The 71,517-nt window shown below is 32.3% G+C and overlaps 1 protein-coding gene across 1 annotated transcript; it reads left to right on the top strand.

Moving 5' to 3' along the window:
- Positions 1-38,949: 38,949 nt before the first annotated feature.
- On the top strand, positions 38,950-71,156 carry LOC106720455. Its single transcript, XM_014515167.2, has 10 exons — positions 38,950-39,306; positions 60,312-60,519; positions 64,866-67,785; positions 68,017-68,255; positions 68,508-68,584; positions 68,727-69,093; positions 69,181-69,311; positions 69,395-69,547; positions 69,617-69,774; positions 69,994-71,156. Exons 2-10 carry the CDS (start codon positions 60,444-60,446, stop codon positions 70,112-70,114), a joined length of 4,242 nt encoding a protein of 1,413 aa, XP_014370653.2. The 5' UTR covers positions 38,950-39,306; positions 60,312-60,443; the 3' UTR covers positions 70,115-71,156.
- The last annotated feature ends 361 nt before the right edge of the window (positions 71,157-71,517 follow it).

Raw genomic sequence — 71,517 nt, 5'->3', positions numbered from 1 at the left:
CAAGTTCTTGGATACAGGTATATCTGTGAAACTAACACCAAATACTTATCATAAACTAGCTGTTGCCCGCGACTCAGTCCGCGCGGAATTAAAAAAGAGATAAGTAGCATAAGTGTTCTTCCATACTATGTTCTATATATGTGTTAAATTTCATCGAGATTCGTTGAGCCATTCCGGAGATACCTTCGAACAAACATCCATCTAAACATTCGCATTTACAATATTAATAAGATGTGAAATACATGTTTTACAAATTGAAGGACTGTTTTTCTTAAATAAACACAAATAAACATGAAATCGTTCCGCGACTCAAATTCTTTTATGCTTGTTATGAAAAGCTATTGTATAAAATGTATGCAGAGAGTGAAATGTTGTAAAACGTCGCTTGTAATGGATTTTTTAATTTGGTTGCTGTAATTTTGCTGCGTAATTTCATATAAGTATTCATCCATTTCAGATGGAAATCGGGTTTTTGAGCTCGAGTTAATTTTTTTCTCTTTTTTCTTATATTATGTATTTATGAAATAAAAAATAAGAAATAAGTTACACTTCTAATTGTGATGCCATCTTTGCCGACAAAAACGTTAATTTTATCTCGGAAAAACTATCAAACGTCAACTATGAAGCAAGTATTAAAAGAAAGGAAAAAAACGTAGAAAAATTTAAAACTTAAAAACATACAACCTACAAAACTAAAGTTAAACATTTTAGGCCCTTTTAAATTTCACATCGCTCTTAAAAGCCCTAAAAATAAAGTTTTTACAGTAATAAACACCCGTACAATTGTGGGTGTACATTAAGCACATAATTTTGCACACTACTAACTATTTGTAAGCGAGTTCTTTGTTAATTACTTTGGACATTGTTATAGTAATTGTTGCGGTCATCCGGCGCGCTGTCGCAGTTAACAGAGGGCGCTGTCGCAGTTAACAGAGGATATGCCGACGGTTAAAGCTATTACAGTTTCCCACATAAAATTAAACCCACGAGTAAGTACAATTTTCGTAAAAATAACATTAAAGTTATTTCTACGAAAATTGTTGAAAGTTGGGAAACTAGAAGTTTTTGTAATTTAATAGACAGGTAAATTATATACTATTTTCAAATATTTGTAGTCTTAAAATAGTGTTTGTTGTTCATGAATTAACGTCAGAATTTTTATATGTAAAAGCTTGAACGATTTATTATCTATTTTTTTTCTTAAAATGAATTTTTAAAAATAATTTTGAAAATGTAAACATTACTTTGGTATGGTAGGAAGTCGTGTGTAATAAAAAAATCAAATATAAATATCCAAATACTTTAATCTTGTAATGACAAAGTTTAATATTTAACGAGAAGAAACACTGTCATAAATTTATGAATGATTAACAAAGTTAGGAATTGAATAATTTGTTAAATAATGTAAAACAAAGGAGCCGCCGGAAGTTGTACTCAAAGTTGTCAAATTAAAAAGTTTGACAATACTTTTGTTATATTACAAAACCTGGAAAAGATTTAGCTTATATTAAAATATCTTAATGCAAAGTTTTGATAACACAAAGAGGAAGTTGGGTATTTGATTAAAAAAGCCAATTGTAATAACTTTATGTTAAGTCCTAAAACAAAAAAGGTTATTAAAATGTATTACATTAAAAAACAGTTCAAAAAGAATGAATGCTCTGATATTTGTACTGTATTTGTAGTCAAATTTATTCATGGAATTGTAATAACTAGATGGAACAAGATAGTTTTAATTACTTATTAACATTTCCACGAACTAAGCTTAAATACCTGAAAGTGGCCAAAGTATGGTAACGAGATGCAAATAGACTATAAACTCTAAAGATTACGATGTGATTACAACTTGGGACCTCAATTCACCTTTATTAACCGCACAAAATTGCTGTCCTAAGTCAGAGTGACAAAGATTTGACATCTTTAATCGACTTTATGAATGTAGTTCAATTCATCTATTCAAAGTTTTATAAAAATGTCAACACAATCTAGAGTCTAGATCAATACTAAAAATTAATTAATGCCACGTTGTAAGGAATCATTAATTAAACGCTAACAAACACTAAATTTGATCCAATTATGAAAGTGTCAGCGGATTATTATTCGCCAGAGGTTTTTGAATCGACCTTCTTATTTTTTTATTAAAAAAAACATAAACATATTCCAATAGATTAAATAAAACATTTTTTTTAAATTAAAAGTAATATTCCAAATTTGTGTAAAAGCGGCATATATTCAATGTTACCTAATTATAATAAAACAGGGCGTTGAACATTGTCATCTTGAGGTAACAAGTAATTACGGGACTAATTGGTCTCCCTTGCGCCGGAGGCTTGCAAAACGGGGAAATTAAATTATTATCACGTGTAAATCACAAATGTGGTTGTTTGATAATACTTTAAATAACATTAAGGCAAAGAATAGAAAACGTGATTAGATTAATTTTGATACCGTATAAATTATATGCGTAATTTCTGCACTTCAAATTAAGAATTTAAATATTTTTTAATCGATTTTCCGTTTAATTTTGACTGCCATTTAATATGATTGTTTTTTTATTTTGCTACAGTTTAACGTCACGAGGTTGAATTATATAAATCAACATAATATCAACCCTCACAAGGGAAGTAATTACTTAGAGATCAAATTAATTTGCTTATCTGACGCCTGGAGTATTTGCTTTGTCATAGGAAATTGCGTATTAGTGGTGAAATAGACAAGAGTAAATTTAATCTAATGAGTATAATATGCAAATTGAAGCAACGAGTTAGCTAAATACTAATAGATATTGAATGAACCACTTAATTGTAATGCCAAATAAAGCTCTGATATGTGTGATTGGTAAAACTAAAAAATGTCTCCGCCTATTATTCTAAAGAGATTTCATCATCATCATCATCATCAGCTCACTCTACGTCCCCAGTGAGGGCCTTGGAGCCTACCCCAAGTTAGGGGTGACTAGGCCATAGTCAACCACGCTGGCCAAGTGCGGGTTGGTTGACTTCACTCATATCATTGAATCTCTTCTCAGATATGTGCAGGTTGCATCACGATGTTTTCTTTCATCGTAAGAACGTCGGATAAATGTACATATGTAAATCGAAAATCGAAAAACACATTGGTAAATGGCGGGATTCGAACCCAGGACCTGCAGATTGCAAATCAAGTGCTTAACCCCTGAGCCACCGACGCTCTAAGAGATTTAAAACGCAACAATGCTGTTTAAAAACTGACTTAGTTTAGTATGTCGATGAAAATTGAATTGTAAAGTAGAAAAGTATTGATTTAATTTTTTCTATTATTATTTTTTAAGTATTCTTTCTAATTTTCTACTTTTAATACTATTTTGACGGTAAAACGTGATCTCTAGAAGATATTCATTGACGTATATTCTTGTGAATTAAGATTGAATGATTCTTTGACATGTAACGAGTGCTAACGGAAAACAGCTATACTTAAATATTTCATGTCCGTATTCTGAGATAGAGGAGTCCCTAAGGAAAGCGAGCTGTTGATGCTGCAGCAAATTTACACTCGTAGCTTCATTTTATACTGTGAATGTTTGCTTAAAGAATTTTGAACTGTAAAGACAAAGGTTTCTTTAAAATTTAACTTTTATAAGATTACGTTTCTCTCTTTTCATATACGTCTATATTTCAGAATATCATAAACTAAGACTTTAGAAGTAAATCTTATCAAAAAAATAATCTATTCTAAATACATATTATTCAGGTATTTAATTATTAATTTACGTTTATGGGTTTTACAACATAATACATCTTACTAATATTATAAATGCGAATATTTGGATGGATGGATGGATCGATGTTTGAAGGTATCTCCAGAATGGCTGCATGGATCGCACTGAAATTTGGCATAGAACATAGTCTAGATGAACACATAGGTTACTGATTAAATTTTTTTTAATTCGCGCGGATGAAGTCTCGGGCGACAGCTAGTCAATAATAAAATCCAAACAAATTATGCGAATAAAGTTATGAGCCTATTTGTTGTGTACTTTAAAAGTTAAGGTATTTATAATGTTGTCAATTATTAAAGTAAAACCGCTATCTAACCAAGAGGTTGGTATTTACCATAGATTTAGATATAAACATTAATGGAGTAGAAAATGTTTTCTAAGTAATACGCCTTAACAAGTTCTGTATTTGTTGCGTAACTATTACAAGTACATCATAGTATAATATTGCTTTAGGCTTTATACTTGAAATATTTGAAATAACTAAGCAAATATTATTATTATTATGTGAAACAAATATTCTGTTCAAATATATAGGCTTAGACAGCTAGACAAGGTTAGGTTGAAAACAAAATGAATCAAAACTGTCTAATAACGAAAAAATTATATCCAAGTTCTATAGGAATGAGATAAAGTATTTAAGTTAAAGAAGTTTTTCTGATGCAGTATAGTTGAGCGCATTTTGCAAATACGGTAAACTTAATATCCGAGAAACAAAACTTTGCTTTACGTACGCAACCGCTGAACTAGGTTACCACTTTTCGTGTTAAAACTTTATTGCTAAGACGTTTATTATCATGTACAACTAGGTGTCTAGGATTAAAAATAAAACTTATGTGTTTTTCTAGACTATGTTCTACATCCGTGCCAAATATCATCTAGAGCCGTTGAGCCGTTTTGGAGATAGCTTCCAACAAACATTTACCATCCATCAATCTATCAAAATATTTGCATTTATTATTTTTAGTAAGATATCATCTGTACTTAGAGCATTCTCTAGGGTAAATGAATATCTTGTTTCGTGATGATGTCAACTTTTATGTCATCGTAAATAGGTCATATGTCATAATAGTAAGATAAGTAATGACGTTTTATATTTAGATTTAAGTTTGTGATTATTTATTGAATAAATTTGGAAGCTTCCTATATGTTGGCAATCGATGTTTATGTTAGTAATCCAATAAGAAAGTACTGAGATTTAAAGTGGATGACTAGGCTAAAGGAAGTCCGAAGAAAGTAAATTGAAATGAAATAATGGATTGTGAGACAAATGGTTATGAAAGGAGGGAATTTAGATATGACGGCTGATGTATGGAAAAGTGGTACATATTGTGCCTACTACTAGGGAGAAAGGTTCTCTGATGTCAATGATGATGATTATGTAGCCAATTTTGAACAATTCAAGAAAAGTTTATTCCAGAAACATGATAAAAAAGTACCTATTAAAAAAACAAAAGTATATTATTCACATCTTGTATATGTATGTGAACATTGGGAGGGTTTTTTTAAAGTCTAAATGCGGATAGTAGTAGCTGCAAACTAAAAATGTCTTTGAAATGTTGATGACACGCGACGCACATTACAATTGCAAATGTTGGCAATATCCCCCAAGAAAGAATTCTCCAATGAAAATAGAGTATTGACTCAATCGATATGTAGCTATGTTTCAAAATATACATTCAACATTGATAAATTGTGCTTGTAGCCAGTGAACAGTATACTAATACTGTGACTAGTAATCAGTGATATTTGTAGTGGCAAAATTGATTTAAATAAAGACAAGGAAACGAATAAAATAATTATATCATGACGAATCTTTTGTGCATGTACGTTTCTGTGTAATCTTTCATAATAATTTGGACATACATAAGAGGACACTATACATAAGAGGACCTACATTAGACATCTTATAAAATTTATTAAAAAATTCGTTATTGTTTTCATTCCTTATCTGTAAAGTACTTCATCTCATTACTTATCATATTTTCATCGTATATATTTTACTTACTTCTAGTGAAACCTCTTAAAGACTAAAGTTAAGCTTTTAGGTATATTCCTCGCTTCGGACTAAGCTTTATTGGCATGCAGGTTGGCTTAAATGGCCTAAAGTTGGGCAATTTTGTAAAATTTATCAAACTCATTATGAGTCGGGGCCTCGTTCGGGGCGCGGTATCGAAGTTATCTATACAATATCTCGTTAGCAACTTGTTTTTGGGATTCATCCTTTAATTATAACCAAGCTTAAAACTATTCAAATATGGAGTAAGTTTAAATCACAAATTGTATATCAAAATTTAAACAAAGTTATTCAAAATATTAGATAGAAAATTTCGTACGTAGACTTTCTAAATAATAGGTATGGAATAATAGTTTAGTTAACAGAAACAAACGATAAATTAAACTGAACATTACCACACTTTAAATCAGTTAGACGTCGCAATATATCCCACACAGCGCCTGCATAAAGTGCATCTCTGTGCTGCAATGCAGATGGCTTACGTTTAACTCTGCAAATAAATACCGAAGAGTAATTTATTTAAATATTAATATTAATATTAAATTTAATATACCAAAGAAAGTATGGATGGATTGTGTGAAAGAGGATATGCGTAAGAAGGGGGTAAATTCAGATATGACGGCTGATAGAGATGTATGGAGGAGTAGTACATACTGTGCCGACCCTACATAGGGATAAGGGCAGGTTGATGATGATGATGATGATGATGAATTTATTTAAATATTCTTAACCTTAATGCTAAAAACAGCAAATAAGGAAGCGACTGTCCTGATGTCAAGTGACGTCACAAACGATTATGCAATTATCACTTTATACAGGATAGTAAGAAATATTAAGAAGTTAAAACACAATCGACATTCATTACTGAACTGCATTTAATATCATCCCAACGAATAGTTGAGCAATAAACAAACAGAAATATTGCTTTGTAAAAGTGCCAAAATATACATTTCCATTACTATTATAAAGCGGAATCTGCATTTCGAGCACTAAATTGAGCTGCGAGTCTGTGTAAAAGCTATTTTACGGAATGAAGTGGTGCAGTTTGCTAGCGAGTGCTGCTACGATTATTCTTGCGGCCTTAGCTCTTACGGGAACCACTTACTCAAGATGTTATAAACATTTTTTGGAGTTCTTGACTTCTAGGACTTTAACGTTTACCAACCCACCAGATTTATTTTAATACCACACCCATTTTACTATTTATACATGCTGTAGCGCGACGGCCACAAAAAAAGAAAAGTATTAATAGAGAATCTTTCTATTAAAATCAAATTTAACTAAAAAGAAGGAAAGACGGATGTTTTTCTTTGGACCACTGGGCTCAATGAGATTTTTTTATCACTGGACCGATCGTATCCATAGAATCAATCGGATAAATGAACATTCTGCCAATCGAATTTCAAAGGTTCAATCGTCTTAATGGGAAAAAATTATATTGGGCAGATTGATCGGTATGTCTATCGGCACAATGGGAAACATCCACATAGACAAGAGTAATTTTTCCACAATACATCTGCACCCTAAAATAGCTCCTACAACCTAAAACTAGTAAGAATTAAAGCGGCGTAATATTCTGAAAGACCTCCTTGATGTATCCGTTTAAATGCAAGTTTCGTCCTGTCATAATTTATGATTATGTTACTTCTGCAAACTTTTTCGTAATAAAGTGCTGCAATTACGAACTTTGGTGCAGTTTTATGTTAATTTTACGACTTTGCGCCCGCTGCAAAGTTTCAGACGGTTCGTATAAATTACAATTACCTAAAGTATCAATGATTTAATGTTAAAGTAAATAAAGTACAATTAAACAGAAAGTTATAATTCTTTGACAAAAAAATCCTTCGAATAAATAATTCCACTTTTTAGGTTTGGAAATGAGTTCCATCAATTTGTTACTAAACTCAAAGAGACTAAAATACAACGCCACTCACATTTTCATTTATTTTTAAAATTCTCACGTTATGAAGCAATTGGTATTAGTGGGTGTTAAAGTATAATATAGTCTACGCATGTTGCGCCTTTATACTTAATCTATGCCAACTATCTATGTTCCTGACACGAAGTGTTGTCTGGTGCTTCTCTATAAATCCTTTATAATTCTGCATACAATAAAGTATGCTAGCCATATTATTGCAACAGTGGGTATATATTGTAAAATAATTTCAATCAGATTTATTAAGTTAGCGTCAGACTCAAAAGGTCGTTGAGTTTCGTGAATTCCATTTTTATTTACAGCAAATCATTGAAATGAAAATGAATCAAAACTTACTTTTAGCTCTAACTTCGAAGTACAAATTATTTAAAGTTCATATTTTTACAATTTTACAAGTTAAGTTATTTTTCAAGTTTACAGTGTTTTTGAAAACGATAAGCAAGTAATTTAAAATATACGATTACACATTACTAACTTTTATTATAAAATAGCGTAAATAATGGGCATGGATTATTTTAATAACAATCTAAGGTTATTTTAAAGCATTTGCTACTTGAAAACTTATTCCACTGCCGAGTCAATTTTAACTAGTCGTTTGAATAATGTCAGTTTTATTTATAAACTATTTCTACGAATTATGTAGAAAAAAAATCCACAATACTAACGAAGACTCCGAAGAGACCGTTATTTTAATTAGAAAAAAAACAGCAGAGTTATTTATTTTCATTTCTAAGTTTATTTTAATTGCAGTTCCCCGGCTCTTTATTTCAGTAATAAAGCCAATTAAAAGTTGTCGCCATCTTAATCAAAATAATGATGTATACAGATTGTGATTATTTATGGGAGCGCAAGGTTACAAAAAATACTATTACTAGGTCTATTTTTTAATGTTTTAAAATTGTAAATTTTATCTGTTCTTCGTTATAAATAGCGAGTACCAAACTCTGATACTAATATGCATTTAAAATGTACAAGAAAGCGGTAATAAAAAAGTTTTTTTATGTTTTACCTTTGAAAATATTACATTAAGTATGTAGATTGGTGTTCAGACTTCTCACGTCTATGTTAATTCTAAGATATTGACTCAAAATATACATACTTATTACTTTTATGTAAATGCAGCTCATTTTGCTAACTCTAAAATCTTCATACATATAAAAAATACATTGGTTATGAAGGTGAAAAGAGTCGAGAAAACTTTAATTAAAAAATACTTCATTTGGGCGACAATGCTTGTATAATATAGCTCTCATTGTTTTACCACTGAAACTAAGACACATTTTTACAATGACTTATTCGTATTTTTGAGAAAAAGAAACTTATATACTATTTTTAAAAAGTTTGGCACAAAAAATACAACGGTACCTAATGGCACTTCGTTTAACAACGAACATACGAGAACAACGAACTTTTTACTAAGATTACTTATTTATATCTCGAACAAAGTATGCGAATATTAGTAAAAAAATATAACCTAGAAAACATAAAAAGGACAGGTTTTTGAATAGTTTTATTTAATTTAACCCGATTCTTTATTTAATATGTATAATATTTTTTATTTGCAATGTGTTTCAAACTCTTAAGTAATAAACGAGAGTACGTTGGTAACTATTATATAATTAAGCTCAAAAAATGACAACATCATTTAATAATTTTTGCTCAAGCGCTAATTAGACAAGCTTACATAAAACTTAACTCAAGGTTGCGGGAGTGCACTGGATGCGGGCGGTACAGGACAATCAATGGGGGCTTTACGTTCAGCAGTGGACAAACCCAGTCTGAATATGATTATTTGAAAACTTTGACTCCACTAAATGGTTCTAAATAAATAATAAATCTGTTAACTTTTAGTTACTCGTTTCTCTTAAAGTATTTCTTTGCAATATCTAAAAATTTAAAAATAAAATTCGAAAAGGAATTGTATAAGCGACGACATGAAAAGAAAACCATTTTAACTTGCAACCTCCCGGAACAAACTGAAAGGAGAGGAAATTGTTTCACCCGACGTAATACTGTCTGCTTGGGTTTTCCGTTTTACACAGTTTACTATTTGTTCAAAATATTTTTGACCGTTTTTTTATCAAACTTTTGTCGTTACTATTTCGTTGTACACTTCGTAGTTTATAGGAAATCTTTTTGATTCAATCATAGCCAAAAATCTTATGAAAACTCTATTTCAAAATATAATAAAATAATGAATCGTTGTGCATAAATAAAAAAATGGTGGTCATAAAGCATTGATAAACATTTATGGTGAATATGTCTGTTATATCAGGTTTTATACGCTTTTTATTATTAATATTCAAAGTATTTTATAAAACCAGTGAGTCTATCTGTGGTTGGGCAATACATGTCTCTAAAAAAATTTCAAGCGTTACATTCCAAAGGAGGAGGACTGACTTGCAGGAGGCTTTTTTATTCGATAGTATGAACGTATCTATGTTTTTTTGTTCTAATCCTTATATTACGAACGTGTGTAACCTAAATAGTCTTACAGATTCAAAGGTGTTCATAACCTTGAATACTAGACTAAATATAATTTAAAAGACTTTCCAGAAGTGGCAGAGATTAGTCAGACTTCTTTTTTTTAATTTAAATTTCAAGCTGTGTTGCTAATTAATATTAACATACTTAGTAATATTTTCAGTTATTTAAGAAGGAAAATTACTCAAACCGCTAATTATAATTCTCAACAAACTTCCAGATTACATTGCACAAGGTTGAAAAACGCCATCTTGTGGGTAATAAGTAATTTCAGACTAATTACCCTTCCTGACGACGAAGTCATTTACCAGTCATGGGATATCATCAAGTTTGAACTTAATATTCCCAAGCAGAATTATGCTTTAAATAATTTGAAACTCTTCTTGAAAATCTCTGTTCTTATTTATGTTTCTGATATTGCCTAGAACTAAAATAAAAAATTAATACCAAAAAGTTAATTAGACTAAAAAAAAATATTATTATTGTCCGTAATAAGCATTATAAAAAATGCGTATGATAAATAAAATGTTTTTGCTTTCACTACAAAAATGGTATACAGTAAAAAAATAAATCTTTTTTTTCTGTCCCGTACAGCCTTCATTCATGTGTGGAAGACATATCATATTTCATCAAATTTTGACACCGTTTTTGCAACAAACACAAACATTGGGGATGAATGATGTTTAACAAATATTTTCTTTATAATATACGAACTTATCTCTTCGGCACAAAAATATAACCACAATAAGTTTTATTTGCTTATATAATAAACTAGCTTTTACCCGCGACTTCGTCTGCGCGGAATAAAAAAAAGGCACACAAGATAAAAAAGTTCCTATGTCCGTCTCCTAGTTCTAAGCTACCTCCCCATCAATTTTCAGCTAAATCAGTACGACCGATCTTGAGTTATAAATAACTAACACGATTTTCTTTTATATATATAGATAAAAAATGTATAAAAATGAAGAGGAAAGGTTTGATTGTTTGTTTATTTGTGTGGGGTTATTCAAAATGTCAATATTAGATAGCTAGAAACCCTTTTAAACAATGTGTAATTTGTACAACCCTAGCAAGTAAAGTCATCTAAAACCCATTTAAGTTCTGCTATAACTTGTATGCACTACTCCTTAGATATGACTTATATTGCGAAAGTATTGTACATTCGCACGTAATGTAAAAGCTCTAAGCTTTATATTCCTATTTTTTTCTCGTAGATGCCATTCAAAATTTTACTGATATCAGTGAACCTCTATCGCTACATTTTTCTTCAACTCCTGAATCCACAATTTCATTATCAGAGCAGAACTTTTAGACGACTTCGGAAATTTAACGCTAATGTGTAAAACATAAATTTTGTAACATTAAAAGCGAAATTGAAGCTTTTTAGATTTCGTTGCCAAACCGTGATTTTATATCTCTTAATGTATTCGGAATCATTTAATAATCAAAACTGTTAATTATCAGCTAGATAATGTTGCGGAAAGACACGTAATTAAGCTTATGAATCAAGTGGCCGTAGGCTCTCCAAGCGGTAATTGTTGTACGGCCCCAGGGGGCGCTGTATACGCTTTCCATTTAACCAAAGAAAATTAATTGCTATGTATGTTCTAGAAATTGAATTAAAATTTTAATGTAATTTGTGTATACACAAAACATCTCAAATTCATATTATTATTAATCAAATTAAATTAATATACTGGTATTGCTTGAGAGAATATAGATTTTTATTACTTAAACAACAGCTGTGTTATTAAAAATATATACAATTTAATTTACTTATGTGCTCTTAAGCCTTCTAGACCCTATAGTTCTTAAATGGTCACTATTGAGGCATTCAAGTGAAGATATCTCATAATAATGCGGGTGACATGCAAAAAAAATGAAAACTTAATTAGTAGTTCTCACTAGTTAGTGCCTAACAAGTTTTATACAGCTAACTTACTCGTACTATGTCGACGTGGAGGCATACGGCCACTCTGTCCTCTAACCGCAGCACTTACTTCTGCATATAAAGTGTTTGATTAAGCTTATGAACTTCATTACTGGCACAAGAGCAATCGCTACAGCGCCCTCTAGGAAAATACCCTATTAACAATTACCATTCGCTTTATAGTTTAACAAAAAAACTATAAACAGAGATTATGAAAAAATATCGTCAAGTTGTCTATTATTAAAATACATAAATTACGTAAAATTTAACCCTGGTTTGATTTATAACAAGACATATAAGTCTTTACCTATGACAGCAATTTACTATAAACTCCATTAAGGAAAGCCATTAATAGTGTCCGGAACAAAAGCCTATTATAAAGCTCATTCTGTACTTAATAGGCTGCTTGTTTAACTCGATACAGCCTCGCTCGTGTTGAATTAATGACAGCCTGCGAAGTGTTTAAGCGCTTATCTTATATCTAAAGTACGCATAAAATTCATAATATGGTAATTTTTATGATAAAACTATGTCAATTGTCTGATATAAGCTAATTCAATTCCAAACTGAGCTATTATAAATTTTACCCGACTGTCTCAGCAGAGTAATTAAATAGATCTATTATAGTTTTTGGCGCGTATATCTTTTTTTTATTACGTCTCCATAGCAACCTCTTGTAGCGTAAACGCGAGACTGATTTTGAAGATTGAGGTTTCATTCGACTTTTAAACTTCCTTTGAGGATCATACAGTCAATCAGTCAGGTTTTTTATTTTGGTGTTGAAAAAGTCGTGTCAATAGAAAGTAAATAATAAAATTATACGTTATATTTTCCCGTATAAAATGCATTCGTATGATTCTAGGAACTTTATTTTCCTTTCTGTGAACACAAGCGAATAAATTTAAATTGAAAAACGCTATGCAAAGTCTTTGAGATTTCTAGTGCGGTAAAAGATGCAAAAAAAACACAAGTAAAGAAAACGTTTATTACCATCAAGAGTTCGACAAAACAAAACAAAGAATTTAAAAATCAAGCTGAACCTTTGCTATAGAAATACGATTTTGGAATACGCATTATTTCTAAGATAAAGTGTGCTCCGCCTCTCTCATTTCTTATTCTGTGATAATAATGTTTTTTATTACAAGGTGGCAAACGAGCAAGCGGCCATTTAAATTCGCCGAAATGGCGAAGCCACCACTGTCCATAGACATCTGCAATTGCAAATAAATTGCCTACCTTTAATTGACAGGGGAGAAAACGGACAGAAAGAGAATATTCCCTTCCTATGCGTCTCCTCCTCCATCAAATCTCATTCTCTGGGTCCCTTTCCTTAAAAGAAAATGGCGGGAAGGGAGAGAGGACTAATATTAGGCCTCCAGAACGCAAACTCATCTGATAAAACGCGAAATTACTTCCTCCTGACGCCTGTCTTCTGTGTGGTCTAAGATATTGTTGTATTGCACCGGGCGAGTCGTCACATTCATGCAACAGATGTTATTGATGACGTCTACCACTGTTAAATATGATTTTCTTTTTTAATTTTAATTTATCATCTATTTCATTTATATTATATTAAAAGGAACTTTATTATAGAACGCAAAATTAAAAAATTACAAACGAAAGACGTCAGTGTAATTATACCTTTATTTGAACTTGATATGAGCATATTTTGAAACGGCCGATAAATCTATGAACAAACAATATATTATGAATAATAAAAATAATTGTAAATTGACTTGTATAAGAAAACGTTACTACACCGCGAGTACATATGCCAATGACAGATTATTAATGAAAACGAATCGCGGTTATATTTATAATTACGGCACCGTTTGTACGTTAATATCGCACAATTGTAATTTTACAATTGAACAAAAAAAAAAAATGGAAAGTAAGTTCACTAAAAATTTAATTAAAAGAACTTTGAAAAACTTTAGACGAAAGAAGAGAACTTTGTTGTAGAATGTGCCGACACTATTGTAAGATAAGTGTATGAAGAAGTCATAATGATGTCAATGGAACTAAGTGATTAATACTTATTCATACTTTGATTAGGAATATTAAAATTATTTTTTTCTAATTTGTAGACTTAAATAAACTAAAAATTCTTTACAAAAAAAAGAATTGTAAGCCTTACGAAAATACGCAATACAAAAAAAACAGTTGGGGGCTTAGAGGTAATCCAGGGACTGCGTCATGGCACAGACCCACTTAGTGAGAGATTTACGAAAATTGGTAACACTTATCATTTAAATAAATTTCCTTCATTTATTTACATAAGTAAACAGTAAATTTAATTCAAAAGCATGTTTAACAACATATTTTAATTCTGTTATTCAGAGAGTGGAAACTCTTTATATGATAAGGGACATATGTTTCAACAAACTGTACATTTTCCGTCATCTACAAGAGATCCGTAATCTTTACTTCATCATGTATTTATATTGTGGAATATTTTTTTTCGTAATTAAAGAAATGCAATAAACTATACGATAAGGTGTTCGAAACTTTTACAATAAGAAGTTGGAGCGGATGCGGTATAGTTGAGCGCTGTGTGCATATTCCTAATACGCGAACTTTGTAATACGTTTCTACACTGGCAAGTTGAACTTCTTAAACTAGTTTTCATAGTAACTTCGAAAACGTTTTATTATGTAATTTATAAATTAGCGAACGAAGATAAACACTAGAAAGAAACGCATAAAAATTACATCATCAACAAACCCTGCCTCCTTAGCTGAAAGTAAAAATTTGACTTGTTTTCAAGTCTAGTCTCGTTTGACACATCCTCGTAATAAAGTGGCATTTGTTTACTTCTGAGGTTTGCGTTACTGAAGATTTTTATTAAAGCAGTTATTCTTAAGAAAATGTTTCAAATATCCGCTCTATATTTGTACTTTAATAGCTTTGAAAACAGAGTCTTATTTTATGTATCATTTATAAACCATCAAATGATCTGAATATATTCATCAGGGGAGAAATTGTATTGAATTTGTGAATTGCCTTCATGTAAAATTGTTATTTTGTGTAGTAACAACGGCTAGAGCTAGCGGCCTAGGGGCGAGCGAACGAGCCAAATATTGCCTCTGCAGTATAGTTTAGTAAGTCACGTAATACTTGTGTATTAACTGCATAGCGTTTAGACCACAAACAAAATTTTAAATTATAAATATTACAATTTATTTTAAATGTACAAAAAAACTACAGATAACAGAAGTCTTGTACATGTACAATGACACTTGTATATAACATTATTAAAAAAAAATTACGCTCTTGAATCATGTTCTATAGTAACACTTAACTTTACAAAGAAAACTAACGTAAATTATCTAATATTGAAGTCCTTGAAAGTTCACAAAGTCCAAGAACTTAATTGTGGCTTAGGGATTACTTTAGTATCCTACTCAGTTTAATCTAGGGACAAATGACAAATCTCTTTTTAAATACTAAAGACATTAGAAACCTTAAGCTTATCTTAGTCTATGGTAATGATTCTACCATTTCCTATGTAACGCGCTATTTACATACATATTTCCAGCGTAAATTGTTACAACAATTACCCTTAATACATTTGCAAATCTATATTACATTTTCACTATAAAATGTTCGTTAAAAGGTAAGCTATTATTAAGAAACAGCACAATAGTTTCTTATATTACAAAGTAAAAACAAAGCATGAGAAAATAATATGCTTTTAATTTAGTGTAGGTAAAGAAGGAACAAATGTGTTGGCCTACATCTCATAGCTTCGCAGCTGTAGCCGGCCTACATGCGCTGGCGGAGACAAATGGCCATTGTTATTTGTTACTTAGCCCCTGCATACTGCAACACAAATATAATTGTATCCAAAGTCAAATGTAATCTGAATCTAAATATACACATCAAAAAAGTCTAAGCAACACATATAAATTTCAATTTTACAATGTGTTTTCGCATTAAATCCTTAGTATTTTCGTACTTTTATTATTTATTAATGCTTTTTTAATATTAAACAACAATTGTTTTTTTTTATTTACTTTTTAATAATCTTAATAACCAATAATTACGAGTAAGGAATGTTTGTACGTAGTACAAAGTAAGGTGCCTAATCAACTAAACTTAAAGTAAAATTAAATGGTTGTACAAAAATTGCATAAATTGATACAAAGTGTGGTCTCCTCTGTTATGGAGAACTTGCTGGCACCGATTATTCATAGAATCGATGAGACTGTTAATGTGATCCTACGGTAATTCCTCCCAATGAAATTTTAGTAAGTCCAGCAGTTGTTGGGTTGATGTCACTCCATCCAAGTCATTTAAAACACGTCTCTGGAGCATGTCCCGTGCATGCTCGATGGGGTTGAGGTCTGGCGATTATGCAGGCCAAGGCAATACCAGGAAGTTTTCCCTTGCCAAGTACTCCCGTGTGTGCAAAGCTGTATGCGAACGCGCATTGTCATGCATCAAGGTGAAATCGAAGCCAAGCGCTTGTGCGAATGGATAGACATAAGGTCTTAGAACATCCTCAACGTAATTTACAGCGTTCATGTTACCATTTACAAAAACGAGCTCAGTTCGTCTGTTCTTCATAATACCCGCCCATACCATAACTGTTAAGTCGTTGTATGGATGCACTTCCTGAAGCCACCTCAGTCTTTCAGTATTTCCAGGACAATGGTACACTCTTACCCTTCTAGTATCAGGCTAGAACCCAAATCGAGACTCATCGCAAAATAAAATTTTATCCCATTGTTTCGGGGTCCATACAATGTGTTGCCTAAACCATTTATTTCGACTAGCGCGATTCCCGTGACGTATCGGTGGGCACCTAATTGGCCGTCGTGCTCGTAGGCCATACTCATGCAATCGATTTCACACAGTTTGGAAGCTAACAACAAGACTACTTGAATTTTGTAGCCTCAAATCTATCTCTCGGGCGGTTAACATCGGCTGGCGTCTTTCAGTCAGTTGTATGTATCAATCTTGCCGTGTTGTTGTACACCTTCCTCGACCTGGGTGCTGCTCAGCAGGATCTCCCGTGTTAGTTTAACGCTGATGAACACGGCAAATAACGCTTCTGTTGATACCAAAATACCGAGATACCTGAGATTGAGTTCTTCCTGCTTGCAACATCCCTACAGCTCTCTGCATTTCATCTGCGTTCAAATGACGTCGCTCCATAACGTAAAAAAATGTCTCAAAATTCAAATTTGTTCAAAACTTTTTTAATTATTGTTTGAATCTTAAAATTGATACCGAATACTAAATTTTTACAAGCAAAGAAAACGCTGTAAAATTCGAACAAATGCATTCGCTTTTGAATATGTGAAAAAAAAAAACAAATGATACTCGATTTTTTTTCACAACCAGCCAGTATGTCCTATAGATCAAAAAAGTTTACATAAGTATTACCTACTTGGTAAAAAATGATAAAATAATTGATTAATAACTTGAAATAGTATGTGTTGCTTAGACTTTTTTGATGTGTGTATTTGTAACCGTACGTTTCTACTGATGAAAGACTAGTAAACATAGGCATACCTTTTATTCTTCTGTGTACAGTAGACTCGAACACATTATTGGGGACGTATAAGACCTGACGACAAATCGTATCTCGGGAACGGCTGGACCAATTTGAAGGATCTCTGACGGCAAGGTAGCTGATGCTTAAGCTGATGCACGTAGGAGTTATAAGCTATTTTTCATATTCTGCACTCACATAGTTGCGATCACTAGTCAATAAAATAAAGCACTATTTACAAGATAGTATAAAGAGTTATGTGGAACGTTGTATTCTTAGCAAAGTATTACTGACGTTCAACAGTAAATCTTAAGTAAATTTTGAGTTTCCTGCGGGAATATTGTTAACATTTGCAATTGTAATGTGTGCCGCTTTTCATCAGCATTTCAAAGGCCTTGCTTGCGGCACTCCGGTTTTTGTGGTGTTTTTAGTGCGGAAAAGAACGATTTCGTTTTTCTCTATTTGTTTAAATATATCTCTTTATTTTAGGTTAGCTCAAATACAAACAAAACACTTTGATTACTGTTGAAATAAAAGCGCGAATAAACTTTTCGTGTTTAATGTTAAAATTTAATGGAAAATGTAAAAAATAACCGTAAAGTTAAAAGTTATTTTAAGTTACATTACTGAAAAGAAAATATCATCTCGAAAGCCTCTGCGCATCTTGTCAACTTATAATTTGTATTTTGAATATAAAATTAGCATAACAGTTAAAGATTTAACAAACGTTCAGTACAAAATAGCACGAGCGTTACTGCTGACAACGGCCATCACTGCCACCTGCGCCTATTCTCACAGATCTGCGCTGAATAATAATATTGAATAGAGTATTCAGTAAAAAGAATTCAATACTTCACTAACGACATCCAGAAAATACAAAAGTAAATTGGCCAATTACAAAATTATCCTGGTTTAAAAACTTTACACGGTTTTAAAATTGTATTACTATCTTATCATTTGCCAACTTAAAGCTTGATTTTTCTACTTACTTTCAATGTACAGCATGGAATGCTTGTTTACATATGCATGTTTAATATTTTCTGTAACAGTCAACCTATGTTCGTTATTGTCTGCACATCACTAGGCAATAATCTAGTTCGTTTTTCGCATTTATTTGTTGTTCCTTGAACACTTTAGACCGTTGATTTGATTGAATGATAGCCCTGAAAACTAAAAGAAAAAATTGAGCAAGGATGTGAAATCTTGCTTGAGGTAACAGTGAACACAATTTAACCAAACCCGGGTAAATGATGGCACTACAAGAAGAATTTATTAAATTAAACAGTTGAAGCGCGATTACCTTTACCTGTTACCGTTTCTGGCAACTGTTCTCATTACCCAACTAAAGCTGAATTCAAAATAAATCTCGATAAGTAGACACAGTAGATAGCTCTCCTCTTAATGCGGATTAACGGAAATCCAATGTAAGTTCGGAGTGGAGAATGGCTTTAAGATATCTGCTAATGGAACCATTCTCTACCTACCAGTAATTAAAATCAATCAAGATTAGTCATCTTATATTTTTGCTCTTAATTATTTCAAGTATTACATAATTTTAGTTTTACTTTGGACAAATATTAATCGATACGGGAGATAATCGTATAGGATATCCGACTTAACCGATACCCTCTCAAATGTTTCTATTTGATATAAAAAAAAAAATTCACCAAACCCGAGCCCTATAGCTCAACTCTAAGGGGTCGCTACTGTTTTTTTATGATATCATGTGTGCTGCAACCTACACTACGTACTAAAAACCATTTTCGAAATTTGTAATATATAAAAATTCAATGCTTATACCAACATAAATATATATATATATATATATATATTTATGTTGGTGTACGTCTTGTTTTATATGACTAAAAACGAGTTCAATGATAAATATTTACTGGTCCTATGAAGCGAAAATTTTCTCGTCAATTTTCAGTAGCACTCGTCAAAAGGGTCCTCGTGGTAGAGTGAACCGTTAGTCACTTCAAACGAAAATTGAATAAAAATATACGCCACATAAATTCGACGGTACGTGGTTTAACGGAAGTTTCAAACAAGTGCTTAGAGTGCAAAAACAATATGAAACAGTCTTTTTTATAAAATATAACCTAACTCAATTTATTTCTAACCTAAAATAAACAGTTTTTGCTAACATCACAACTTTGGGCTATACAACGTAAGAGAAATACCATTACAAGTATACGACATGAAATACAACATGCATTTTTCCAGCGACACAATTTCCATTACCGTGCTTAAAATAAGTAATATAAAGTGCTCCGGTGGAAACTAACTACCTCATTATTTCACTACTTTGTACTCAGCTTTGAATAGGTAAGAAAGGGTGATTTCCTTTGTGTACACTAACTCTGTTTGACAACGAAAGCGATTCACTAAGGACACCTTCAGCAGTTTTACTACTCTAAAATATAGTAGGCATCAGAAAAATAAAAAGAATATTTTAACTCTACTTAAGTCCAGTTACTTAGTAATCTATATATCTTAATAAAGTTGGACAGTTCGTATTTTATACCGAAAAAGAAATTTCTTCAACATCTTTTATATTGTGTGCTGAAAACGAAAAAACATTTTTTTTATTTTTTTCTGTCTGTCTATATATACTCCGCAAGGCTGCATTTGTTCCGGGTAATCTCCTGAATGGTAGACCAACGGGATTTTGACGGGAAGGTAACTGATGCACGCAGGAGTGTTATAGGCAATATTTTTCAATTTTGCACTGAGGAAGTCTACATATGTAGTAAGTAAAAATTTTTATCAAGTGAAAATTCTTTTTATTTTGAATATGAAATTTGGTAAATTTTATATTAGCCTAAATTACACTTTCGGTGCGAGATCATAAAACAAATTGGTAAAAGGAACGAATATAACAAGGTAATATTTTCCTACTGTAAGCCTCTTGCCTCCTTTAAAATTACGAAGTATTTTACTCGCTCAAAGGTAAAATTCATACCAATTTTGCGCGGAAAGTTTTTAAATGTATTTATAAACTTGATGTTTTAAATAAAGGTAAGGAGTTCCAACACCTTGTTTTATACAATTATTCCTCACCTTTCTGTTAAATACCGCCTAAGTTCTGACAAAATTATGGGACTTTTTATAACTTTAGATGTGAAGTTCACTTTCCGATGAAAGTCAATGAACCAAATTATACAAAAAGAAAATCATGGCACTACAGACTGCATTAATACTCTGGTATATTTTTATGACTTTTTAAACCGCTACGATGTATTCAGAATTAAACTAAATTTATTACATTGTCAAAAATGTGTCCATGTTACTTCCAAAATCTCAATTTATTCGAGCAACTGAAACTGGACTGGTTGAAAATTTTTAACTTTATAAAAATAGCCGTGCATTTTTGTAACGTATTTTTCGCCAGAGATAATAATTTGTCTGGCATTAGCCTCGGGAGGCGTCGGGGATGCATTTTCACAATGCTACAATAAATTGCATAAACGTGAAAGATTTTGAACAAATGGAAAATGAATATGCTTCAGAAACAAAGTGACAAAAAATTTAAACTGAATCAATAACACTGAAAAACGTATTCTAATAGATATTACTTTGTTGTTGGCTTTTAATATTATCTAAATAGCTTTGGGAGAATGCTTAGATATTTATATATTGAACTAATGTAGTTGAATTCGAAAATAGAATATCTAAACTGATATTAATCAGAACATTTCAAGAAAAGAGCTTACTTAGTAGGGGCTAAGTTTACGAGTAGAAAATGCACGAACACTTATGAATCTTACTAATATTACAAATGCGTATGTTTAGATGGATGAATGTTTGTTAGAAGGTATTTCCGTAACGGCTCAACGGATTTTGATGAAATTTGACACTGATGTAGAACATAGTTTGCAAGAATACATAGGTTACTTAATAAGTTTTATAAAATCCGCACGGACAGAGTCGCGGGCGATATATAAAATATGACAGTAATCCAGGCTGTATACTAAAGAATCTCTTTGATAGTTTCTTGTACATTGAAATGCTATGGAATCCTACCGTGTAATAAATTTTAGTTTCATATTATATTTCTGAGAAAAAGTCAACTGTGCTTTTTCTTCGGCATGAACGTGAAGTAATTATTGAGGTCACACGTTCAGCAGAGCGAGCGGCCAACGAGCGTCATATAATTGATATTAAGAATTTATTGGAAATATTAAAAATTGGGTTCCAAAATTAAATAAGTAATACTTACTATTGGCTCATTTCTTGATTACAACGCTTTTTAATGAAAGCACAAAGACGTGGTGAAAAACGATATAGTCTAAATACCTACTCGTTTATACTAAGTGTGTATTGTTTTTAAATGTTTTCATTATTTTCTAAAATAACTACTTAATTTAAATTAACTTTGATCATTTCTCTATTATTGTTTGTTTAATTGCTTTACATACATAGATAGTCTTTTGTTTCATTATTTGATTGTTTATGCACCGATACATTAAACAAGTTGTGTTTATCTGTAAGTGAAATTACATGTTACCTGAAACCTGTTGTAATAGTGTCTAAAAGTGATGTATGAACACATGTACTTTTGTTGATAAACCAAATAAATAAATAAATAAATAAATAAACATTTTATTGTCATAATCTTTAAATATGTGTCTGTTGGATAATTCTCTAAAGTAATTATGAACATAATAATATAATTTTGTAGACATGATAGCTGTTTCTATTGTCATGTTTCAGCTTTGTACACGACTCACAGATAAATTGATGAAGATAGCAAAGCGCTATTGTCTCCAAAACAAGGGTGTTGATATGAAGACATGTGACAACTGACAACGTATATAAATTAATGAATGTTTAAAACAATTTATAGATAAACGGAATATAAAAAGGTAAAAGACTTTTGTATTTGATAATATCAAACGATATCAAAAATGAATGGAATTGACAATAACTTTCGATATGTCACGTACATGTCACACGTTTTTCCTGTACATTTTGATGTCAAAACATGTATTTTGTTGGTTTTATTAGAGATGGGAGAGAGCGTTAATCGAATATTACATTGTCTAATGAGATTAACTGTAATCCTTTGACATTTCAGGGAAAAAAACTAATCGAATTACACAAATACAAATAGAAATATACTTTATTGTGCACTATCATGGAGTTACAAAAAAAGAAAGTACAACAGGATTTTCACAAAAGCCGGTCTTATCGCTAAACAGTGATCTCTTCACTTCACTAATCAAAATTCAGCTGCCGAAGGTTGCTATAGAATTAACATCTTACTTATCTTACTAATATTACAAATGCGAATGTTTAGTAAGATGGATGGATGGATGTTTGTTTAAAGGTGTCTCCAGAATGACTGTATTGATTTCCCTAAAATTTGGCATAGATATAGAAGATAGTTTAGAAGAACACATAGGCTACAACAGACAGACAACTGGTATGTACATAATAGTTACAAACATTCTCGCCAAAAAAATTACCCACTTGTCACTTATAGGTGCAAAAATGTGGGTCGTTATTTTGAATAGCAAATAGTACAATTTCTTAAACAATTAAATATTACGTCTTTTCACTGTGTAAATGACATGTAAATCCGTAGGATAAATGTAATTAGAGAAAAGTCAGGATCTATTTAAGTTAAACACGGAGAGAGAAGAATAGAGTTCAATTTATATGTTAATGAAGTAAAAGTTATTTCGTATAAAAGGAAATACGAGAATTATCATACATTTACATTGTTCTGTATCTAGGTTATGTTATCTTGAAGAAAATAATACGTTATGGTGCCCATTAAATGTGTTTAAATTCCATCATTTGTATCTTTAAAAAAATTAGGTATATTTTATCTAATGCAAGTTTAATTTACACACATAGGCTATTATTACGGTTTTCTTAATTACGCACGGACGGAGTCACGGGCGTGAGCTAGTCTAAAATAAATGAAAAAAGTGGAAAAAACAACTTACTTTCCAAGCTATGTTTTCAAGTGACTCTATAATTGCGATATATACGAAAATTCATTTATTAAAAACTCAGAAATACAATGCGAAATGAAATTAAAAATTTCTGTTACAAACAGTTACGTAACTCTGTGACCAAAGGAAATGCACCAATATCAGCGTAAACCGCAGTCAAAGCGTTTCATTGGTACGGAAAAAGTCCACACGCGATTGGAAATGCACTTTCATACTGAATGGAAATTGTTGTGTTGCGGTTGGTAGTGGAAAAGACTTGATGCAGACGTCCGATTTTATTCATTACAGTTGGTGAAGATATTATACGTACATCTTTTTACGATTTAGATCTCAATAATTTTGATAGCGTTCGGTGACTTAGCAATTTAGGATAATTTCTTAACCTTCTCAATTCTTAATATTTGTTACCATATTTTACGTTATTCAATTTTAGTTTCAAAATGATTATTCTAAGAATTATATCTAAATATTATGGATGTAAACGCGTTATGCCCACGAATTAAATCGACTGACACTGAATACATCGGTTTAAGAAAATGTAACCTATTATGTTCTTTTGGTGTATTATGAAGATGTCTTGTGATATGTTATATATAGTCGAACCTGGATAAACGAGAGTCCAAGGGATCGCGATATTTTTCTTGCTTAAAGATGTTTCTCTACTACACGAGTTTCTCACTTATTGAGGTCGTACGTTGGGACCGGGCAATAACTTGCTTATAGAGGTTTTTCACACATCCAGGTTCGTCTGTATGTAACTAGCAAATGTTTGTAAGGTATAGAAGAGAAATTTCTATATCGTTAGGTTGTGAGGATCATTAATCAGATGTCAACATATCTCACCCCCTATTCGAGCCAGCGTCGTATTAAGTCACATAAAATGGAATGAAATATAGTCCTCCAAGGGAAAGCGTAGTTTTTGATCAAAGCGAATTTAATGTAACTTTTTCATACTTTGTATAGTTATACATACGCCAGCAAATCTGTATAGACGAATAGGCAGATTTTTATGTTTTTTTGATTTCTTTGACTTCTATTTACATTGTGTCTTCAATTTAAATCCTTATAGTATTTAAGTTTTAATGATATTTTTTAAACCTATAAAATATTTTAGAATTAGATGAAACAGATAAGACACGGCTGCCAATATGGCAAGTGGAGTTTGGATCATCCGCCAAATGAGCTTAAAATTACTTATTCAGCGTCTTTCTTTGTGTCTTACAATTCTAAATGAGTCTTCGATAAGAATCGTTCTTTTTAGTGAACAAAAGAACTTTATAATTCGAACTTTAAGAAACGGTCAAGTTTTTCGAAGTAATTTATATATTGCGATATCAGTAATTGTTTTAATTTTCCATAATTTTAAAGTAACTACCAAAGTAACCAAAGTAACTACTTTTCGGAATTTGTAAGTAACCTAGAAGGATATTCAAAAAAAGGCTCTCTAAATCCTTTTTTTAGTCTACTAAGAAATAAAATCAAACAAACTAAATCAAAAAATGGTATAACAACTATAAAGTAGTAAAATAGATGCAAATCGCAAGTTTTGTGAACTTTAACTGCAAAGTGAACAATTCTGAACCCGGTAACCACTTGGTCATTTACTTACAGTTGAGTTACTAAGCTAACAAGAAGTTATGAAACCATTTATATCTAAAGCTTTTAGTATGTATTAACTGTACTGTAAAACGCTGCGTAAAATTCCGTTTAGTATTTGAAAAGAGTATAAAAATGTTATAACTATAAGAGCACTCGTTTGACCTACAACGCTCACTGAACAACATAAGTATTTTGAAATGTCGCAGTGAACTATTTTATTATTTATTTTATAATTGAAAGGGTTTAGTTACTTCAAAGAAAATATATATAAATATGTATATAATATATAAATATATATTTAAACTCTTCTTTAAAAATTGTTTAACAATACGATACATTTGTGAATATTAATAATAATTTTCCTAACAATTGACGAAATAAAAAAATTTATTTAAAACATTTTCAAAGTTAAGCTACATGTGATATTTAAGTAAAGCAAGTAAAAGCATTCGACACAGTTAAAGTTCAGTCAGCACGCGGTGTTTGCTGCAGAAAACTCGGAAACGGATCCTCAATGTTTAACTACTTTTGAAAGCTTAAGTTTTAAGTTCTAACAAGCACAAACTTAAAGGAAAATATTTATCGATAATTTTATTTTAAATGTTGTACTAGGATTAGAAAATTGTCGAACTATATCTTATAACACCAATTTAAACATATAAAAGATTAAAAAAATCTTTTGAGTAACTAATCTGGCTGGCTAGTCCAGTGCGGATTGGTTGACTCCACACAAGGACCATAGATGTACCTAATAATTAATACTCTTGATACGGTTCTACTTAATTATACAAACGGTAATCTGAACCTTAATGCACCAGAGACAAATTTTAAGTACTCTTTGTCTTTTGTAAATGAAATAGTACGATTTATCCAAATTATTCCTAAAGCATTTTCTTACTTCATGGTTCAGAGTATTACATTAAACGTGTCTGACTATAACTGTTCTATGCTTAAATTACAAACAATTTACAAAACTATATAATTACATTTGTTATAACTCAAGACGTAATTCTGTGACAAAGGAAAAATATATGATTTGCGTTTGCCAAAATTGTATAACAAAATTAGATTTTATATCACTGACAAAGGGAGTAATGTTGGATTCGTATCTCATAAATATGTCAGATACGTCATATCTATGACGTCATGTTATTGCGTTACATATTAATAAACTAGTCCCTTTGTTTTATCGATGATGTGACATTTTCATTTTACTGGGTTTAGGTGGTCTTATGCTGATTTATTTAATTTATAATATGTAAGTACTTTCAAGTTTTGATAGTCAAATAATTATATGAATTATCTGCACTAAAATATCTGAGAAAATTTTAAAGATTTAACGAGTGAGGAAAAGCACTTAACTTATAATGGCTTCCATTCAACCGCAAGAAACAAAACTTGGAGACTGTAATTACGTCGATAGCTCACTTTGCAACGGATTACCGCTGTCTAGAACACGACCGGTCTTGTTACGAATTTTGTTTTGTACTACAAGCAAAATGATGCTAAATAATTTAAAATATTACCTGATCGGTAGTTTGACGATCGAGATTATTATTCGATCCTTGTATAAAGATTTTTCGGTCGCCCTTAATTACTTTGTTTAAAAATGTTTATTAATAATATTCTTAATGACACTGGAAGCTTGTGTTTAGGATAAATGTCTAGATACTATAATTTAGCTACAGAACAATAAATCTCAAAGTGCAGGAACATCCTGACGTGTATAAGATAACCTACTTTATCACGTCACGAGCGTTTAAGATAAATAAATTGATAGATGCGCCTGCTAAAATATGATGCAAGCGAAGTAAAATGAAGGAAATTTAGAAATTGTCGTTTTATTTGCTGGAAAACCCATTATCAAGTAAGAAAGATAAAATATGAAGGATGAAATTTAAGTTTTCTTTTATTCCAGCAAATTATTTTTTAAATTAGTTAATTTTTAAGTCTTTAACATTGCGGTGGTGTTTAAATAGGCGCTTTTTGCATTTATCATATCACATCACTAAGTTTAAGTCGACAAATTTAAGTTCATCTTAAATAATAAAGTTACCCTTGTCAACAATGGGAAGGGGAGTAAAGTAAATTAATTTAGGTATAAAAATATATTTAACAAGATTGATGAAATTATCTTAATTTGTGGAAGTAGATAGTGTGTATTTTTATTCTGAACGAAGCAAGATGTAAAGGTTAATTATTCGCAAGGGAGTGAACAGATCGCATTTGATTGATTCTATGTAATAAAAATACATTTTGTAAAAGAGCAATAAACTGTTTCGCGTCACTTGCGGCGTCACGGTAGACATATCCATTAGTTGATAGCTTCCAAGATAATATAACCTTAACCTAAAACTGTATTTTATGTTTATATTAATACAGTTAGTAATATCGCCCCTGACTCCATCCGCGGAGAATTAAAAAAAACTTAGTAAGTAGCCTATGTGTTCTTCTAGACTATGTTCTAAATCCGTGCCAAATTTCATCAAGATCCGTTGAGCAGTTCCGGAGATACCTCCAAACAAACATCCATGCACCCATTCACCCATCCATCCATCCATCTATTTCGCATTGATAATATTAGTAAGATGTTTCGCAAAAACCTGCGACTCTAATGGTTAAAAACATAATTGTATATCAATAATTCTTAAAAATTTACTTGTTAGTAAAAAACTTAATAATATGTCTCATTATTTACAATTATTGCTTACATTATTATATAAAAAATCTAAAAAGAATAAAGAAATAAAAACACATTTCTTTTACGATCTAAAGTTTTCGCGCATTGCTTTTAAAAATGCTTAACATTAGGTAAGCCATTAAATTTACAGTTAGAATAAAACGGATATCTTACTTGTAATTCCGAACGAAAAGCTGCTTACAATGACCTCAAATCTGGTGTCAGATTACCTAAACTGCTTATAAAGGAGTAACAACGAGCTTGCCAGCTATGCCAAAATATAATACAGTTGAAACTAACTAGCAGAGTTTCACTACAATAAGAGGAAATAATCCCAATGTTAAAAAAAAATCTACCCGTAATTTTCCGGAGAAAGTTAAGATAAATATCTATCCTCTATGACGAGGATAATTTTGTATTAAATAAACGGTTCACGTTACGAAGAAATTCCGAATCTCTCGAGCGCAGCGAAGAAAGTGCCTATAATTTGCCACCACAGTGTGACGAAGTTCCTGGAACTGTGCTACTTGGAACTATTATTATTAGTTTCTAAAGAGCATGTTGTTTAGTTCCACCCTACTTATCTTATATCTCATGAGTGTACTGAGTTCACTCGAAGCTGTTAATATCGATGCTGTGGATGTGGACAAACTATTTATAGTCTCTGATATTCGCTAAACATTGGAGGTTCATTATTTTTGGCCTGTTTCGCAAGTGTGTAATGTTTTTGTGGATATGCTAGTATTTTCTATATATAGGTATTTATATGGAAGTTATATACATAAGTAACTAAATAAAATGTGGACAATTTTAACGTGTGAGATAACATTCGATTCGATGGGCATTTTTAAAGTTAATTTTGATTTTTATACTATTTTACTGAACATGTTCTTGGAGACGACTGACCTAATTGCGTATTTTTGAAGCTTAATAGAATAAGAAATCTATTAATATATTTACTGATCTAAAAGGTCGAAGTGAACGTGCTCTCCAAAGCGGGGAGAGACTTAGTGTAGACATCCTTTACTCAAACATCTATATTAAGGTCTCAATAGCCCTAAACTAGATTTGTTAAAACAGTTCCACTTGAGAGTATTTCGACTAGCAGTAAACAACAAAGAATGATATTTAGAAAGTAATACATATTTTTATGTAATATTTTATACATAATCCTACATAGCGTAGATATATAACCTATTGATAACTAAAAATTGAAAGCATAAAGAAGGCCTCCGGAGACCTTCTCTTCGGGATAAATTCCCTCAGTGTTGTCATTTATAATATAAAATTACATTTCGAAAATAAACTCTAGATCAGAAGTCCTAAGAGGGATTGTTATTAAAAGAGGTGACATTTCTTATCAGTGAAAATAAAGAGAGAATAAAAAAGAATCACAAAAAAATAGAGATAAACATATAAAAGCAAGAAGTACGAAATGTAATCACATTTTGTACCAACGCTATTTTATGTACTTAATGACCTATTTGCTATTCAAAGAATAATTGGCCGTCGTTATTCATACAGAGTTTTCCCCTTTTTTCGGCAACATGATGTAGGGCTGATGTATTGTTAGTGCCGTGCCTCGATAACGTTGATAAATTTTCGAATGTATATCTCTTCACGTTAATGATACTGTGATATAGCATATCTTAGTATTAGTAAATAATAACAGTAAAATGAAGGAGTAGTTGGTACACATATAACCTAAAAATTAAAATTACTAAAATTTTATTTGTCAAATTAATTTTGGTAACAAATTTTCATAATAATTGTTGGAATGTCAAGGAAACATTTTCAAAGCATTCAAATGCATAAAATTGAATGAATGAATGAAACTGATTAAAATATTCCACCATTTTATATTAGATTGCTCACATTTGACTACACATAACGATATTTTTCATCCATCAATGTAAGTCCTTATCAAAACATAGCAAGTCTATTGTGCACATAAATCTCCACTATTATATTGTTATATTTCAAATTCGAAGCGAAGCGAACGTCCACGTTACTTAGGTCATTTTCCTTGACGCCTTAATTTCCTTTCTGCGGTCTCGTTACTTTTATAGAGTTCCAGGTGTTTATGTTCTCAACTTCTAACATAATGTAAGTGGATTGCTAACATAAAAAATATTTTTTTTATTAGATTTTAATATTAAATGAGGTTTTATAAGACCCTAAAAAATTTAAAATTGCGTTGAAATGTCATAGTAAAAAATTCTTTAAAATTTCTATGTTATCTAAAAATATGTCGATACTGCTTTCAATATTTCATATTTTTATTAGAGTATAGTCTAAGCTAAGGGTTTTATTAATTTTTGCCTACATTAAAACCGAAAATTAGAGTTACTTGAACACATTATTAGGGCAGATAAAGCAGGTATTTTTTTAACATTTATTCGTCTAGATTTATGTATAGCTCATCCTTTGTTACTGGCAAATGTTGTTGACGTGACGGAGCACATAACTCGCACACGTCAGCCGCACGCCTTCGCCTCTGCACTTTATGGAGCCAGTGATTAACATAGTTTCAAAATATAAAACATTTTTGAGGTTAATGTTCTTTATTGTTGTATAAAAGTTTCAAACAATGAAAGATATTATGATACATAATTTTATCGATGCTGTTTGTGAAGGATAATTTAAAAAAATATTTTTATGATTAAATTAAAAAAAAAATGGTTTTCAAAATTATTCAATAAGAGTACACTATTTTACGTCCTCAATACTCCTACGAAAATATACTGTTTTTGTTAATTTTGTGCCGTGAAATTGACCCTTAAAATTATTTAGGAATAAGAACAGTGGGCCTAGCACGAATAATTGCGACAAGCGCTTTTATAACCTCATAATCATTTTCATCTAAATTACATAGTATGAGACATAGTTACATAGTTTTTGGTGTACTTAACGCCTGATAGGAGCGGTGCACAAATTTAGATCCAAATTTTGTCGATAACGATACGATGGCGTATGTAACAATTATTCATGCTAGGCCCCCAGTAAGTAGACTTGTAATTTTTACGTTATAAATATGGTTCTGGGTTCAATGAACTTTAACAAATACATTTATACTAATGTTTATTGTAATAAATTTACATCGGAAATATAAAAGCTAGCATAAAGATAATCGCCCGTCGCCCTCTCTCGTACAATTTACGAGTAATGCAGCCTCTATAAATCCGCTTTAAGATTTGCATCCATTGTCAAAGACACGGCTACGTTTGTGCGGGGCATAAACATTCCTCGCAGGTATTCTACTTGCTATTTCATGTACAACGCAATGTATAAAGTAGTAAGGGCATAATACAATATTTTACCAGGGCAGATACTTCGTAATACTTTGGCAAGAATCGTCAGTATTCGTAAATACTTAGTATATGTATGTATACATATTTATGAAGCTAATAAATAATTGTTTTTTACTGCGAACAACATGGTAAGTGTTAGCTAAACATTTAAAGAAATATTTAAAAACAAAAACTGATGCGAAATAAAAATTAAATCTTTTCGACACGATTAAATGATTACTAGTAGAAAGTGGCCTAAGTTACGTAAGTGATTGGCCAGTCATGAGGCAAGTTAGCGATGCATATCCTTATAAATTATACTTTCAAACAAGTGCGATTTTTATGCGCGCACCATTCCGGTTTGTAAAATTACATACATTTGTAAAGTGACCCCTTTAATGTTTTATCCGGAATTGAGGTCGTGAAACAATCGACCTATAAAGTTATTCTGCTTGCTCTAATGCTTGGAAAAATATATATTTGCACATAGCAAGAATGTACTTGACGTATTGTTGGACTTGGAATTAACCGAGCATTAAAATTTTATTTAAACCAATGAAAGAACTATAACAAAAGGTAAAGTTGATTTCCTATGTCCAACGCGTCGAACTTTACATGCACATTAAAAATGATTTTGTAGACAAGCAAAATATTGATATTTTATTTCAGGCTGATGAATGAAAACATTTTGATCAATCTCATTCCCAAAAACAAGGTAATAAATGCATGTTGCTTTCAGTTTTGCAATTTAAATGAGTCATTCAAAGGGACGCATCCGAATGCAAGCGGCACTCGTGTGAATATCAAATTACCGAACTATTTTTTTTTTATATTTTTCGTATATACTGAAATAGTATTCAAATTAACGACTACTACAATATTATCCCAATCAAGCAAGTCTTTTTATGGTAGAAAGAGAGAATTTATTATGTAAAAAAACTAGTGATGCAACGGAAGTGTCTTACCGGAACCAGAAACGGAAACAGATGTCAAAAATAAATTTTAGCAGAAACGGAAACGGAAACGGAAGCGGAAACAGAAGTGTAAATAATAATAAAAAAACATATTTACAAAATTTTTTTTGGTAAGAACAGTTTGTATTCGTTTTTAATTTATTAAGGCATTGGATATCGGTGTCCTTTAGCCTTCAATGTATGTATTTTTACTGTGCTGCAATAAGTTAAAATACGTTTTTTTTTTAATTTATTTTCAGGAAACAAAATTACACTATTTACAAATTAATGTTCGCCAAACCACTCGTGTTGATAAACGACAAATATATTTCTTTATTAATACATTCACTGCTGACCACTCGGATCCGAGTGGGCAGAGCTATTAGTAGCGGCGCCTCTCCCTCGGATCCGAGCGAGAGGCCCGTTCACTTTGTAGTAGCCAGTAAGCCGCCGGCTTTTGAAGCGAGTCCATGTTGCTTTGTGTGGCCACTCTGGCAATATAGTCAACTAACGAAAAAGAGTATTAGTTCCATTCTTACAGTGTTGTAGTGACCACGTTCGTACGGAGGCAAACATACAAATATCTTGAATCACATGAAGCTAAGGCTGAACTTTATGTTATGTATGTATATTTTTTAAATATATGTATGTCCTGTATGTGTATGTACGTGTGTGTGTATACGTGTGTGTATGTGTGGTGTGTATGAAATGTTACAAGATCTTGAACCGAGAAGATAAAAGCTGGTTTTGATTAGTATCCTTACATGTTTTACTCAATATTCTGGAATTTGATGAAAAACTTGACTTTGTCAAAATCTTGTAACATATGAACAGAAATGCAATCGTGGAACAAATATCTACATATTAGTGAACTAAACCATTGCCATCCCTAGCGCTCAAATACAAAAAACATTATTAATTTATCTATATGTTCAAACACTCCCAGATATACTAAATAAAAATTCACCGTAAAAAGTTTTGGCTCCCAGCAGTTACATTTTTTATTTTGTAAACAGTGAATGTGTTAAGTATCAAAAACACCAAATCTAGATTAGAAAAAGATATAATTATTAGGCACTTGACTTGCAATCTGCAGGGCCTGGGTTCGAATCCCGCTATGTACCAATGTGTTTTTCGATTTAGATATTTACATTTATCCGACGTTCCTACGGTGAAGGAAAACATAGTGATGCTGCCGGCACATATCTGAGAAAAAAATTTAATGATATGTGTGAAGTCAACCCGCTCTGGACCAGCGTGGTTGACTATGGCCTAGTCACCCCTAATTTGGGGTAGGCTCCGAGCCCCTAAGTGGGGATGTATAGTGAGCTGATGATAATAATGTATACATATATTACATGGTTATCACTTATTCAAAAGTACATTTAATAACTCGTAAGTATGAAATAGGAACATTTTGCCAGTTGTCAAATTTTATATGGACAACTACTAGACAGTTTACTCCAGCAAGAGAAACTGATTGTTTCAAACAGCAGCAGAAAATATTACGCGCTTAAATTCACGAAAAAGTACGTAAACAAACAAATGCGACAAGTGCCGAAAGGCCGCGCACGGACTGCGTGTCTCGCGCCGCGCATTTGGATCTCTCAGCCGTCGTAAAGTTCCGTTTTATCTCCGTTATAAAAGTTGCGGAAACAGAAGCAGAAACGGATGTTGAAAAGCATGCGGAACTTCCGCACTTGCGGAAACGGAAACAGACATCCGTTGCATCACTAAAAAAAACTCAGATACATCTCAGTGAAAAATTTAAAACAACAGTAACCATATTAAATAAATTTAATATGGTTAACGGTATGGTTAATGGTATAACCAAAATTAAATATACCATTTGTAAAAAAACATTCAAATTAGGCATGTGTTTGATTTTATTTACATATTTCGTCCGCAGCCTAATCTGCAATTCATGACCTTCCCAAGCCAAATGTTGATAATTCGCAAATGAACGTTGCAAAAACACTCCTTCATTCTTATTTATCATAACAGAATGTAAAATGAATATAAAATGGAATTTAATTATTAATTTTAAAGCGCTTAGAACACAGTAATCGTAGGTGTTCAAATCTTTCGTCATAAAGTAACTTCTGACAAAATATTTCAGTTTATTAAAATATATGTAGGAGGAGGATAACCTGTTTTAATACATGTTTTTCGGTAGTGAAAACGGTAATACTGCAGATCTTTAGTACACCCTGTGAATTGGCAGACCAGCTGCGGTAGAAATAGATGTATTGATTGCGAAACACAATTGGGATGGTTCGTGACCCGGAAACAATAAAAACTTTATGCGTTCCCACTACTAGCCGCAACCCTCGACGTACAGCTTCCCTCTTGTTTTTTATCCCCCACATTAAAGATGATTACCCAAACGCAGGCACTCAAGATACGTGCATGGAAATTATAACACCCTCTACCTTTTGTCAATTAAAATTGTATAGATTGTCTTCGAAATTTACGACTACTTTTTTATATTAACTACATTATTTTATTCTTCCTTTTATTTATACCTTAAGATAAGTACAAGAATAATTATAAAAAAAAAATAATAAACGTATGTTAAGATCCGTTTCTAAATGTAATTATCTCACAATCTACACCTTGAAGTTAACGCAGCTTCCGTTTCCATGCTTGGAAAATATCAATGTGGCGGAAGTAAGCGGCCTTATTATATTTGGTGTGTAGGCCACGTAACAATGCGTAATCAGAAAAAAAATACTCAACGACAGATTTATTGGCCAATAAAAGAAATAAATTCAAAAAGAATTGGGTAAGAAATAACAAGCAAAGGTAAGTATAAGTTACGTCACAAGACTCTATAGTAGAAACGTCTTTATACTGTTTTGAGTTCAAAATAAATATGCATCTTATTATGAGATATTGTCTGTGAAAAAAACACTGCACTGAACTCATGGTTAAGCGATTTTTAATTGTTCAACACATATTCGATTTTTGACTAAACTTAATTTTTCTCTATACTATTACTTGTAACAAAATTATTAGTAATGTTGACTAGTAATATCAAAGAAAATATGGATGGGTTGTGTGAAATAGTATATGTGTAAAAAGGAACGGAATTTAATGCATGACGGTTGATAGAGTTGTATGGAAAAGTAGTACGTATTGTGACTGACCTCCGTAGGGACAAGGGCAGTTTGATGTTGACTAATTATATCAAAAAGTTTAACAATCTATGAGTTCCAGCCACGTAAAAAGAATAAATAAGAAAAATTGCAAAATAGTACATTCTTTGTACAGTCAGCTTCATAAATATAGTGGCAGTCAAGATATCCAAATATATAGGAACACCTAAAGTGATCAATTATATAAGTACAACCAAAGTTATCAAATTAATTGAAGCATCCACTCTGCTCAAAAACACCGGAGCGTTCACATCGTCATATATATGAGTACATTCAAAGTGCTCATAATTATAGTAACAGACATAGCGTCAATAGTAACGAAGCATCGAAAGTATGCAAAAATATCGAAACATTTGACAAAATTGAACTCTATCTCTATTTGCTTAAGATACACTTTGAAATATACTACTTCTGTTAAATTCATTTGACATTTTATATCAACACATTTTTTTGCTATTTACTTCAAGTTTACGTCCCGCATGACAGATAGGTACGAGATAGATAAGCAATATCAAATTTTAATTTGTCACCATACATGCCCGTTTGGCCTTACGGCTTAACTGCTCGCTGTAATACGCAGTTTTGGCGATTCGAATCCCAAACTTATTTTTACATTTTTAAGGTTTTTAATTTTATTTACAAAGCGTTATATAAAATTGAACTTTATCGCAACAATTATTGGTTACTATTCGACATCTTTAAAAATTAAGGAACCACAATATTCCTTGTCCCTTTTTTTTAACCGAGACGTCATTAGCATGTTTTTTTATTGTTCACGTTTATTATTGTAAGTTTCGTCATTTAATTCCGCGCGGACTGTCACTGGCGACATCGAATACGTGTAATAAATCTATGCTTGGAAAATTCTACTGCAATCGGACTGAAGATACCTAACAGGAAGAGAAAAATATTTTGATACAAATTGTCAATTAATTTAACAGAAGTTGTATAGATGGCCGAACCTAATCGTTATTAATTTTATTTAAATATTTAATACACCAAAAATAAAAATTTAAAATTGTTTTTGTTAAGTAAAAAACATATTCTAAGTAAATTACTAGATTTTTCCATTTCATTAAAAATAAATCAAGCTCTATACATATATTGATAATATTGAAAAATAAAAACCTTATAAGCCTGGGATTCGAACCATTAAACTTACGTACTGCGGCGAAAATAGTAAAACACTGAAACTAGCACATATTGTGACAGAATAAAATTTGATGTTACTTACTAGCTTTTACCCGCGACTTCGTCCGCGTGGAATAAAAAAAATGCTCACAAGATAAAAAGTTCCTATGTCCGTCTCCTAGTTTTAAGCTACCTCCCCATCAATTTTCAGCTAAATCAGTTCGACCGAACTTGAGTTATAAACAGTGTAACTAACACGACTTTCTTTTATATATACAGATAGGTAGATTAGGTATCTGTCATAGATCGTAAATTTATAAATTTTAAGCGTTATAATAATAAGAAGAAAAATGTTGGGTTGTCCGAAAGTTCGTGCCCATTTTTAAGAGAAATTTTAAAGGCCCTTAAGTTTTGGCATACGTCTTTTAAATTATATTTGTTCGATTTTATAGCAAAAAGTCTTATGTATTTCGGAAAAAATTAAGTAAATCAGTTTTTATAAAACTGATAGAAAAGAACGAATCGTGTCCTACCATTTGTCAAAATATGGCTAAAGTTAAGCTTTTTAGTATGTATGTGTTAAGTAAACATGTCATATGTTTTCAATAATTGTAATATATTCGGGTCTATTCTAAGATACCTATTGAAAATCGGAACGAACTTATTGGACAACCTATTATGTTGATACAAAGCGTCAAATGAATTTAACAGAAGTAGTATATTTCAAAGTGTATCTTAAGCAAATAGAGATAGAGTTCAATTTTGTCAAATGTTTCGATATTTTTGCATACTTTCGATGCTTCGTTACTATTGACGCTATGTCTGTTACTATAATTATGGGCACATTGAATGTACTCATATATATGACGATGTGAACGCTTCGATCTTTTTGAGCAGAGTGGATGCTTCAATTAATTTGATAACTTTGGTTGTACTTATATAATTGATCACTTTAGGTGTTCCTATATATTTGGATATCTTGACTGCCACTATATTTATGAAGCTGACTGTACTGTAGAGTATTATATAAATAATGACAATCCATTACTTCTTACTATTTAAGGGTATAGTAAATTAATTATATAGTCGTATGTGTGAATATAAACATATAAAGGAAACAAGACTTATCATATTCATGTCGATGTAAACATAGAATGAATCTAGATTCTTCTTAATTGGACTGTTCTTAAGTATGTTACATTCATGAATAATTTCTGAATAGAATGTATTTTATTACGAAGCCCGGATGTCAAGCGGAGACATTTTTAAAATCAATTAAGATGTTCTGCAGGAATACAGAAATAGATCTCATTATGTGCCCGTGATAAGTTCTGCTTGTAATATTTTTATCTCAATAACATATAGAAATACTTTAACAACTAATATTTGTTTTAAATATTCTAAATAAGTGCAACTTTATGGTCGGATAAAGTGAGAAAAGATTATATATTATGTTTGAATAGTAGATACAATTTTACAAACCTTAACCTTAGAAAGAAACCGTAAATCATGAAAAACCTAATCCTTATTTGGATGGGACAGGTGTGGGTTTAATTTGCCGAGTACCTTAAGACTACCATAAACATAAATTGCTACCGCAGGGGAAAATAGGTAAGTTGTCAACATGCTCTTATGACCATGACCATGAATTTCACTAATTGAAAAAAAAAATTCACAACACTATCAAAACGGCATCACTTTATAACACCGTCCCTCTAGGATTTATGTTGCTGTAATAATTTTAAATTTTATTATCGTCAATATAACGTATTAATTTACACAGCTAAGTTATAACGTATGATGATTGCAACTGAGAGCCGTGTTAGTTGGGTTTGAATTTGTCTACGAATCTACGATATTAAGAGGCACTGGACCATGAGATTAATTCGCCCTTTTGTAAGGCAAGCGTGTTGTCCACATTGCATTCGTTCCTCTGCGATTCTTTGAACGTGATATAAAAACGATACACCATGACTCATTTCTATTATCTACTCACTCTTAAGTAATTAATTCGTCGTTACTTGTGACATGTTCATATTTTTCTTATATAATTTTCGTTAGATCCTTCGTAATACCAATTTAAAGGAGAACGAGTTGTAAGTTTTCCACAACTTGAACCATATTTATTATTATTATTTTCATTGTTTTACAGGATATTGTATTTTCTAATAGTTATAAGTTCACACCTTGTGTTAACAAGTTCTTTCGTACTTAAAGGCAAAAAGGTATTGTTATTAAATCACCTCTGGAAATAGACAAAACCCAAATTATTTTGTTCATTGTTCAATATAAGTGGCTGTTCACATTTGCGCTTACTCACATTTTTGTGCAACGATCAAAATAATTCACAATGACAACGCACGGTCTTAAGTTGAAACTATCAAGTCTCGAATTCGGGTTCTCCTGCGAGACTGGGTATCGCCGTCCCGCTCGCATACATATGTCAGTCGAGAGTTCGTCGCAGCATCTTGCTCTAACTTGCGGAGGCTTGCGCGGAAAGAGAATGTGGGTAACGAACGACCTTTTGCCGTTAGGGGCAAGCAGTGCGGGCCGTGCGTTCGCAGGCAGCGGTCGGATTGTTTCGTGATACCTCGTCCTCTCGACCACCTGACAACCTGCAAAAATTACGTAAATATTGCAACACTCACGCATTGATTATAAAACGTTTGTATCCATTTCTATGTTACGCCAACGTTTTCCATTCACGGCAGCGAGTCGCGGCCGCGGACTTAAGTGAACGTATCGTGCCGTTTCTACTTATATTTGAATTGTGCGTTTCTTGTTTAACCCTGGTGATTATTTATACTGTATATTGTAATCTTATTCTGTGGAGTTGATTTTTCTTTGCGTAAATTAAACATCTTTGTGTTGTGTTTGCTGCTTCATTGGATTTTCACACAATTTATAGGTAAGTGATGGTTTGACATTTTGTAAACAATAGTTACAAATTGTAAAAAGACAATTAAATCATAACTTCTGCTTTTAAAAAACTAGTACATTTTAGTATATAAATAAATACTAAGTGATCAATGTAAATTGGCACTAAGAAAGCTTAAGGGCAACTTAAGCGGATATACGTTCTCTTTTAAATCACTTCCGAAGTATAGCAACTTCTAATTAGCATATAATTATAATTACGAGTATGTAGTTTATAATTGCATATTGTATTATTCGGCGGTATCTTCAATGTTATCAAAAATGATTAAAATAATCTTACTAATAGTATAAATGAGAATGTTTGGATGTATGAATGGATGGATGATTGTTAGAAGGTATCTCCAGAACGGTTGCATAAATCGAAGAAAACGTAGGGTACTTATTAAGTTTATTTTTAATTCCGCGCGGACAGAGTTGCAGGCGACAACTAGTCCAAAATATACATAACCATAATTGTTTAATTATCTTAAACATTTGCTAATGTGTTTCTACGTACTTTATTATTTTTTTATAAAATCTTTAAGTCGTGATAACCATAATATCGTTTATGGTTATACATAGTACCACTAAAAGTCACCGTAAGAAATCCCTCTGTAATGGCCATGAAAATAATGACTCCATTATTACAACCCTCTCAGCATCGTTTATAATAACTTCATATTATACCCAATTCTCATCTGTAATATTTACTTTCTAAGGGCAACATTTTCGATTTAATTACCGAAATATTTGTACTAATTTTTCCCTCAATTATAACCTTTATTAATTATAAGTAAACATTAAAACAGCGCTACCATTTTTAAAAGCTTCTCTACTACACATCGAAATAAAAAAAATGTACTAACACATTATAAAGATGGGTCTATAAATTAAGATCGAATCCAGAAGCAAGTATAAACTAAAACATTCTAATAAAATTTTAAATAAAGAACAAATCAATATTATAGTGTATGGATGTATGTTTATAATCTGTGGCTGACCTAACTCGTTTTCTGTATCCGGCTTTATGTTTGCAAGTAATAAGCAGTTTGTTAGCACGCAGGAATGTGACACGGCTATAACTCGATTGTCTTACTATAAACATAAAGACAATAAAATTATTTTATATAATAAATACATTAAGTTGTTATAAAATTATTGTCTTATACAATATAGTATTATTATTATTTATACAAATTATTTCTGCATACTTAAATATACCTACCAAGATACAAGTATAAAAAAAAATTGCGTTAAAGTTGATACGTAATGAGTCAATAGTTTTACAATAAACATAACTGTGTTTTCACTACCGAAATACTTGTTTTGAACAGGCAACTGTTTTTAATGCAAGTTAAATTTTAGATTATCTTTGTAGCTAAACGTGTCATTTTAAATCTACATTTTATTCAATTTAATGTTGTTCAAATTGCATTATGTTTTGTTTATGAAATCCTCGAGTCACATATGAGTCAGAGATCAACTGTACTCGATACTTCGAGGTCGTCTCACGGTATCCGCCTGCCGCCTGCGTCTCGTCTCCTACAAACGGATTATCCACGCGAGTTTTTTGAAGCTTACGTAATACATCGCGACTTGAACGTATATAATATTTCAAAAGTAAAAATATATACTTAGTTAAAGAATAATTTTCATATCAATTTTATCAAAGATTGGCAACACATGTTCACAAGATTTTACTTAGTTTCACCATTCCTGATGTTTGTCATCATATCTTGCTTATTTAATTTGATTAACTACCCGCTTACTAATTCAGTTGAAATTTTACATACATGTGTAGTAAATCTCGTGACAATGTAATATTATAATGAGATGGTACTAATCTGATGATGGAGCTGGAAGGTCGCCATAGGAACTTCGCAATTAAGCGACACAACCTCATCGAGTTTGGGTTCGTATGAATTATCTTGACGAAAAGTTTATCTTTTTTTAAATTTTAGTTCTTTAAATAATAGAAAATAATTTTTGTAATATATTTTGTTATAAAAATTTCAGTTAGCAATTCATACAATACATTTTTATAATAAATATTGTAAGCTGTGATAGTAAGATACAAGAATTTATATAAATCCAATGCAATATATATATATACAAAATATACATTTTACATTCTACTCTCTGAAGTCACAAAATGATACTCTATCCCAGTAAATTTACTTGCAAGTTTAATTTATATATACGAGTACGAATTCAGCGTCTAAATATAATCTTCATGAATTCCATACTTAAGTAACACGCCTCTAGTCTTCCTACGGTCTATATAATTTATGCTTTCAAGATTAATTGCAAATTAGATTTAGGCTTTGAAACTCTATTCAAGCGACTTGTACAGAAAATACACTTGAACATTTCAGGGCAATATTTGATGAGTATTTTAATGATTCAAGTTTTACTCATTCACTTTAACCGATTGTAATTATTTCATGGTTATAATTAAAATAAAGTAGAGTTAAAGTTGCAGAGAAATAAAGTCAATATTGTTTTTTGTGTTTGAATTTATTATTTGGATTTATGGGTAGGGCGATATGATTGTCTTATTGTTGGAAAATAAATTCATAAATTCCAGTTGGATGGCTATAGTTTACCTAAATGGCTAGATCGATTCGTTAAGGTAATATCATGATAAGATGCATAATAAGATCATTTGTTTTAGTGGTTAAATGTTTGTTATCTATTTTAACTTTTTTTTTTAAACATAATGACGAGTAAAACTATGTACAAGTACTGAAGTAACGTAAAACAAAGTACGAACACTTAACAAGACTTAATCATGTAATCAATTAGTCGTAAATTGCGTACGGGGAACGGATTCACGATTTCACCTCGCTATATACGATGCTACGAAAGTCATGAACGATTCGCATATGTACGAATACATCGGAACCAATTAATCGGTAAATGGGGTCCACAACAATAGAATATAATAAAGAATGTATATAATGCATCATATTTCTCGTCACGTATTAGGTTACCGTTCCTTTGTTACGTGAGCCACTTTCAGCGAGTGAATAGGACCGAAGGACACCGATGTGCGTTGAATATTATTAATTATTTTTGTACTCATAAGTATGAATGTACGGATTGCTACTGCTCTTTAGTATACCAGAGGGTCTAGTACGATTATTCGTGGGAATCGTCGTTGACAAGATATGTAATAAAATTTGTGCAGCGACCCTGCAAGGAGCAAAGTATGCCGATATTTATATTTTATAAAAATTTTGACATATTATTTCGATGACGTTATAAAGTCTCGTGTTGCAAATATTCGTACTAGGTACCTCATTTCCTATCACTAACTTATAAGGTTAGTGAGTGTAAAGCAATGTGCGTACATATCTAATAGTCGATACGCAATCGCTCTTTCATGTAGAGTCAGATTCCATTCATACTCTACGTGTATCATATAATAAGAAACAATGCTAAGTGTATAAATGTAATAATTTATATCTAAACTAAAGAATTTAAGCTTTTCTTTTATAATGAATTCTTTACGTTAATGAGGTACTAAAGTGACGGATGGTATGCGTAGTTTCACAGTATTTTTATAGAGCCAAAAAACAAATTTCAATGCAAAAATTGACGCAAGAGCTTTAAACAAAGATCATTTGAACAGAAAATGGAAACGAAGTTAATAAATCGTATTGTTCTTACACAGCCACCCATAAGGGTTAAGTAAACCTAAGTATATCAAATATAAACTAAAAATAAAGCCTGGAATAATATTAATAAATGCTTAGTTACGGAATTAATTTAGTTTTTTTTTTCTCTATAAAAATGCTCGCACAATGACATTGGCTGTATTCCAAGATATCGTGCCAAGGTTCAAAAACACGGCACGAGTTTTTGTCCGGGATATAATGCTATCATTCACTTTGAGATAAGGCAATAAATGCCACTTGAAAGCAAAGCTCATTTATTTAAGAGAAACACTGCAGTATACTTTTATAATTTTAATTCTCAACCATTTCTGACATTACATTATGTCACGTGTTTCGAACTCAATATTAAAACGCCAATAGAGCATGCCATCTTGTTTTCGGGTCCTGGCTTCTCTGAATATTTCAATTAAGTCATTTAAGAGAAAATGTTTGCATCGTTAAGGAATGCATTTGCTCCTTATTGAGATGCGCTCTTATTTTTTGTTATTAAGTGAATTAGACATGGAGCGTTTTATGAAAATTATTATGCGTGAAAAAAATATGAGTAGAATTCCTTAGGTCTCAGATAGTGTTTCAACCTTTGAAAATTTGAAAATTTCCGTTAATAATCCTATAATTTTACATGAATAATATTTTCCTAGAAAATCATATCATTTACAAAACTAGAAGCACTGACGAAACATCCAAAACTTCTCTAATTGCACTACATAGATTGTCTTAATATTTTCTCTTTTCATTGCTAAGCACTTAACGTATATTTGATTTACTTAGCACTAAACTATTAAACCCGCAAGAGAAATGCTATCGTTCAACATTCCAGCATCCCTTGTCTCACGCTATTAAAATCTTATAGCTGGCTAGCTTCAGTGTAATTTACTTAGTACTCATGCTCTTGTGCTAAATAATGTGTATTTAAGTTTGCAAGTGTAGTAGTGATTAAGATTAATAACTACGAAACGAGTTTAAGCAACGATTTTAACGATTTTCTTTTTACGATTTTTTTATAACGTAAAATTAAAGAATGAAAACTTGCAACAATAAGAAGATTGATGGCAGCCTTGGGTCTAGTTTCTTTCCAAAAATAGACGCCTATGAGCAAAAAGATTCGAAAGGATGATTCTGAGGAGTTGGGCCGATCGGCTTTTTTAAACATTCTGATTTTGATACTAGTATTATTCTACCGAAAATGCTTTTTAATAATAATACGATACCAATGTGATCTGGCTGTGTGTATTTTGGGTGTGCTAATGGGTTCATTAATTTAGAAACCAAATTATATCAATTTACGCATGACAGTTATCAAATAAGAACCTTTCTATATTTGGTGATCCGCGGCATCTCAGTGAGAAAGCAGCACCTGCGCTCAGCGGATTTCTAATGTAAATACCGATAGATGACAAAGAAATGCTTTCTAAATTGTTTACTTTCACCTTCGCCGAATTCCTCGAAGCATCTAAAATTAGCTACAATATTTCTTTCCACATTGTTAAGTACAATACAAATTATACAAGACAATAAACTGGATATTTTTGGACAAAAAAGACGTTACATATTTATATATGTGCTACATAATATGTATGAAACTGAGAGTGTAGTATGGCTGCGTCAGGTTAGTAGTAAAATAAAGTTTGTGGAGATATGTTTGTTTACAAATGTGCTGTGGTTTGGCAAATGTTTTTAATATAACAAAATATTCCATAACTTTATTTGCGGTTCGTTTCACTCAAAGTTTCACATTATGTTCGAAAATATTTATGCCATATGTTTACAATAGGATTTTGTCATACAAGCCTTTGATTTTTACAAATAAATATGAATAGTAAATAGGTTCTACTTACAGTTTTACTTAAGATTTCGTTTTCAGCGTTCTAAAATCGTCAAAGATACATACAGAATGAATTTATCCCGTTATCCTACTTCACAATAAAATGAACATTTAGCATTTCATTTGCCTAATGCCATCGTACGATATCTATACTGTTAAATTCTAAGCATTCGAATCTATTCGATACAGCGCACAATCCTTGAGTAAATCCTTTCGTTCTTCTAAAACAATCAGATTACATTTAGAACACACTGTGCTTTCTTAAATCTCTTAAATCAACTGAAAATTGCTGTACTTCTTTTGTTACTTTAAAGTAGACATTTAAGATTTGATTTTAAATCCTCAAACTAAGTAAAATAAAATGAATTAAAGGTAAAACTATCAAATTACAATTGGAAATATTCAGAATACATTGCTCGTGGGACGAACAATCGAGAATCTAAAGTCAACATCAAAACGGTCATGGATACTGCTCAAGTGGAAATAAAAAACGAAAATTTGGTACAGATTGCGATAATGAAAAAATTGTATTTTTATTATAGTTATTAAAAACTTTAATAACTATAATTAAAAACTTTTTATTTATCAATAATAACCGTCAATGAAAACAACTATTAAACGTCGTCGTACGTTTGTAAGAAGTGCACGCGAAATTTTTTTTTTTTTTTTGTGACTGAGTAGTCACTGTTTGCCTTGAGGAGGCATTTACAGTTTCACCGGGCTTGAGGTGGCCGGGCGCAGATGGCGCTTAGCCTAAACCTCGTTTAAGAGTAACTAGGCTCGAGGGCTCCCTCAGGAGCCTCGGCTCGGGCTGTTACTTCGTTATTATTACCGGATTGGGAGGTCACCGAGCTCTTAGGTCGCTTCGGTGGACGCTCCATGGAGTGACTGGGCGCAAGGGCCCCCGAGAGGGGACCTCGGCTTGGGCTGTCACTCATTACGCGTTTAGCATTCCGATTCAAGGGTGCCCGAGAGGGCCGAACCTCGGCTTGATCGGTTGCTATTATCTGATTGCTATTATTAATACAGCTAACATTACTACCACTTCGGAAAGCGTTAGCGCTGGGAGAAGAAGTGGCGGAAGAAACTCCAGCAACGCTTCTACTATTAATAGGAGAAAACCTGCCTGCTATGAGGCCGTATCGCGAGAATGATTGTCGCAGCCGACATCGACTGCGGCGTGTGATCTGTTTGTGATGTTTGAGCTTAGCCTGGGCGATAGTAATTGCATCGTCTTGAAAGTCAAGAACGTGCCTAGGTCTACGATAATCCCGACGAAACTTACCGAGCGCGATTGGATTGTAGGTGGCGGCACCTACAACTAGCGGATTAGGATGACCGACGGCAGAGTCAAAATAACGACGAGACGCCAACTTCAGGTGTTGGGCAATGGTGGGCAAGTCCAAGTCTATATGGAGATCGCTGTTGCGCATGTACCACGGGGCTCCCGTGGCTCTACGCATGAATCTATTCTGAATCACCTGAAGTCGATGTATTTGTTTCGGGGCGATGTGCGCGAATACCGGACTAGCATATGTCATGACGGGACGAACTACTGATTTATAGAGTGTCACCTTGTTCCGAAGGGACATTTTACTCTTTCTATTAATCAACGCGGAAAGACGACCTAGGATGAAAGCCGCGCGGTTCCTGACCCGGGTCACATGAGCGGAGAAGTTAAGTTTAGAGTCTAATATGACACCTAAGTATTTAACTTGGTCTTCCCAAGGTATTGGGCTGTCCATGAGTTTAATGGACGGAAGAGCAGCCCCTTTCTGGCGTGAAAAGTAGAGCGCCGCGCTTTTGCTAGGATTAATTTCGATCCTCCATTTCCGAAACCAGGCACCTAACGTGTTGGCAGCGGTTTGGAGACGTCGACATATAGCTTCGGGTGAACGACCAGATGTGTATACGCAGGTGTCATCGGCGAATAGAGCAAGCTCTACACCGTGTACGCGGGGAATGTCGTTTGTGTATAAGGTAAATAGAACAGGCCCTAACACCGAACCTTGAGGCACCCCGGCTCGAACGGGGTGCAATTGTGAGCACACTCCCTCGACGCGGTAGCGGAACGTGCGATTACTTAGGAAGTCTCGTATTATGCATACGAGACGGTCGGGTACTCCGTACTCATATAGCTTGTATATAAGCCCGTTGTGCCATACTTTATCGAACGCTTTCGCTACGTCGAGGAGGTTTTTATTTATCTTATTTGAATCAGCTTATAAATTAAATAGGAAAATTTAGTCTGTGCGTGCGAACTGCGAATATTTGACAAAATGGCCGTCGGAGAAAGACGGTAGCGGCGTCATCGCGGCGGGAGCGCGGAATGTGGCCGCCCCGCCGCGCCGGGAATGAAATTTTAGATATGTACGCAAACTATTTGCCTAGTTTTCTTCACGAATCTTACCTAACACGGCTAATCATTTAACATTTTTACTGCAAAGTATTTAAAAAACTAAGAAGACAATAATAATAAAGTCAAGACTAGTTAATATCAAGATATGTAGAGTCAAATTCAAGGAATTTAAACTCTTCTCACTTAAGATATCGTTACCAGTCACCATAATATCTATAACTTAACACGTATATTGCTATGAAAATTTTGAGACCTAATTGTTTTAAGAGCATGTCACTGAAAAGGTTAGGAGATAAACGTCCTCGACTATTCCTAATTCGAATGCACACATAAGAGTTCCAACACGACGTAGCGTCATTATCATGCAGCTCTCATAGCGTAGGTAAATGTCGAATATGCAAATCTTGAGGTTGATGTCTCAACCGGCTCACCGCAAGAGCTGGGAATCTGTTGAAAGTTCACAATATTACGTCGGACTTGGACGGACTGCCGGCGTTAAGAAAGAACGATATGAATACGAAAAGAACAATTTGATTATTAGAATAATTGTTTTTATTAATATTTAAGTTATATAATATCTAATATTATTATTTAGCATCTAATAATTTAGTATTAAACAATAGATTTTTCATTCTACTTGTATCATATTATTTCAAGTACCAAAACTTGCAAATAAATATATAATATAGTACATTTATTAAAGCTACGTTAATTAAACTTTTTCTCATATCATTTTATTTGAGACTAAACAACTTGACGACAAAATTTTCCGAAAATGAATTACTTTTCCTCCAACTTATTGCCAACTTACAAATGCCATTTAATATTTCTGCCTGTCATATTTCACGTGTATTTGGATGATACGGAAGTAAGAATTGCTCAAAGGAAAGTAACTTTATATTGTAAAACTTCGCCCTCACCTCGTTTGACAGGGGCTTTGCTCCCCCGCTCTATATCTCGATATGAAATATCTTATTTTATACTTTTTACGTCAATCCACAGTCGTTTGTACGGAGAGAAATATTGGAACTCCCTCTTTATAATACTGATACGGGAAATCTTTTATTTAAAAGAAAAATAATACCATCAATTAAGGGTCGCTTTCATAAGTTATTAAAACTTGAAATCATTTGTTGCTATTTCATGACTTTAACATTATTGGCAACTTTAAATAAAAATACATTTAACCAACTCATGGTTAGTTTAAAACTGTTTAAATCAGTTTATTATTACAGAAGTTTATGGACGACAGTCATCATTCTACATCAGACGAGTCGTTATCCTATAAAAAAAGTTTATTGGTTATAAAACATGTACGAATGCCGGAATTAATTCAAGACAACTATAAAGTCCAATTCGAAAATTTAATCATAAAAATTATATGAACTTGTCTGACTGTTTTGCATTTTATTTGTTAAAATTATTGTGAATCAGAACGAATCCATTAAAAGAGCGAGCTCTTCAAGGTCAAAACATCCGTAAAGGCTCCAGCAGGTATCGAACTGGTCTTGGTATTTAATTTTATTTTATCACAAAACATAAAAGTGTTTTTGCACGATCAATGTTACTCTGGTCGAAATCGATTTTGGTGTAACGCAAATTTTAAGACACATTTTATTTAATTTAGAATAAATTCAAATTAATCTGCCACTCTCAGAATTTTGAAGTGCACTCCCTTAATGTTTTCTATTAGAAATCTATATCATGGTCTCTCTGACCAAAAGACTAGTATTCCCTTGAGTACTGGAAGTAATAAAAAAACATATACATCAAACATAAAAGCTTTTACTGTCTATATTTAAATTATTGCAACTAACAATATGATTAAAATAAAATTTATGTATGTAATTTCTATCTCAACCTATCTGTAATTAATTTAGTGATTTTGATATTAATGGGCTGTGATAATCACTTGATATCTAGTGGGTTTCAAAATAGCAGCGGCATAAATATCTGAGCATGTTTTTCGCACATGACTGACTTTTATATTTTCCGCTAACTGTATTCATATGTAGCATGTTTATAAAAAGGCGAATTCAAACAAATTGCGACGTGTTCATATCGAGTTTTTGAATAAAATCTATCTCATTTTAAAATTATACAAATATTAAAGTGAAGCCAAATATAAAATATAAACTAGGATCAACAAAAAAAAAATAGATGTATGATTAAACCAAGATTGCATGTGTCAACAACCTTTGGAGAGAGACTTTGTTCAGGTACACACAATTGTAAAAGAATATATTAACGCAATTTTTTTAAGACACGAAAATGGACGAATATGTTTTTGTATGAGTATTTTGACAATGAAAACTCACTAATGTAATGTAGCACGTACAAGCTGCGTGCTCTAATACACCAATTGACTTTCATAAATTAGCACCAGTCAAGCAACATGTTTAATTATTCCTTATGCCGACATACAACCTGTATTTTAAGTTGTTTTGATTTTCGTTCGTTCAAAGTTTTAATTATAATATTAAAAGTCACATAAAATCAGATAAATTTGCTACACTTTAAAACGTTCTAGCACATTCGTAAATTATTTGACAAAGAAATCCTTTCGGATATTAAACATTCTTAATTTTTTTTGTTACATAATAAAAAATGGGCAATACAGATATTAGGAGAATTTTTTTTTTTAAATTTTGAAACAAAAGATCTCAATATAATTAAATGTATAATACTAAGGAGATCTGATTTCTTTGAACTCTTTTGTTATCTATATCTTCTTAGTTTTACTCAATTTGCAACAACCTTACGAATCCTTTAAGAAAGATGTATAGGTAAGGAAACTGTAAGGTCTTATTAATGTGTGTAATTTTACATCCACAGTTCAGTTCTTACTGTCATGCAATCATCATCATCATCATCATCAGCTCACTATACGTCCCCACCGAGGGGCTCGGAGCCTACCCCAATTTAGGAGTGACTAGGCCATAGTCAACCACGCTGGCCAAGTGCGGGTTGGTTGACTTCACACATATCATTGAATTTCTTCTCAGATATATGCAGGTTGCATCACGATGTTTTCCTTCACCGTAAGAACGTCGGATAAATGTACATATGTAAATCGAAAATCGAAAAACACATTGGTACATGGCGGGATTCGAACCCAGGACCTGCAGATTGCAAGTCAAGTGCTTAAACCCCTGAGCCACCGACGCTCTCTCATGCAATCGCTCCATTAAAATTATTTTATTGTTCATATACAAACTAAAGGCTAATATACCATTGTATCATTTAAAGAATGCTTTTACGTTATTTTATCAAGGTTTTATTGAGTAATGTTAAAGCGCAAAAACAGGCAAACCATAATTAGACCAGAACAGTTTTCAACATAAAAAATGTCCAAATTGATAACAACAATATAACTTACTAAAATTTCGTGTATTTTGTAACTAAAAAATAAATGTATGTGTAAATTTTTCTAAATTGCGAATACGCATATACATACATAGAGTGTCTGTGTGCAATATAATGTCTGTCTGTCTGTCGGCAAGGGCATATTTGTTCCGGGTAATCTCCGGAACGGCTAGACCGATTTTGACGTCACTGACCGGAAAGTAGATGAATGAATGCAAGGCATTAACTTATATAGGAACGGTTAAAACACTCACGTATATATATCCGGTGTCGTCACCGACTAGTTTCGAGCCCTTCGGTGGCCCTTCATCAGGGTGAGTGGGACTGGTATTATTTTGCGGACGCGCCCGTCGCCACGTCAGTGAGCGACGACGGGGCGGGCCCCAGAAGGGCTCGGAACTAGTCGGTGACTATACCGGATATAATATATAGGTATACGTGACTGTTTTAGCCGTTCCTATATAAGTTAATGATAATGTCTCACGAAAGTTTGAATAATTGAATGCAAGGCATATTATAGGGCATTATTTTCTGCGCTGTTAGCGCGTGTTAGTGCCGTCCAAAGTTTACACTCTCTTTGGTACTCATATTTTTGAAAAGCCCTATATGTATTTTTACCGCGAATAAATAATATGAAATAATAAATTTATATTTTTAAATAGTCTAGATAATCATTTAGAAGTCCATTTCAGGACTTGGATTTTCCCAAAAATATGCCATCATTCTTGTTAAACAGATAAATAACGGAAGTATTAGTTGGATTTATTACATACTTGTTAATTAGTACATTTATAATAACTTAATAACTACTTCTTCGTCTAAGGAATGCAATAAAATTGATGACTATTTCATTGTTTGAACTAGTTGAATATTCCAATGTATACAGCAACTGCAACAGCGCAGCCGTCAGTCGACAAACTAGTTTAGGATCACGACCAAGTATGGTATGTGAGCGGAGTTGGCAAGGCGTGGTGCGCCGAGGTCGCCTGCTGCTATGAAATCGAAAGTATGCACCAATCAGCTCTCAGTGTTGGTACTGCTGACGCAAAAAAAGGTGAACTAGTTGTTATTGCGCGCATGATCAATGCGGAGATATAAAAAGCTAGTTATTGATAAATTCCATACAACTGTATATAGATTTAGGTTAGATAAATGGAAATAACTTGACAAAAGCCACAGAACACGAATGTTTTGTAGTTTACAAATCGACGTCAGAGATCTGTAAACTGCTCAAGATAAAATTAATTTATTGAACCTTTCTCAAATTCCTTTTCCAAGTATCCGAAAAAAAATCTTTATCACTGAAGGAAGAACAGGGTCGTGAGACTTGAATCATTAAAAGCCAGCCCGTCCTTTGCACAACGATTGAAGGATACGGTTTTTTTTTTAAATTTAATTTAATTCTTAATATCAGCTTTCTTTGTATTGATGCATTTATTATTTTAGTTGCTGTTTGACATACAACTACTTAAAAAATCTTTTATCTTGTTTCATGTACAAAGTTTTCACTTACCTCTATCTTGCTATCTAATAAATGGTTTCCACAGACTAACATCAAATCCATTCTGATTAACATATAAGGTCAAAATAAATGAGACCCCACTGCAGTATCAATTTTCTACTAATGAACTACGAATGCTTGCATAATATTATATTGATCAATGTTGTTTAGAAATCCTATCGCATTTTCATAACACTCATCGTGGGTTTCTAAGACCAAAATTCCACTTTAAAACATATTATCTTTGTTTTGTCAAATATAATGACAGGGATGACTATATGCTTTACATAGATTTTTCACTCATTTAGTAGCCTTGTCATAAATTTTTGCAGGAATTTTAAGTATTACATGTTTTTTAGTTCTTTTTGTGTTGTTGCATCGCTCATGTTAAGTTTCAACATAATTGCATCTATGTTTTTATTTAGTTTTTATATTCTCATCGCTCTTCCTTATTGCTGAATTCAAATACGTGAAGAATATGTAGTTAAATGCAATACTTGGTTGGTTCATATTTTTAGTCTTCAAAATATGTTTTTTCACAAGTTTCCAAAACTTTATAATAATCAGTACCAATTTAATTAGTTTCACTATGTTATAATGAATGGTCAAACTAACGAAATCTAAAGATATATAATATACTAAAAACGCATGAGGCAACCCGGGTCTGTGTTTAGAGCCACTTAATCAATTGCGAAACGTGACTACATTTTTTCTAGTAAAAACCAGTTTTCTGTTTTGTAGCTACATTATCACTGATTCACTTGTTCCTTTGTTGTCTATTGCATTCGAATATAGTATTTTGTTAAAGTGTCCATCCATATTAACAATAAAAAAGACTAATTGATAACCTGTTTTAAGAGCCGTTTTAAAAGCTAAAAGCAAAATAATATTTATTTAGGGGCTTATTTATCCGGCCTTAATGAAACTATTTAACCCTCAAAATTGCTGTAAACGTGAAAATTATAATAATTTTGTTACATAAGTAGCAAAATATGTTCTGATCGTTGGTTTCATCATATCGTCATCCATTTCATTACCTTTGACTATACACAGTTAATAATATGTTTTAAACGGAGATTTTGATTTCAGAAATAAGACAGTGTTTTTGTTATGCGACGCTAAGCCACCCTCTCGTTCCCCTTAACATATTTTTAGGTCAGGGACCTGGGGTGCGAGATGTATCATCTTTATTACTTTTTAATTTAAAACTATAAAATTTTCAGTTGAATACAATAAGGCCGTTTTTTCACCAACATTTCTGATATGTATAAACGAGAAGGAGATCAAGTGATATTTGTAAAGAATTCAACAAAGTATATTTCGCGCGTTATATTGTTGTTATAAACCGGTATTTTAATATCTTTTTTTTAACCCGGACGCGAGGATGATACGTGCCTGAGTAATCTGCCGACTTTAAGAATTTGCATAAGGATGAGCAATGTATTAAAGTAACAAAATGTTTTATCCACAATTTTAAATCGGGACGTTGGTGGGTTCAAAAATCTTTTATCTAACCTTTTAAATGCATTTGAAATTATAAAATTTCTTAAGCAAGATTAAAATGTATATTACTCGTATAAATCACGGTTCCATTAAGGTTTTGTTCTTTTTTTCTACGTTCTGCTTAATCTTACTTCTTGCTAATATTATAAATGCGAAAGTTTGTATATTTGTTATTAGTTATCTCTCGAACGGCTCAATGCATTTCATATAGAACATAGTTTGGAAGATCACATGTTTTTTTTTAATTCCGCGTGAATGGAGTCTCGGACAATAAATAGAAGAAAAAAGGGCAAAGAAGTAAAAGTAGTCGATGTCCAGTTTTATACGTTTCAATTCGTTTTAGTTTCCTATAATACCAGGGATTCCACGGACTGAATAAAATTTCTCATTTTAAATTCCTCTGATGTTGCAGACATCCATGAACGTCGATGATCACCTCCGTGTTCCCACCGTTAGTTTGCCCCCTTCTGTTATAAAAAATTGATTTCTTTATTAATTTCTCAAGACATATACGGGTATGACCGCCTAATGTGGTAGGCATTGAGAAGAGTCTATTTCCATCAGTGAATATAAGCTTTTAATTACGTACCACATTTTATTATTACATCTGAACGGAAACAAAGATGACAAAAACAGCGTCTCCGAAAATACTTTAATTCCGAGAACGGTACACGTACATCCGTATTATTTAAGGCTGTCAAAAGTACGTAGGAAGGCCGCAGCGAGTGAAAGTGTATATCAAGGATGGTGGGAGGGGTTGGGGGAGGAAAGGGGGAGACAAGGTTGGTAACCGGCTGCTCGGCCTCAAGCGTGCAAAACAAACTCGTTGAGTAATAAGTAATAGAAATTGCTCTTATAAACCTTATAGATGCTGTAGTAACGTGCTGTTATTACTACCACTAGACGTTGTTTAACTACCATAAAGTCTAGACTCAGAGTCTAGGTCACAGTTATTACCGTTTGAACTCTTTGTTTGATCTATCGTGTAATAAGAGAATTGATTAAAAGTTAACGAACATTTATTACCCGATCTTTTATATCTGAACTGCGTCAGTGAGCATTCATTTGTTTTTAAAAGGTCTTCTTTGTAATTCGGTTTACATAAAAGCTATTAAATTTTTACAAACTTTATCTGGTTCAGTTAGTGTAGCAGCTATTGTGTGATACAAAAATAACTACGAAATAGTTACACAATAGAAAAATTGCTTGTGGTCCGTTATTTATAACAATGATACAAAATACGGCACATTAATTAAGGATTGCGAATGTATTTGGTTTAAGTATTTAAACTGTAATTGTATTTGTAAGTCTAATCGTTGGTTTCTGAGACCAATATTCTTGTATAGGACAGATTGTTATCTCACTTTTCAATAATAATGAGAGTGATGACGATATATTTTATATAGGGATTTGGTTCTCAGAAACAAAAGATAAAAAGGATTCAAAAATTAATTCATTATAAAGTAAAACTATCCTTAAACAAAATTATCATTCTCAAAGCTTCATTCGAAAGAAGTTATTAACAATGTGAAATTAGTTTTAAGAGTAAACAATCAACCTTTAAATAGATTTGCGATAGTTTAACAACAATTTATCTGTTTTCATTCAATAAGCGATTTAATGCAATTTATATTACTAAAGGCGTAAGAATTTGTCTTCCGCTCCAATTATTTGTGGCGTTGTTAAGTAGAACGAAGAGATAGTGTGCTATATTAAATGATTTCATATTATGTTGCTAAGATTTACAATTTAATGGTCTGTGAAATTAAGTACATTGTTGTAATTGAAACAATTTTATTTCATGAAATATGTACAAATTTATTTAGTAATTACACAATCTTGAAATTGTAATTTTAGTATTAAATTTTATTTTCCAAGAAATAATTTTTTGGTATATCATAAACAATATGCAGATAGTGAAGATTCATTCAATTCTGAATTGCATGTTTGTTGTTATTTGTATACAGTCAAAATCTGTTATAACGACATCGAAGGGACTACTCATATTGAGTCGTAAAAACCGATAGTTGTAACAACCGGTGACAGGTATTAATAGGAAAGATATGTATATAACATTCAGCCAGGACCTTTGATTTTGGTCAATTTAACCGGTATGTTGTTCTAAACGATGTCGCCATAAACGGTTTTGACTGTATATATTTTTGAAATATTTTGTTTTTAATTATTTATTCATGACATTGTTAGTAAATTTATTCTATGATAATTTAAAAGCGGAGATTTTAATAATTTAATAACACTGAGCTAACGAATTCTTGAGAAGATCACGCCTCTAATGAGAAATATATTTCGAAAACCAACCGTATATCTACATATCTATGGTATACTAGTATTATTAAGAGGAAAGATTTCATTGTCTGCATTGAATATGCTACGAAACTACTGAACCGATTTGAAATTTTTTTTCACTGTTGTGAAGCTACACTATCCCCAGGTGACATAGACTATAGTTATTATTTGATTTTTTTTAATTCAGCACGGACAAAGTCGCGGGCAACTGCCAGTGTTTTATAGTTATCAGTCTATCAAGCATATTTTGATGATATCCTATTTTAATGAAAACATAATACAGTCAAAATCTGTTATAACGACATCGAAGGGACTACTCATATTGAGTCGTAAAAACCGATAGTTGTAACAACCGGTGACAGGTATTAATAGGAAAGATATGTATATAACATTCAGCCAGGACCTTTGATTTTAGTCAATTTAACCGGTATGTTGTTCTAAACGATGTCGCCATAAACGGTTTTGACTGTAATCTTAATAAATTGAAAATGTAATTTACATATTCAAATTTAAATAACGTATTTTTGTTAAAATATTTTGTAATTGATGGTCCCAAAGTTCAGAATTGATTTAAATTAAATAATATTCTTCAGAAATAAGTGACTAGAAACGCTATAAAGTTCTCTTACCACTATTATTTGTAATATTGACGAAAATTATCGTCTGTTTTAAGTCGTTTATGTCTTTTGTATGCTGCGTGACAACGTTACGATTACTATTTCATTTCGACCGTCCCTACGTAAACTGAAGTAACTAAAAAGTGCAATTTTTACAGGAGAGCGTATTACATTCAATCACGTGTATCTCGAGTTGTATTTATCACACAGTGATTAAATTTGGTAGTATATATTTTTTGTAATTTATTACTGGAAAAATAAAAAAATAACCTAAAAAAATCACAAAATGTTGATTTTACCAATTTTGTGTACGATGCCAATAACTTTGGTATTGTAAATTTGTATTTTATTCAATCTTGCAGACGACCTTCGAAGTTTGAGTCAATTTTATAAAGACATTAAAGTTATATCGAATTACAATCGATTCGAAATGCCAAATAATAAAATAACTTAATGTGTGAAGGTTCATGTAAGGCCGTTCGGCGCTAGCTATTTATGTCTTTTAGTCACGACAAATTGATCATTGATGAATCGTGCTGTGTTTACCACTGTTCATTTATAAAGTGTCAAATGGACCTTCGCATAGATATTAGTAATACCTTGATATTTGTGAGGTTCGGACTTCGAGGTTGGATAACTTTATCGTTATAAATATTCGTACAGTACATAATTCAGTCAACGAATAAACTACTAGGTCATTCATCAAGTCGAAATATAACTACTGCTTGTAAACCTCGCTTTTAATGGATGCATTTTAATATTTATGTATTTATCATATATATTTCAAACGTTATTAAATCTTAAAGCAATTTTATGGTATACCATTACTGTTAAGTTTAAAATTTTAAAACTTACGTTCCAAGTAATGAATAATATTGGAATATGACAAATGCTTTAAAAACTCTTATAGTTTAAAATACAAAAGTAGTCGGTAAACCTTGACATTAAAACCTGATTTAAATTAATCTATAATCATTTCGCAAATATTGTATGAAAATCTGCTCTCTGTCTCTCGCACCAATGCATTTTTAACAAAAGTTGTTGTGAGATTTTTTTATAAACACACTTGTTTGATATAACAACGGTTTTGAAAAGACTTATGCAATACAAACAGAAAGAAACTTAATTATCGTGCGGTCATTAAACTACCAGCTTTTGAATGGTTATCGAAATTGAATATTAATTTGTATGATGCAAAAGTATGGGCTTGCATATGACAATGTGCTGGCCGTGAGAATGTTTCATAACCACCACAATAGGGGCAATTTAAATCTGCCTCAGACACGCTTAGGCTTACGTTATTTACTTGTATGAGACCGTGCCGTTGTGCAATGTGCCTTGAACACCAATTAGCCGGGAAACTACTACGGTGGATTATAGTAAAAACTTTTTTTTACTTAGCTTTCTAGAAGTCATTATCTCAAGTTGTTTAGTACTTCCACTTTGAGAAAAACCCTTGGTACTTGTCCCCAATTTGCCCTCTTTACATGAATCATTGTTAACTTATATGTGCCCTTATATCTCCAAGTATTATCATGTGCATTAAAATATAATACAATAATCTTACTAATATTATAAATGCGAATGTGTAGATGGATGGATGGATGGATGTTTGTTTCAAGGTATCTCCGAAAAGGTTCAACGGACCTTGACGAAATTTGGTATTGATGTAGAACATAATCTGGAAGAACACATAGGCTACTTACTACGTTTTTTTTAATTCGATGCGGCCGTAGTTGCGGGCGATTAGCTAATATTGATATAGAAATTCAATCAGATCTTCTCAATACTACATACTAATATCTAAAGTAACGCGCATATTATGTTGTAACAATAAACAGCTTTCAATAATATAGGAAATGTTAATATAGCAATAGGTTAAGAATTATGATATGCACACAATATTGTGTGTTGTTAAAACATGTATCCGTCAATATTATAGTGCGCACGAGAAACTGTTCGTCGGTCCGTGACGCTTTCACACGGCAAGAGGCAAGTGCGGCGCGTTGCAGCCGTGTCTACTGTCGAGTGATACGTTTCACTACGTTTTGTATTCATCACCAATTGTAAAAAGGAATGCTGTGATTTGTGTTTGACGTCGCACTTAGTTCAATAATCTTTCGCAACTAAAAATCTTGCATTAAAATAAATCATTTAAAGTTTTAAAACCGTAAAAAAATGGAAGAAATGAACTCATAAAACACCGTGATGTGTACTCAGTGATGTTGGAAAGATTTTTCACATCAAATTGTATATTCAATGATTAAATCAAATAGATATAAAATTAATCAAAATCAGGTCGAGAGAACTAAAGAAAAAAAGGCGAGAGATCTACTTATGTGTAAAAAAATAGCCATTCAATTCATGAATAAACAATAGGCAGTGGTTTATCATTCGTTTGTTTACGTTTTATTTACAAATTATGTACGAAATATAAAAACAAATGCAGAGATAATAATAAGAATTACATGAACTATACATTAAGAAATGCTATAATTCCCCATTAATTATTAACAATATTCATTAAATCAATTTAAAAAATAAGTTTGGACTTCTGTAAATTAAATTCTAATTTTTGAATTTAGAAAATATAGGATAATAATAATAAAATTTACTTATTTTAAAAAGTGCGGATTTCAATTGTTTGTTTATGGATAACTATAAATTATTTAATAATACGATTTTCGAATAACATCTCTAATTCAATATATTAGCGATTGGTCTGCCTTTATTTAGCAATCACCTCACGTACGCCTCGCGTTAAATACTTTACCACTTATGTTGGCTTACTCGTTATAGCTTCAGAATTCTTATATGGAATCTTATCGATAATATCAAAATTCAGAAGCCGTACTGTGTACTTTCTTTATCCTTTATCGGTAAATCATTATAATACAAGGGACGATTGCTGTCGTATTTTTTCTATTACTCTAACATGCCAGTATTACTGTTAAAAAAGTCAAAGAAAAATTTATAATACGAACAAGTGTGTGATAACTAGCTGTCCGTGCGGCATTAAAAAAAAACTTAATAAATAGCCTATGTGTTCTTCCAGACTATGTTCTACAACCGTGCCAAATTTTATCAAGATCCGTTGAGCCGTTCTGGAGATACTTTTAAACAAACATCCACCCATCTAAACATTCGCATTTATAATATTAGTAAGATAAATACGAAATATGTTTATTTTCCTAAACAATTACGATAATTGTTATCTTAATTTTTCGAAGATAATTAATAGGACGATAATATGTAGCATTCTTTTGTCTTTGGAAACAAACAGTTAAACATATACATCTACACATATAATGCATAATTATGTTTAAGGAATGTAAATCTTGCTGTATTTAAATTACATCCTCTATTAGATGAATTACCGGAAAAGATACATAACAATATTACTATGAATGTATATGTATAATATACTATGAATATTATTATGAATAAAAACAATAACAATAATCGATATGTAAAAATAACCACTGTCATGGTTATTTTTACATATCGATTAAAGAATTTAAATGGAATAAATAAAGCTATTTTCGATTTACATATGTACATTTATCCGACGTTACCTACATATATCTGAGAAGAAATTCAAAGATATGTGTGAAGTCTACCAATCCGCACTGGGTCAGCGTTGACTATGGTCACCCCTAACCTGGGGAGTATAGTAAGCTGATGATGAAATTAAGCGATTCCCACAAACTTAATTATCACCAAATTTTTGGGGTCAATATTATTAACACCAAAATAAAAATCCTATTGGGAATTTTTCTGTAGCATAGTCATGTAAAATATAAGAGCCTCACATATAAAATGATTTTTATTTGTTTCAGATGTGAAACGGCAATCGGGCGATATTTCAAATGACCGTGCTTTGTACACGACAGCTATGACGTAGTGGAGGTATTGTATACAAGTTCAGTGACAAGTGAGAACATAAATGAAACGGTGAAATAAACAACAAAATGGGAAGACGACGCTGGAGGATTGTTACTATCGCAGCGTTCCTGCTTTTTATAATTAAGGATACACAATGTCAAGGTGAGTTGTAAATTAAGCTCACACTCATAGTCATTTATTGGTTACTTAATCAATCCATTAGGGAAGATATCTCTTACTTAATCTACATTCGGGGATTCCTTAAATGTCAAGTAAGTTTTTGGAATGATTTATGCTAAAGCTACTACGCCCTGCTATTTATATGCGACAATTGTCTCTGTTCAGCGAAAGGAAAACAGAAAATAGACAAAATAAAAGAATCAAAGTTTCTGTATGCATTAAATAAATGTAATGTTGAAAATAATATAAAATGTGTTGCGGCGGGCATCGTAGGCGGACAACCCCGCTGTCCTCGCCCACATGTGCCGACTAACTGGCGCTCTATTTATTATTCAGAGCCCAAGTTACGAACAGCGACCGCTTGTGTGATCGCCATCATGCTACTTTCACACTAGGACAGAGCAGTTTACAGTACAGTACTGCCACTATTTAAGCGCACATCGTCGGTACAGAAAAATGCTGTTTTAACAGTGCGCGAATAAAAGCACTATGCCTCATTGTTCTACCCTCGTGTGAATCTTCCATTAGGGCTTATTCACATGCCACCTGCGTATATTCACACTTTACCTTATCTACTTTCGCAAAAATATTCCATACTTAGCACTAGGACTTATTCAAAAGTCATATCTACGGCAGTTTTTGAGAAAAAATTACGTCACTTATTTGAAATATGTTCCTGTCGTGATTCGAATGCAAGGCACGTCTTAAAAATACTTTACTAGTTGTTGCCCGCAACTGTGTCCGCCTGGAATTAATTAAAAAAAAACTTAATTAGTAGCTTATATGTTCCTTCAGACTATCTATGTTCTACATCTCCGAAATTTTATCGAGATCCGTTGAGCCGTTCTGTCCTTGATGCCTTATAACAAACATCCATTCATCCATCCTTCGCATACCATACAAACACTCGCATTTATATTAATAGTAAGATATCTAATTTATTCTAAAGTGCTGTTAATTTGTATTTGTATTGATTTTCACCATTGCAAACCAAAATGGTTACCTTGTACAAACATTACTTGACACTTGTCAATGCTATCAAGCTGTTAAGTAGCTAATGTTTTATAACATTTCAAAGGCGACATCTTAATAATACTAAAATCGACAACTTAGTATTAATACGTAAATTGAAATAAAACTTGAAGGGCCGAATTAATCATCATCATCAGCTCACTATACGTCCCCACCGAGGGGCTCGGAGCCTACCCCAATTTAGGAGTGACTAGGCCATAGTCAACCACGCTGGCCAAGTGCGGGTTGGTTGACTTCACACATATCATTGAATTTCTTCTCAGATATGTGCAGGTTGCATCACGATGTTTTCCTTCACCGTAAGAACGTCGGATAAATGTACATATGTAAATCGAAAATCGAAAAACACATTGGTACATGGCGGGATTCGAACCCAGGACCTGCAGATTGCAAGTCAAGTGCTTAACCCCTGAGCCACCGACGCTCTTAATTACCCAATTAATCACCCAATCAATATTATATATAAAATTACTATTTTATAAATATAACAATGACCAAATTTATTCAGGCCTTCAAGTTATAAATAAAAGAAAATGTAATATTATTTATTTTACAAAACAAAAACTCATATGCGAGTTTCAACTAGATAACCTATAATAATAGATATTGCATTCAAATTCCATATGCGTTTAACTTATATATACTGTTTGCACATAACAATGTTGTACATGACTAAGTCATATGTATTATTCCCAGTGATTAAATTGCATCGGGTAAGGATTATTCACCAAGATAATTAGATAGTAAGCTGTTTTCATCTTTTAAGGACATGGTTCTTACCCGACCGGAGTTGTAGGAAAGACTTTGTTCTACTAGGAAGCTGCGAATATGCCGATTCCGTGTTATTTATTGTACTAGCTAAAGTAAAGAATACCACTAAATCTGCTATTTAACTTTTATTCTGTAAGTTTCTCTGATAATTGGAATCTATATACGGACGAACGAAAAAATAACATGAACATTTTATTGCTATGGGAAAAACTGTAAGGTCGATTATCAATATGTTTCTTTTAAATCAAAATTTACATAAACCGTTTTTATACATACGTGTTATTTTAACTCATTTATGAAGTTCAGAAACATTTCAAACTTATTATCACGAACACTATTGTTATTACTAAATACTAGCAGCTCAATGTGTATGTTCCTTAACATTAAGTACGTGGTATATTTATTGCGGGCTATGTTTCAAGTAAGCATAAATTGTAAGTCGTCGCCGCAAAAGTTACATTCGAATGTTTCTGAGGTAATAATTTAAGTAAACTTTTGTCGCGCAGAGTTTTAAACATCAGAGACTAAACAGAATATAATATTTAGGTAGGCGTTACAGTCATTTCTTTACTATCGTTATTTTAGTCATATTTACTAATGTAAATAATGAGTAATGTAATCATTACTTACATAAAAAATGCCACTGTTTGACCCAAAGGTGCCTCATGCGTTCAAACATAATAAAATAGAATAAACAGAAAAACTATAAGATCAAGTTCAACAAACTATATTTTAAAACATGTACATAGGTTTTCCCCTAATCGTAACTTACTATGAGGTGACTCACTAAGTTTTCAAGGCTGAATTTTTCTGAATCATTAAAATATCCGTTGGTTTTTACATCTTATTGTAAAAATACTCGTCTGCTTATATCGTTATGTACATAACTCACGCTTGTAGCCCAGAGGGGTATGCAGAGATCACGGACCTCTACTTGGTGTGGCCAAATGAACCTCCGCAATCCACTTGTCGCCATTTCTAGAGACTGAACGTGACGGGTGGCGCCGCGTCGCCGTCGCCGTTTATGTTGTTATGATGTGAAATAAATTATGAAATTTCAACTGTACTAAGAATCTAAGATGGTCAACACGGAATTACGGAATGTGTACGGAAACTGACGGAGAAAACTAACCTCCATAGCTTAACTTAGCAGCAATAATGTAAAGGATCTAGTTGTTTGAATCTGTCAATAGTAATTTATCTCAAGGGCTACCGCCGGAAGTTAAGATTTACTTGAGCTGTAACCTTAGTTTGCTTACCGGATTAGAGAATCTATATTTTATAAATATTTCAATTGATCTGATAAAGTTCTGATGTAACATATGCAAAATGCAATATGTACAGTCAGGTCCCTTAGCGGTGTTCCACTTACAAAAAAGTACACTAAAATTGTTTTGTTCTTTGCAACGAAACAAATCCCGCCCCTTCTTACAAAATAACCAATTAGGCAGCAGAGTGTTGCGCAAACGATGACCAACCTTTTTAACTACAGACATTTAAAAGCTGCGTCTTAAACGTTCAAACGACTATCGCTTTAAAGTTGAAACACCGCCAGATTCCCCTATATTACAATATTAATTTACAATTAAATGTTAATAATCCTAAAATATTTTTGTAACATTTCCGTTGTAAAAAATAATTTCAGTCCACGAAGTTAAAGTTTATGATTAGAAGTTTAGCTAAATCAAGATATTCTTCAAATAAAATGTCGCAAGTCCAATATGCGTCAAACACTTCTCTCCCAAGATTATTGATTTTCTATTAAGTTCAGCAACGCCCCCATTTAAGCTTGAAGGATAATCGCACCGCACTTAATTAGGAATATGAACCGCAAGAATGTAATTCCCTTGACTTTATTTCCCCATTAAATACTGTCAGATTTTACTACAGCTTGGTAATAATTTTTTTATTATGTAATAGATATAATTCAGCCATAACTAAGATAAGCACAGGATTGAACTTTAGCGTAAATTATCGAACATATATAAATATTTTACTGTACATAAAGTTGCGAGTAAAAGATAGTCATATTTAGATTTTTTCCGTTCACAAATTTTTGTCTTTCTCTTGTATTCGCATATCGTAAATGGGTATTAAGTAACAGACTTTGTAAATTACGGTAATTACACCATCTTAACAAATACGTTGTCATTGTTCCACTTTAAATACGACCATGTTATGGTTAGTAATTTTGTAAATTAATTACATTTACAATACGTATAATGAAAGACTCATTAGACTACATTCAGTCGGACAACCAACGCTGACGAAAAAAAAATGTCGACATTTCAGCAAACGCTAATCGCGCTTCGTAATTGATGTTACATGAATTATATTTAAAAACAAACTTTACTTTAATTGTAATTTTATATTTATCAAACTAATAAAAATTAAAATCATTAAAATTTTTACGACTTTGAAGTAAATGTAGGTAACAGGAAAACAGAGTCTGTGGGATGTTCGACATCACTTACAATCGTAAAATCTATCAAATTTATTAATACGGACATTTTTGTTCTTTACAGATGAAAACGACTACTATTACACACCAGTAGAGAGAAGTTTTGCTCAAGTTCAACCGTCTCTATTTCCGAATACAAGACCTTCGTCATTTTTTGACCATGGTGATAGTTTTAAAGTTTCACCTGCTGCTCATCAATCTTTATTTAACAATGGGCGTTTACCTAGTCCTGGATATAATCAAAATCCATCACCTTTCCAACTACCTAGTGGAAGAAGTCAATCAGGCGCTCAGTACTATATCAATCAACCAGAGATTAGTAACTCTCAGCGCCAGAGGTTTAGGCCATCACTACCGTTTAACTATCAGGTCGTACATCCAGCATCAACAAAGAAACCAGACCTTCAGCAAATACATTCTGTAGCTTATCAAAATGACCCCACAAAGCAAGAGACCTTTTTAGGTCAGATAACAATAAACAATCCTGATATTGATTTCTTACAAAATAATAGATTTAAAACTCTACCTTTCGATAGCAATAGCTTAAGAAGCAATGGTCAAAGTGGTCATATCCCACGGGAAGAAGATATTGAAAACGACAACACCGACCTCTTTGATCAACATAGAGTAACAACATACAATCCAAACAGTTTTATACCTAAAAATAAATTAAATGTCAATCCAAATAATTCACGATTTTCGCATTTCAACACCCCTGTATCGTCTAGTAAAGGAAGTATAACCGACATAGAAATTAACAAATATCTTGTAAGAAATCAATCCAAGGGAATTAAGAATATTCCACAACACGATGCTTCTTCGACAGAATACAAATCACTTTTAGATATAGAGCCATTACTGGAAGATGATATTAGTGATGTTAGTTCGTTTAGAGAGCTGTTGAAAAATAATCAAAAATCATTCGATGTCCAAGTGATTACGGCTAAAAACGAAACTGATGTAGATGATAGCAAAGCAGACGCAAGTTTTATGAGTCCTGATAATACGGTAAAAGATATTTTGAAATCACCTCTTTTAGATAAAAATGCTAACATAAAATCTGGATCTGCTACCACTCCTAAATCTTTAAGTGCCGATCTTAATAATGGTGATGATAGCGAAGAATTAGATGGCAAAGAAGAATATTATGAATATTATGAAGAGTCAGAGAATACTGAAATAAAACCCACCACAACCACAAAACCTATAGAGCATGTAACTGACATATACGATGAATATGATGCTACTGAAGCAGATCCTGATAAATATAACGAAGACGAACAAGAAAAAGTCGTTGATGAAGTAACGACTAATGTTACAAACACTTTTGATGTTCTTGTAATGAAAGCAAATAATACAATGGTGAAGGACGACAATTTTAAAGAATTTGTCGATACAACTGTTATTGATCAATTGGACCCAGAAACCAACAACTCCACTGCTCCAAATATTAAAGTATATTCTAGTGAAGAAATATCATCCATAGAAACACCATCTATTTTAGGACAAGAAGTGGTTTCTGTAGTAACAACAAAAAGTGTGGTTAATGGAACCATATCGATCCCCGATGTGACTGTAACTCCAAGTTCAGCAAGATCTTCAGAAATGACACCGCTTGATAACTCAAACGACGATCTTCCTCCAGTTACCACGGAAAATTGGATAGTTGTTGCATCGGTGCAAACTAGTCGTAGTGTTTCAGGGGCTCGCTTTTTGCCTTTCCCTACTGTAGAACAAGAAGAAAAAAAACAAGTTCTTACGGATGAAAAAGACGATGAAGAAGGCATAACTAGCACTAATGCTCAAGAACAAAGCGGCATCGTTAATAGTTCATCATCTACCGAAAACATAAACGATAAATTAGATAGCATTCAATCCGAATTATCGAGCAGTGTGTTATCGGGAAATTTAAATAGCGACAACAAAAATATTGAATTAATAACAGAATCAACGACAGCGCAAGTAAACACGACTGTGAGAAGTACAATGTCTCCAACAACACCAACGTTACCTAATGTATTTACATTAAAAAGTACACAAGTTTCCTCTATAACCGAAAGATCATCTCCTGATCCGTTGCCGGTGATGATTAAGAAATTTACACCACGCATGACATCGTCTACTACTCCAAAACCTAGGAAGAAACCATCTTTAGTTACAATAATGGACGAGATTGCTGGATTTTTACCTCCTGGCTATAAACCAAAACTGTCATTTAAAGATAAACGAACAAGTACTACTACGACCACCACTACAACAACTACAACAACGACAACTACTACTGCTTTGCCGATTACTTTACCTACATTGAAAATCCCCATTATAAATGGAACTCAAGGAAGATCGTCTGGGATAAATGCTAAAAATAAAGTTATAATACTCGATGATAAATCTTTACTACCCAAAGAATACCGACCAAAAGAAAACAAGCCCCAAGATGATTTATTGAATAAGCTTAAAAAAGATGATATAAGTAAGTTCCTACCACCGGGTTACAAACCCCTGGTTTCAGAAGAAACACAATCGAAACAACCAGAAATATTAAACAAAGTCGAGAAAGTAGACATATCTGCTTTCTTGCCTAAAGGATTTACTTTAAACAATACATCTACAGCCTCCACTACTGAAATGTCTAAACCGAGCGTTAAAATACCTGCTAATGCTGTTCCTGTAGACCTATCTGCACTTTTGCCACCAAATTATAAATTGAATAAAACTGAAAGTGTTAAAAGCGAGGACTTGTTAAGTAAAATTAAAATTGCTGACATATCTAACTTGTTGCCACCCGGATTTAAACCGAACGTCACTGAAGAGTCCACTCAACCTAGTACGAGTAGTACTAGTACTAAGCCAACAGGTAGCATAAAACTAGTTTTCCCTTCAAGACCAGGTGGAAAATCAGTAAGAAAAACTACTCCAAAATCAACTTTAGAAATGGGACCAAGTGCAGTCACACCAAAGATTCAAAAAGGCTGGCCTACTAGGTAATAATGCATACATTTAGCTTGTTTTTAACAGTATTTTTTTTAATAATACAATTCTATCAAGAAACAAAATAAACTACTTAGCATAGACTCTAGCGAGGAATTCATACGTCGCCGTCTTTGCAGAGTCATTTCGTACATTAAATTAATTTGTAGCTAAAGGTGAAATACAGTAACTTTTACAAATTTACCATTACATATATTACTTAGAACAATAAATGTTGCTTTCAGGGCTTCCACCGAATTTACTGGCTGGCCATCACCGTCTACCACGCCATTTTCAATAGAAAAACTTTTAGAAGCACAAAGAAATGCGACTGCCACGACTCCGTTTAGTATTAACACCGAAGCATCTACGACTAGAAGAACGACCACAACAACGACGACGACTGTAGCGCCCCCGCCGCCGACTACGCCTGGTGTTTGTCGACACGAATGTGATATAGCAGCTACTATCAAAATTGTTGCAGGTAACATAGATTTTATATTATTTTCAACATACTGGCCATCTATTGCAAAAAAAACTTAAAGAGTAATCCAAAAAGTTGAAAAAAAAACAAACTGCTATAATATACTGTTCGTAAGAAACGGGATTTTGTTGAGAAACGGGAAACTGTTTGAACAGCATATTAGTAAAAACCACGAAAGTTATAAACTGCCATAAATCTAAAATCTTTGCAATAATTTACTTATTACTTTAATATAAATAATATAAATCTTAGGTGCAAAATGGGTTCCCGAACTATTAGACCACCACACAGAAGAATGGCAAAAGTTGGCGAAGGAAGTTAAAGAAGAGGTAATTATTTTTAACATAATGATTTAGAACAACCCAAATTCTCAAATCATAAGTTGCAAGTTGTAACTGCTGATTATTATTATATAGAGAAATATAATTTTCTCAGATTGTTTTAATACAATTTTATTGTTCTTTTTTGCAGTTAAATTCGGTTTACGGAAAATCAGACTTGTTGAGAAAATGGTACAAAGATATTCGCATAGACGGTTTTACACCAGGATCTATCTTGGTAGATTATTTCATAGAATTAAATGATGTTGAAGACAGAGTTGACACATTGCAGTTAAAGAGATTATTCCATAAAACCCTTAACCAAGCTAAGCCGGGGTCTGTAGTTGAAGAACAAATAACAGATGTAGATTTTGATCCTGATGTAATGCTAGGCGACCAACCCGAGGAGGATAGAATGAGAAAGAGCAACGAAAAAATGACTAAAACAATAGATAAATCAGTTGGAAAATTGGAAATGGGAAAATTTGTAATGGATCCAGCTTATACAGAATTCATTGGTAATTTGTATTTATTATTCTCATTACACGTTTTGTGTTACATATGCTTATGAAACTATACAAAATTTCACGTATGATTTATTGCAGTATTGCCAAAACGTGAAGACCCAACTATAGTGGAACCTGAAGATGAGGCATTCCTCCCACAATGGGGTATTGCAGTAATTGTTATTGCCATGGCTTCACTTCTCTTCGTTGTCATATTTGGTGTTACCGTCGTAAGTTCCATCTTTTTTTTCGTATACAAAAAGTAAGGAAACAATTTATTGAACCGTGTATAATAATTTCATAATTTTTGCAGCTCGTTAATCGCCAAAAAAGCGCTAAAGCAAAACAACCAATACCCTTAAGCGAGGATATGCTTCGGGAACTAGACAAAAGTCATATGGGCGGATTCGAAGATACACATCAAATGAAAGAACGGGATCTGCCCTCATACCCTCCATCGGGAAAGGTAAGCTACTTGAAGTGGTTTAATTTATTTTTTTCGGTATTTAACTAATTTATTTTTTTATTTTTACAGAGAATGTCAACAGCGTTTATTGAACAGCTCGCATATCAAAATCCTGGTGACTCTTGGAGATCAGAATGGACGCCGCAGCTGCACAAGTATATGCAACACTACACTCCTGACTCTGGACGTGGGTCACAGACTTATGGAGTATCTGGAAATGGCTATGGGTCAGTATAATTAAGTAATTTTGATTTTTTCGTTCATTTGCCTACTAGACAATAGTTTGCCCTCCTTCTTTCCTGAAATTCAGTATTTCAAAAAAAGTCCACATTTACATCAAAAACTCTGGTGCATGAGTAAATTCTTCTATCCTCATAACCAGGTGCTCTTTCATTTGTATTCCTTGGTTTAAAAATATGATTAATCAAATTTATAATTTTTGTCAGATACGGGGGCTCTCAACTTTACGGTCAGAACGGTGGAGGATCGCAGGTATACGGGTACACCGGCGAGTATCCACGCTCGCACTACTCGCGCCGTCGTTCCGACTACGATAACAACTTCTAGAAACATCTAGATATCTCTCGAATACTCACTATCTTAGACTTGACACTCTTGACAATACCACCCCTTCGATTTTCAAGTGTAGGGCTTAGTGAAACGATTAGATCAGACCATATCTTCTAGAATCATGTGTTGATTAGCTACCGCACACCAGGTTGTGAGATGAAAATTTATGACGATTTTATCGATGATAATCTTGTCGCTACGACATCAGAATTTATTCGATTTCTACATTTTAAGTAGATTTACGATTTTACATAGTTTATATATATATTTTGAGTAGGTTTTAGTCCGGCCTATTAAGGACTGCGTATAGTGCCAATCGTAAAAATTATCTTGCTTTTGACATCTTTACAAATGTAAATCACTTTTTCGGCTTATTTTGAACTATTGGTCGGTAATCGATGTTCCCTTGTGATAGTGAATTTGAATTAATTAGTAACGAATTGAGTATTACAAAGAGCCAATTTTAATGTTTATGACTATGTTATAAATTATTATTATTCGTCATAATTATAATATATACGACTGATTGCGCGAGTAAATAAATTATTTTAAATACTCACCCGTGTTGCATGATATTTGCGGTGAGGCTATTGTATTTCTGTAGATATTTCTCTGCATACCTATATTTGCTCAGAACCAGTAGAATTGTTAGACGGCGGTGTGTGAATGTGTGCATGAAATGCGTAATTGTGCCAAATATTAAAGCATAGATGTGTGTAAATAAGAGAAAAATCGTACATTCGTTTGGTGTTTACAATATAATTAAATTATTTTGAGTGACTTACTGCCAATATTGTGTCACTCAAGATCAATTTGGACTTCGCTATATCGTAGGGAGTTACTACAAACTGTATTTGTATCCTCACGTACTATACACCAAACAGCGCAAGTTGAAAATTATATTTGTGTGTTGAATGAAACTACTATATTAAGAATTGTTTTATGAAATATCGTCAATTTAAACTAGTATTAATAAGAAGCGAAAGATACATAATATATACTAATGTTCGACTTATTTGATTTATTTTGAAAACTAGACGAAGACAATGTTATTCTTAGTAAGGAATTATTTCATTTTAAATGTATACTTTGTATTTTGGTGGTATAATTCTATTATCAAATGGTTATGTATCTACCAACTAATATAGTTTTAAACATGAATTCATAATTCTTGTATATACAATTTTTGTACATGTAGATCTATAATTTAATTGTAATCATAATTGACAAATAAATCATTAAGATCCCTAATATAGATTACAGTATATGCATAACTTGTTGTCTTTCATTTTCTTTCATCTACCTTATCCCTTGAACCTCTTAGTATTATTTGAACGGTTATGGTATCAAGAAAATAGATATTTGTCAATGTTCTTAACTTATTGGGTTTCTTCCTCTCT

The sequence above is a fragment of the Papilio machaon genome, chromosome 3 (assembly GCF_912999745.1).
Source record: "Papilio machaon chromosome 3, ilPapMach1.1, whole genome shotgun sequence".
Lineage (NCBI taxonomy): Eukaryota > Metazoa > Arthropoda > Insecta > Lepidoptera > Papilionidae > Papilio > Papilio machaon.
This window is presented reverse-complemented; position numbering and strand designations above follow the sequence as displayed.

Excerpts from the sequence above, each read along its gene's own strand:
- LOC106720455 (XM_014515167.2), top strand. The coding sequence starts at position 60,444 with ATGGGAAGACGACGCTGGAGGATTGTTACTATCGCAGCGTTCCTGCTT. Across the intron at positions 60,520-64,865 it reads TAAGGATACACAATGTCAAG|ATGAAAACGACTACTATTAC; the intron begins GTGAGTTGTAAA and ends TGTTCTTTACAG. Across the intron at positions 69,548-69,616 it reads CATACCCTCCATCGGGAAAG|AGAATGTCAACAGCGTTTAT; the intron begins GTAAGCTACTTG and ends TTATTTTTACAG.